Below are 52267 nucleotides of genomic sequence, written 5' to 3' on the forward strand. Positions count from 1 at the left end.
TCTCCTTATTCAGGAAGTTCAATCCCTTCTCCTTTTAAACGCTATAGAGGAGGTTCCTCCAGATCAGCAGGGGCAGGGATTCTACTCCAGTTACTTTCTAGTCCCCCAAAAAACAGGAGATCTCAGACCAATCCTAGATCTTCGCGATCTCAACAAATGATTGGTCAAGGAGAAATTCAAAATGCTTTCTCTGGCCACTCTTTACCCTCTTCTCAATCAAAACATCTGGCTATGCTCTCTCGATCTCAAAGAAGCATACACTCACATACCGATCAATCTAAACTCCAGACAAATCTTCGCTTCATGATCAATCGTCGGCATTACCAATACAAGGTGCTTCCTTTCGGTCTTGCCTCCTCTCCAAGGGTATTCACCAAGTGCCTCATTGTGGTGGCAGCATTTCTACGCTCTCATCACCTTCAGGTCTTTCCTTACCTAGACGACTGGTTAATCAAGGCCGTCTCATCTCAGTCAGTTCTTCTGGCCACAAACCAAACCATCTTTTTTCTACAAATCCTGGGGTTCGAGATCAACCTACCAAAATCTCACCTCATTCCCACTCAAAGGCTGCAGTTCATTGGAGCAATACTGGATACAATCCTGATGAGATCATTCCTACCATCCAATCGTCTTCACACTCTCCAATTTCTCTGTCAGCAGATACTTCCTCAACGTTCCATCTCTGCCAAACAGATGATGGTTCTTTTGGGTCACATGGCCTCCACGGTTCATGTCACTCCCCTTGCGCGTCTCCACCTGCGCACTCCACAATGGACCTTGGCCACTCAGTGGTCCCAGGCGACAGATCCTTGCTCACGACACATATCTGTGACATCATCGCTTCGTCAGTCTCTGCAATGGTGGTTGATATCCTCCAATCTGTCCAGAGGTCTTCTATTTCATCTACCTCCACATCAGCTTGTCATCACCACCGACGCCTCCCCTTATGCCTGGGGAGCGCATTTGGACGAGTTTCAAACTCAGGGACTTTGGACACCTCAGGAAATGAAGCATCACATCAATTTCCTGGAACTCAGAGCAATGTTTTATGCCCTCAAAGCATTTCAACATCTTCTCTTTCCTTAGGTCCTCCTGCTATGCACAGACAATCAGGTTGCGATGTACTACATCAACAAACAAGGAGGGACAGGCTCTCGCCTCTTGTGCCAAGAAGCCCAGAGAATCTGGACTTGGGCCATAAATCACCACTTATTCCTGAAGGCGATCTACATCCAGGGAGAGCAGAACTCATTAGCAGACAAGCTCAGCAGAGTTCTACAACCACACGAATGGACTCTCGACCCCTCGACCTTGCAGTCCATCTTCGACCAGTGGGGCACTCCTCAAGTGGACCTCTTTGCAGCTCCTCACAATCATCAACTGCCCCACTTCTGCTCAAGACTCTACATTCCTCACCGTCTGGCAGCAGATGCGTTCCTCCTAGATTGGTCCAATCTGTTCCTGTATGCTTTCCCTCCTCTGCCTCTCATGTTACGAACCTTGTTCAAGCTCAAGAGGGAACGAGCCACCATGATTCTGATTGCTCCACGGTGGCCCAGGCAGCATTGGTTCTCCCTTCTACTTCAACTCAGTTCCAGGGAACCTTTTCAACTTCCAATATTTCCTTCTCTACTTACGCAGCATCAGGAGACCCTTCTGCATCCCAACCTCCAGTCTCTACACCTGACAGCTTGGTATCTCTCGGGCTGACTTCACATGATTCTCTGCTGTCTCAGTCCGTTCGTTCTGTTCTGGATGCTTCCAGGAAACCGGCCACTCTTCAATGTTACAATCAGAAGTGGACACGGTTTTCTTCCTGGTGTCTTCTTCATCATCATAATCCTACGTCCCTTGCAGTGGAGACATTGTTGGATTATCTGCTTTCTCTGTCTGACTCTGGCCTCAAATCTACCTCCATCAGAGTCCATCTCAGTGCTATTGTGGCTTTTCATGAGCCAGTCCATGGGAAACTCCTTTCAGCTCATCCCCTGGTCTCCAGATTCATGCGAGGTCTTGTCAATGTAAAACCACCTCTTAAAGCACCTCCTGTAATCTGGGATCTTAATGTGGTTCTCTCCGCTTTGATGAAGCCTCCATTTGAACCTTTAGCTACTGCCACTTTCAAGTTTCTCACTTGGAAGGTACTTTTTCTTATTGCTCTCACCTCTGCCAGGAGGATCAGTGAGATCCATGCACTAGTTTCAGACCCACCTTTCACAGTCTTTCATCATGACAAGGTGGTTCTGCGTACACATCCAAAGTTTCTTCCTAAGGTTGTCTCTGAGTTCCATCTCAATCAATCTATTGTTCTACCTGTCTTTTTCCCAAAACCTCATTCTCATCCCGGAGAACAGGCTCTTCATACTTTGGACTGTAAGCGGGCTTTAGCTTACTATTTAGATCGTTCTAAACCCCACAGATCATCTCCTCAACTTTTTCTGTCCTTTGATCAGAATAAATTGGGACGTCCTGTTTCTAAACGTACGCTATCAAATTGGCTTGCAGCGTGCATTTCATTCTGCTATGCTCAGTCCGGACTAACACTGGAATGTTCAGTCACAGCCCATAGAGTGAGAGCTATGGCAGCATCTGTGGCTTTCCTCCGCTCCACGCCTATTGAGGAAATCTGCAAAGCTGCTACTTGGTCCTCAGTTCATACTTTTACATCTCATTATTGTCTGGATACATTCTCCAGACGGGATGGTCTCTTCAGCCAATCTGTTTTGCAAAATTTGTTTTCCTAATGGCCAACCTTCCCACCATCCCTCTTTTTGTTAGCTTGGAGGTCACCCATCAGTCAAGAATAGCTGCCTGCTTGTCCTGGGATAAAGCACAGTTACTTACCGTAACAGGTGTTATCCAGGGACAGCAGGCAGATATTCTTGCGTCCCTCCCACCTCCCCGGGTTGGCTTCTTAGCTGGCTTATTCTAACTGGGGACCGCGCGCCTCTGTCGGGCGGGAAGGCACTCGCGCGTGCGGCCTACCAGAACTTTCCAAGTTCATAGAGTGCAATCACTCTAAAATTGTCCGTACCGGGGCTCCGTCGGTGCCGTCGCCCATCAGTCAAGAATATCTGCCTGCTGTCCCTGGATAACACCTGTTACGGTAAGTAACTGTGCTTTTTAGAGGCTTCTAGAAAGCCTGCCACTAGACAATGCTATCACCAAAAATGGACTAGATTTTCTACATGGTGCATCTCTCATATAAGGAGCCTCAAGATTCCTCCTTATCTTCTGTTCTGGATTATCTTTTGCACTTATCAACCTTTGGCCTCAAGTCTACATTGATCCGAGTCCATCTCAGTGCAATTGCTGCTTTCCACCAGCCTATTGAAGGGAAACCCCTTTCTGCTCATCCGGTGATTTCCAAATTTATGAAAGGACTTTTCAATGTCAAACCTCCTCTCAAACCACCTCCAATGGTTTGGGATTTCAATGTTGTTCTTACTCAATTGATGAAGCCTCCATTTGAACCAATGTCTACAGCTCATCTGAAATATCTCACTTGGAAAGTGGTGTTTCTCATTGCCCTCGCATCTGCTTGAAGAGTCAGTGAGCTGCTAGCTTTAGTTGCTGATCCACCTTTCACTGTTTTCCATCATGATAAGGTGGTCCTTCGTACTCATCCTAAATTCTTGCCTAAAGTGGTTTCAGAATTTCATCTCAACCAATCTATTGTACTTCCAGTGTTTTTTCCAAGGCCTCATCCTGGAGAATCAGCTCTTCATACTCTGGACTGTAAACGTGTTTTGGCCTTCTATTTAGAACACACCAAACTACACAGATCGGCTCCTCAACTTTTTGTCTCCTTCGATCCGAACAAGTTGGGACATCCAATTTCTAAGCGTGCCATCTCCAATTGGATGGCTGCTTGTATCTCTTTCTGCTATGCCCAGGCTGGACTACATCTACAGAGTCGAGTCACAGCCCACAAAGTCAGAGCAATGGCAGTTTCAGTAGCTTTCGTCAGATCCATTCCTGTTGAGGAAATTTGCAAAGCTGCCACTTGGTCCTTGGTTCATACTTTCACTTCTCATTATTGTCTGGATGTTTTCTCCAGATGGGATGGCCATTGTGGCCAGAGAGCGTTACAAAATCTGTTCTCCTAAGTTGCCAACTCTACCACATCCCATTCTGTTTAGCTTGGAGGTCACCCACATGTGAGAATAGGCTGCCTGCTTGTCCTGTGATAAAGCACAGTTACTTACCGTAACAGTTGTTATCCAGGGACAGCATGCAGCTATTCTCACAACCTACCTACCTCCCCTGGTTGGCTTCTTGCTAACTATTTCAACTGAGGAGACTCGCCCTATGCTGGGCGGGAAGGCACTCGCGTATGCACGGTGAGGTAGAATCGAAACTTCCGAGTGTCTACAAGCAAGTCTGCTTGCAAGGCTGTCCGCATCCGGGCTCCATGGATGATATCACCCATATGTGAGAATAGGCTGCCTATATGTGAGAATAGCTGCCTGCTGTCTCTGGATAACAACTGTTACGGTAAGTAACTGCTTTCTCTGCTTTTCTTCGCGTGTTTCTATGGTTTTTTTCTATAACATAAATATGATTTCAATTTTAAAAAGTACAATGAATTAGTTGAGATCAGTCAGTGGCTTGGTCCTCTTTAGAAGACAACTTTCTGTTCATCAGAAGAAATAGAAAATGAGAAATGGGGGCCTAAGAGGTTTTACTTTAAATGTTGCTACTCTTTGGGTTTTGGCCATGTACTAGTGACCTGGATTGGCCAACATGAGAACGGGCTACTGGGCTTTATGGACCATTGGTCTGACCCAGTAAGGCTATTCATATGTTCTTATTTTTTAAATCCTCTACAGTTCTAGGCTTTTTTGGAAACATTCATTATGCAAGCAAAGATCTGCAATATGCAGATTGGATCTCACCCTTCTCCCCATTCTAGTCATGAGAACAAATGGAGGGACCGCAATAAGACAGCTCTTTCTTTCCTATCACTATAGAGGTTTCAAATGCTAAATACTAAGGGCCCCTTTTTACAAAGCTGCAGTAGCACTTCTCCCACAGCAAATGCACCGAAGCTTGTGGAAATTGAATGGACTTTCTGTACATTAGCTGCAGGGGGATCGCTACTGCAGCTTTGTAAAAGAAGCCCTAAGCATATGTTTCATTAAAAAAAAAAGAGATGGGACACAGTTTCTTATCCAATAAACACCACCCAATAAGAATTATCTAAACAGTATGTTTATTTTGTCAAATTTTAATGAAAATACCAGAACCATTATAAAAGCTGCTGAAGTATTTTATTAACAAATGGATCTTTGTTATCCATAGAGGAATAAATCTTTAGTAAGCCATATTTCTCATGATTACGAGTTATGGTCTTTAATACTCCTCTCCTTCCTCTCCCTCACCCTCGCCTTCCACACTGTCAGTACCCACTTCTTCGTAATCCTTCTCTAGAGCAGCCATGTCCTCCCGGGCCTCAGAGAACTCGCCTTCCTCCATCCCCTCTCCTACATACCAGTGCACAAAGGCACGCTTGGCATACATCAGATCAAATTTATGGTCCAGGCGAGCCCAGGCCTCAGCAATAGCTGTAGTATTGCTCAGCATACATACTGCACGCTGCACTTTGGCTAGGTCACCTCCAGGCACCACAGTGGGTGGCTGGTAGTTGATTCCAACCTTAAAACCAGTTGGGCACCAATCTACAAATTGTATGGTACGCTTTGTCTTGATGGTGGCAATAGCCGCATTGACATCTTTTGGCACTACATCCCCACGGTACAGCAAGCAGCAAGCCATGTATTTGCCATGGCGTGGGTCACATTTCACCATCTGGTTGGCTGGTTCAAAACAAGCATTGGTGATCTCAGCTACAGAAAGCTGCTCATGATAGGCTTTCTCTGCCGAGATCACTGGGGCATAAGTAGCTAGTGGGAAATGGATTCGGGGGTAGGGTACCAAATTGGTCTGGAATTCTGTCAGATCCACATTCAGAGCACCATCAAACCGGAGGGAGGCAGTGATGGAGGACACAATCTGACCTATCAGCCTGTTCAGGTTAGTGTAAGTTGGGCGCTCAATGTCCAGATTTCTTCTACAAATGTCATAAATGGCCTCATTGTCTACCATGAAGGCACAGTCAGAGTGTTCCAGTGTAGTGTGCGTGGTCAGGATGGAGTTGTAGGGTTCAACCACAGCTGTAGAAATCTGAGGAGCTGGATAGATGGAGAATTCTAGTTTGGATTTCTTGCCATAATCAACAGACAGACGCTCCATCAACAAGGAGGTGAAACCAGAGCCTGTGCCACCTCCAAAGCTATGGAAGATGAGGAAGCCTTGAAGTCCTGTGCACTGATCAGCCTGTGGAAAAATAAAAACAGAAAATTTATAGTAGGCAAAGACCATACGGCTATCCAAACTGCATATCCATACCAAGTGCCAGAATAGAATACCTAAGGGATTGTGAACCCACTAGGGACAAAGAAAGTACAGTATCTGTATGTAATGTGTATTAGTTAGGTGCCAATGACTCGTGCTTAAGTCCGAGCAACTTGATGAATTACAGATCTAAAAAGATATCAGTTTTGTGCTAGGCTGGTAAGGATGTAATGTGTATAGCACTGCATATGAATGGTAGTGCTATAGAAATGATTAGTAGTAGTATCATATCACTGAATAATAGAACATATTATGAAGTTTGTGAGCAGTCAAGTATCTTCCATGTATCTTATTAATCACAGTGTGGTTCATCTTTGTGCAAAGTAACACATTACTAGATTTCCCTGGCCGAAAATGGTCCCCCCCCCTCTTCCAGCACCCTGAGCAGACAAAATTACATGTGAACTTGTGTGGTGTACATACTTATCGGCTTGTTATAAAGGGGCACTCTTGGACTTGTGTTTAGGTCAAAATAAAAATCACTTTACATTTCCATCTTCAGATGTCTATTGGTTTGGATTTTTATTTATTTTAGGTATTTATATATTGCCTATCAGTTATTTAAGAGGTTTACAATCAGGTACTAAAGCATTTTCCCTCAAGCATTTGATATGGTACTACAAATCTGGGCTACAGCAACGATTCTGGATTCTTTACGAGGAGAATTGTTCCAGCACTTGGTAATGGAACCCATGTGGGATGGGGTCGTACTAGACTTAGTGCTTACAAACGGGGAAAGTGTTTCTGATGTTACAGTGGGTGATCATCTGGCATCTAGTGATTACTGCATGGTACAATTTAATATTAAGATGGGTATAAAGGGCTCATTCAAAAGTAAAGGTTCTAGACTTTTTTAAAAATGAACTTTGTTCAGATGGGGGATTACGTCAAGGAATTGTCTGCATGGGAACGTCTGGATGGAGTGGAAATGCGGTGAGCAAAACTGAAGGTTATCCCAGGACAAGCAGGCAGCATATTCCCACACATGGGTGACGTCACCGACGGAGCCCCGCAGCGGACAGCCTCGAAAGCAAACTTGCTTGAAGATCTCGAACTTTCGAGTGCTGCACCGCGCCTGCGCGCGTGCCTTCCCGCCCGAACTAGGGGGCGCATCTCCTGAGAGGATCCTCAGTTCGTTTATTTCCGCGGAGACAAGAAGACACGTTTTCTTTCTCTGCAGCATTGCCTTCTCATCACCGCGGCTGTTTCTTAATTTTAAGTCGGTCGCTGTGTTCATTTATTCTTCTTATTTTCTTTTTACTTATAAAAAAAAAAAAAAAAAAAAGTTATTCTTTTTTCCTTTCGGTTCGGCCGTCGAGCTTTGGGCCTAGGCCTAGGCTCCTTCGTTCGACACGGACTTTATTTTTTCCATGTCCCGGCCTCTTACCGGGTTTAAACGCTGTCGACAGTGTAATCGGGTGATTTCGGTCACCGATCCCCACTGCCGTTGTTTACAGTGCCTGGGTTCCTCTCATTCCCCAGAAGATTGTCATCGCTGCTTTACCCTCACTCCACGAGCTTTTCGGCGGCGTTGTGCTCAATTTTTCCAACTTTTTGGTATGGAGCAATCTTCGGAGCCGGCCTCGACCGTGGCGGCTGCACCGGTCTCGAAGGCCTCGACTCCGACGACTTCGACGCCTGTGGTCTCGAAGGCCTCGACCCAGACTCCGGCTGGAGTTTCGGTCTCGAAGGCCTCGACCTCTTCTCCTTCGTTGACTTCGAAGACGACGTCTTCCACGAAGCCTTCTACGGGGGGTAAGTCTCCGAGTTCTCTTTCAGGTGCCGTATCCAAGAAGCCACCAGAGTCCTCGGCGCGACCACTTTCAAAGCGTACCTCCAAGATAAGGGAATACTCACCTTCGAGGTCGCCCTCTTCGGAGCGTACTGCTGCACATACGAGGTCAGAACCTTCTGTCTCGGTGCCGATGCTGGAGGACATGTTAAAATCTATCCTCACCACTCAAATTACTTCTTTAGTGGCTCAACTGGTCCCGTCCTCGACCTTGCCTCGAGTTGACCAGCCTGTGACTCAACCGGAGCTTCCAGTCTCTCGAAGCCGATCCCGGACACCGAAAAACATTTCTTCATCGGAGTCGTCTCCGGGCTCACCTCCTCCGAAGCATCGGTCGAAACATTCGAGACATGGGGCCTCCAAGCTTCGGAGGGAATCTTCGACGTTGGATACCGAGGCTTCTTTGTCTCGTTCTTCGAAGACGAAGCAGGGTTCTCGACATCGAGCCTCCACTCGAAGCCCTTCTCGATCCAGAACCCCATCGAAGCCAGTCCGTCGGGACAGTTCTCCACATACCTCGACTCAGTCTGTGCCTCGTACACCGGGTACTTCTCCATCCAGGGGTCTGAAGAGGAAACATTCTCTTACTCCACTTCACAGTACAGCTTCTTCTCCCACTGTGCGTATGGAATCAGACATTTCCACATACTCTAGAGAGGATTCTCCATCCTACTCAGTACAACACAAATCTCGCAGTGGCTCTCCTGAAGAATCATCTGACCCAAAATCAGTTTCTTTTGCCAAATTTATCTTTGATATGGGCCAGGCCCTCAAGCTGGACCTTCATTCAGACTCTAAATATACTCCTGAGTACTTGGCGGACATGGAGCTTCCCCATCCTCCTAAAGAGTCACTCAGATTGCCTATGACTCCTGTTCTCCAGCAGACCTTTACTCGCAATATGGAGACTCCTTATTCTATCACTGCCATCCCATCTAAATTGGAATCTCGTTACAGGACGGTTCCATCTAAAGGTTATGAAAAGTCTCAACTCTCTCATCAATCTCTGGTAGTAGAGTCATCATTGAAGAAAGCACATCCCTCCAAAATTTATGCTTCAGTCCCTCCTGGTAGGGAAGGCCGCACCATGGATAAATTTGGGCGACGTTTATACCAAAATTCTATGATGGCAAACAGAGTTTTGAATTATAATTACATTTTTACGTCCTATTTTAATCACTTTTTAAAGATTTTGTCTTCCTTTTACCCGGACATCTCTACCAATCGTCTTTCAGAATTTAAAAATATCCTTAAGACTCTTTCTCAATTGAGACTTTTCATGCTACAAGCCTCCTATGATGCCTTTGAACTCTCGTCTAGAGTCTCAGCATTTGCAGTAGCCATGCGTAGATTAGCATGGTTGAGGATAGTGGACATGGATCCTAACCTTCAGGATAGATTGGCTAATCTTCCTTGTCAAGGGAATGAATTATTCGATGACTCTATTGAGGCAGCTACAAAGCGTCTTTCAGAACATGAGCGCTCTTTTGCTTCCCTCATCCGTCCAAAACCTAAAACTGTACCAACTAGAGGTTTCAAACAAACTCCACGTCGCTATCCACTGAAAACAACTCCTGCTTTTTCTAGACCTCCTGCTCGTCGTCCTCCTCCTCAACAACGACAACAAAAATCTCAGACTCCTGCTAACTCTAAGCCTGCTCAGTCTTTTTGACAATCTCAACTTGAGCATTCAAATTTCTCTATTTCCAAATTCTCCCCTCCCCATAGGGGGTCGCCTGTCCACATTTTATCACCAATGGGAGCTCATAACATCAGATCTCTGGGTCCTTACCATCATACGAGAGGGATACTCTCTTCGACTCCTTCAGGTGCCTCCAGATCGCCATCCAAGAGAGTGTCTTTCAAACCAGTCGCATCTTCCTCTTCTTCTCCAAGAAGCTCGAGCTCTTCTTTCTCTTCGAGCAGTAGAGGAAGTCCCTCTATCTCAAAGGAACTCGGGATTCTACTCCCGTTATTTTCTAGTTCCCAAAAAGACGGGGGATTTGCGACCGATTTTGGATCTCAGAGCTCTCAACAAATTTCTAGTCAAAGAGAAATTTCGAATGCTCACTCTGCCAACTCTGTATTCTTTGATGGATCAAGGGGATTGGATGTGCTCCCTCGATCTCAAAGAGGCCTATACTCATATCCCTATTCATCCAACATTTCGCAAGTACCTCAGATTCCAAGTGGGAAATCTTCATCTTCAATACAGAGTTCTCCCCTTCGGACTGGCTTCTTCCCCCAGGGTTTTCACAAAATGCCTTGTGGTGGTAGCTGCAGCTCTTCGCAACCAGGGTCTCCAAGTATTTCCATACCTAGACGACTGGCTCATCAAAGCTCCCTCTCTTACAGGGGTTATTATAGCGACCCAACAGACTATTCTTTTTCTACAAAGTCTGGGATTTCACATCAATTTTCCCAAATCTCAGCTGACTCCTTCTCAGTCTCTCCAGTTCATAGGAGCAACTCTGGACACTATCAATCTGAGAGCATACCTTCCGCAACCACGTCAGGATGCACTCATTCAAATTTCTCAACAATTTTTCCAACTTCCCACTGTTCCAGCAAGAAAAATGATGATTCTGCTCGGTCACATGGCCTCTACAGTTCATGTAGTTCCTTTTGCCAGGCTTCATCTTCGCATTCCTCAATGGACACTGGCATCGCAATGGCAACAATCAGTGGATCCACCAACTCGACTGATTTCCATCACTCCTTCTTTAAAGAAGTCTCTCCGTTGGTGGATGCTCTCTTTGAATCTTTCAAAAGGTTTACTGTTTTACCCTCTTCCTCATCAAAAGGTCCTCACAACCGACTCGTCAATGTACGCATGGGGAGCCCATGTGGACGGTCTTTGCACTCAGGGGCTCTGGACCCAAGCAGACCGGAGCTGTTCTATAAATCTGTTGGAACTCAGAGCGATATTCTATGCTCTCAAAGCTTTTCAACATCTACTTCACGACATGGTGATTCTAGTACGTACGGACAATCAAGTAGCCATGTATTATGTAAACAAACAGGGAGGGACAGGATCTCATTCCCTTTGTCAAGAGGCTCTGAAATTGTGGCAGTGGGCGATTCCCCGCAACATCTTCCTCAGAGCAGTTTACATTCAAGGTCAACACAACTATTTGGCGGACAAATTGAGTCGTCTTCTACAACCTCACGAATGGACACTCAATTCTCCTACTCTTCGCCAAATCTTTGCCCGTTGGGGTACTCCGCAGATAGACCTGTTTGCGTCACCTCTCAACTTCAAACTGCCTCAATTTTGCTCCCGCATCTACACTCCTCAACGTCTCGAAGCGGATGCGTTTCTCCTGGACTGGAGGAATCAGTTCCTTTATGCTTTTCCTCCGTTTCCTCTAATTCTCAAGACTCTGGTCAAGTTGAAATCAGACCATGCCACCATGATTCTGATAGCTCCTCGGTGGCCCAGGCAACCTTGGTTCTCCCTTCTACTTCAACTCAGCACCAGGGAGCCTCTACTTCTACCAATTTTTCCTTCTCTTCTCATGCAGAATCAAGGAGCTTTGCTTCATCCCAATCTACAGTCTCTACATTTGACAGCTTGGTACCTTTCTCTTTAACAGACTTTTCTCAATTCTCTCCGTCTGTTCAAGAAATTTTACTTGCTTCCAGAAAACCATCCACTAGACAATGTTATGGTCAAAAGTGGACAAGATTCTCTGCTTGGTGTTCTACACATAATCTACCACCCAGAGCTGCTTCATTGACATCAGTTCTGGACTATTTACTTCATTTATCACAATCTGGACTTCAGACTACATCTATCCGAGTCCACCTTAGTGCTATTGCTGCTTTTCATCAGCCTTTGGATGGAATATCCCTTTCTGCACATCCTATGATTTCTCGTTTTATGAAAGGCCTTCTCAATATCCATCCTCCTCGTAAACCACCTCCTGTGGTTTGGGATCTCAACGTTGTTTTAGCTCAACTTATGAAACCTCCTTTTGAACCACTTGACAAAGCTCATCTTAAGTATCTCACTTGGAAAGCTGTGTTCCTCATCGCTCTCACTTCTGCTCGTCGTGTCAGTGAGTTACAAGCGCTAGTAGCTGATCCACCTTTCACAGTTTTTCACCATGACAAGGTTGTTCTACGTACTCATCCTAAATTCTTGCCTAAAGTCGTTTCAGAATTTCACATCAATCAGTCTATTGTTCTACCTGTATTTTTTCCAAAGCCTCATTCTCACCCAGGAGAGGCGGCTCTTCATACCTTGGACTGTAAACGTGCTTTGGCTTTCTACCTGCAACGCACTCAACTTCACAGAACATCTCCTCAACTTTTCATATCCTTTGATCCAAACAGGTTGGGTCGTCCTATATCGAAGCGTACCATCTCCAACTGGATGGCTGCGTGTATTTCTTTTTGTTATGTTCAGGCTGGTCTTCCTCTTCAAGGTCGAGTGACGGGCCATAAAGTTAGAGCTATGGCGGCATCTGTAGCTTTCCTCCGATCAACTCCTATTGAGGAAATCTGCAAGGCTGCCACTTGGTCCTCGGTTCATACTTTCACCTCTCATTATTGTCTGGATACTTTATCCAGGAGGGATGGCCAATTTGGCCAATCTGTTTTGCAAAATCTTTTTTCGTAAATTGCCAACTCCCTCCATCCCCTTTTACTTAGCTTGGAGGTCACCCATGTGTGGGAATATGCTGCCTGCTTGTCCTGGGATAAAGCACAGTTACTTACCGTAACAGTTGTTATCCGGGGACAGCAGGCAGATATTCCCACAACCCTCCCACCTCCCCTGGTTGGCTTCTTGGCTAGGTATCTGAACTGAGGATCCTCTCAGGAGATGCGCCCCCTAGTTCGGGCGGGAAGGCACGCGCGCAGGCGCGGTGCAGCACTCGAAAGTTCGAGATCTTCAAGCAAGTTTGCTTTCGAGGCTGTCCGCTGCGGGGCTCCGTCGGTGACGTCACCCATGTGTGGGAATATCTGCCTGCTGTCCCCGGATAACAACTGTTACGGTAAGTAACTGTGCTTTATTGTAAGGGTGACAAGCCTTTATGTGTGGCAAGTAAGTAAAAGAAGGCCGCTTTGCTTCTCAAAAGTAGCTGAGAAGGTAAGGAATAAGCTAATAGCTTTCATAAAATACAAAAGATCACAGAAAGAGGAAGACAGGGAAAAATAACTGGAAAAATTAATAGGCTGGTCGAGAAGTCAGAAAAGCAAAGGTACAAATGGAAGAAAAAATAGTTGAGGAGATAAGGACTTTTTTTTAGATATATCAGTGATAGGAAGATGTGCAAAAGTGGCATTGTGAGACTCAAGTGAAGGGGAGACATATGTAGAAGCTAATAAAGATACGATTGAATTGCTTAATAGATATTTCTGTTCTGTGTTCACAACTGAAGTGCTGGGAGCGGGACTGCAGAAGACATGTGAATAAGGATGGAGGAGTGGTAGACCTTGATTGATTTTCGGAGGTTTGTGTTCATGAAGAGCAAGCTAAATTAAAGGTAGACAAAGTGATGAAGCCAGATGGTATACATCCAAGGGTCCTGAAGGAACTTAGGGAAGTTCTGGTGACTCCACTGACTGACCTTTTCAATGCTTCTCTAGAGTTGGGGAGTGGTACAGAAGGACTGGAGAAGGGCAGATGTGATCCCTCTATACAAAAGTGTAAGTAGGGAATTACAGGCCGGTAAGTCTGACTTCTGTGGTAAGCAAATTAATGGAAACGCTTTTAAAACAGAGAATTGTCAAGTTTCTGGAATCCTGTGTATTACAGGACCAGAGGCAACATGGATTCGTTTATTTATTCTTATTTATTCATTCAATTTTCTATACTGTTCTCCCAGGAGAGCTCAGAACAGTTTACATGAGTTTATTCAGGTACTCGAGCATTTTTCCCTAGAGGTAGGTCTTGTCAGACAAATCTGATCAATTTCTTTGACTGGGTGACCAGAGAATTGGATAGAGGATGTGCACTAGATGTGGTGTGTTTAGATTTTAGCAAAGCCTTTGACATTGTTCCACACAGACATCTAATAAATAAACTGACAAGCTGGATCAGGAATTGGTTGAGTGGAAGACAGAAGGTAGTGGTCAATGGAGATCGCTCTGAGAAACGGGATGTTACCAGTGGTGTGCCTCAAGGTTCTGTTCTTTAACATTTATGTAAGTGATATTGCTGCAGGGTGTCAGGTAAGATTTGTGTCTTTGCGGATGATACCAAAACCTGCAATCGAGCAGACATCCCAGATGGTGTGAATAACATAAAGAAAGACCTAGCAAAGCTTGAAGAATGGTCTGAAATTTGAAAGCTAAAATTTAATGCTAAGAAATGCAAGGTCATGCATTTGGTCTGCAAAAACCCGAGAGAACGATACAGTTTAGGGGGTGAAGAACTTATGTGCACGACAGAAGAGTGGGACTTGGTTGTGATTGTATGTAATGATTTTAAGGTGGCCAAACAGGTTGAAAAGGTGACTGTGAAAGCTAGAAGGATGCATAGGAAGAGGTACTAGAGAATGGCATGGTGACTGTTACCGCAGGAACAGGGGAAAAATTAGACTGGTTGCCGCAGGTACAGGAACAAGGTCATTTACAACCATTTATCCCCGCAGTAAAGTATCTGTTGTGAGTTGCGTCCCTTCCCACCCCTCCCGGTCAGCAACAGCACCCCCTCATGAGTCCAGCAGCCCCCTTCTCTTCCTATTGCGGGTCCAACAGCCCACCACCCTTGCACCCTCCCAAAAGCGGGCAGCAAAATAACCTGCAACTCTCCTAGGTCAGCCCCTTTGCACTTCCTGGGGCAGGCCTACCAGCCTGTTAAAAGCTTCCTGTATGCAGGGCTGCTCCAACCGGAACCTTTTTGCCGCCAAGAATCTAACCCTTAGAATATTGTGTACAATTCTGAAGACCGCACCTTCAAAAAATATATAAAAAGGATGCAGTCGGTCCAGAGGAAGACTACTAAAATGGTACGTGGACTTCGTCATAATGCATAAGGGGTCAGACTTAAAGATCTGCATATGTGTACTTTGAAGAAAAGGCAAGAGAGGGGAGATGTGATAGATGTTTAAATACCTATGTGGCATAAATGCACATGAGTTGAGTCATTTGAAAGGAAGCTCTGGAATGAGAGGACATAAGATGAAGTTAAGAAGTGAGGCTCAGGAGTAATCTAAGGAAATACTATTTTACAGAAAGGGTGGTAGATGTATGGAACAGTCTCGCAAAATAAGTAGTGGAGACAGTCTGAATTCAAGAAGGCGTGGGATAGGCACGTGGAATCTATTAGAGAGAGGAAGAGATGATGGTTATTGCAGATGGGCCATTTGGCCGTTATCTGCAATCTTGTTTCTATGTTACAGTAGAATCTGAGCTAGCCAGCATTCAATTAACCAACACCCTCAACGAACTGGCAAAAAAAATTGTCTCCTGTGCTCCTAAGCCAATGTCCAAAGTGATGCTCCTGACCCAATAGCCTCCCTCTCTCCAGCCCCAGAGGCATCAGCAGCAGCCACAAATCTCCCTACCTACCTCTATTCTCAAAATAGCAGAGCTGGTCCTGACCATCCCCTCAATTCTCAAAATAGCAAAGCAGGTCCTGACAACCTCCTCCCTCCATTCCTGAAGCAGCAGAACCAATCCTGACAATCCTCCTCCCTCCCTCATTCATCTGATGATGTAATGGCAGCTGGCAAGCAGAGGAAGCACAGGTAAACAGGCAGCTTCTGGCCAGCCCCAGCAGGGCCTTTCCTCTGCTGCCAGGGCTGGCCGAAGCTGCCTGTTTACCAGCACTTCCACTGCTTGCTGGCTGCCACTACAGTGTTGAGTAAAGGAGGAGGGAGGGGGGTTGACAGGACTGGCTCTACTGCTTTGGGAATGAAGGGAGGGAAGAGGTTGTCGGGACTGGCTCTACTGCTTTGGGAACGGAGGGAGGGGGCAGGACCGTGGCAGAGAAGACAGCTCAGAAGACCCGACGGTAGCTTGCAAAGATCGCTAGCACTAGCGATCTTATGCAGGCTGATAGATTTAGGTAAAGTTGATGCCGGAAGGCCAGGGGAGAAGCCGGACACTGCAGCACTTCCTGACTGAACCTCCCTCCTCGTTCTCTAAAGCAGCAGCGGCCGGCCAGCAAGAACAGCGCTGCTGCTCCTGCTTTAGTGGGCGAGGGGGGAAGGTCTGAATTGGGAAGTGAATCGGTGAACTGATTCAAATCGTGAATTGGGCAGCACTATTATCTACTGCTGGATCCTAGTGTACAAGATGTCTTCATATGCCATGGTCACCGTCAAATCATCATCATTCTTGATTATTATTATTGTGCTTGCACTGTATTTTCTAGATACACGGAAAGGAAAGCCTTAATTGTTTCACATTCATATCTGACACAGAGGAAACATTTCTCAGCGTTTTACTGAATGCATCATCTGCCCCCCATGCTGCAATCTCAGTACTGGGACTTGCTTTCTCTGGCAGAGCTGATTTCTACTTGGTCATACTCATAAATTGGATTTTAGCATAGAAAGCTGCTTACCAGCTTCCGGATCCTGTCCAGCACGAGATCAATGATCTCTTTGCCAATGGTGTAGTGCCCACGGGCATAGTTATTTGCAGCATCTTCTTTGCCTGTGATGAGTTGCTCCGGGTGGAACAGTTGACGGTACGTGCCTGTACGAACTTCATCTGAAAATTGACAGTTTGAAGTGGTGGTTAGTTCTGTTCTTGTTATGAGATTATAGAAATTTTTAAATAAATTTTATCATCCAGCCTATTGTAAATACTGTTAGTTATTTAATTCATTACTGCCAGAAAAAAAGCCAAGGCATGGCTGTTTAGCCAGGTTGTAAATGAAAGGCTTTAATCAGGGTGGTGTTAGGTATTTTACTGAAGAAATTGGAGGGGTAGGGTGGTTTGGAGAAAAAGTGGTGGGTGGTATTGTATTTACAGTAAAATTCATAGGAGGGGGGTTATACTGTAATGTTTTGTTTTATTGTAATGCCTATGAGCTGATTGGGTGAGGAATATAATTAAGTTGAGATAAACAAACAAACTAGTTCCTTTTTCAACTCTCAGTCCAGATGTGAGGATGAAGGAGAAAGATGAAAAGTGCAGGGAGGAATTGGATGAAGGAGAAAGATGAAAAGACAGGGGGGTGATAAGAGGGAAGAGATAAAGGGAGGTGAGAGAAAAAACTACATGTTGGAATATATAGAGGGGGAGGGAAAGGAGTGGACACTGGTGATGGAGGAAAGAGAAAGGGAGGTGAGAGAAAAAAACTATATGGAAAGGGGAAGAAGGAAGTGAAATGGAAAGAGGAAAGAACAAAAAAGAGAAGCTGATTTTCAGGATCGGTAAGAAAGCGAGAGCCTTGAAACTGTTTTCTACAAGTGATGCATTGCATTAGAGCAATTTTCAAACGAACTCCTCAAACTCGGCTGTATGTTCCTTTTGGTTGAATAAATAGAAATAAAAGAAAAACAATGCTATCTCTTTTCGAGAATAACCTAACACTTTTTGGTTAAATATCAGTTTTCCTCAGGTCCAGACAATATGAATGGCATAAAAATAAAAACCCAAACTTAACTGGCTGCATTTGTGTTTGATATGTCAATTGGTTCTTACATGACAACTCCAGCTGTGACGAACTAAGGCCAATACTTGCACGGTCTGTATAAGGCAATTCAGATTAGGATGGGCTGGAAACTCCAGTAACTTGGAAAATAAGGATGGTACTGGGCAGACATTTACGGTCTGTGTCTCGGAACTGACAAGAAGGTTTGGATAGGCTGGAGTGGGCTTTGACAGCAACTCCAGGAGTTGGAACCTAAGGACAGGGTTGGGCAGACTTCCCAGAAGTGCAAAAGAAAGATGATCATCAATTGATAATGAGTGAGACTATGGGGCAAGCTGGATGGACCATTCAGGTCTTTGTGTCATCATCTACTATGTTCCTGTGAAAAAGAAATAGCAGAATATAGAAGTAGAACTGAAAGCATTCCAGCAGAAGTATCAAAGGAATATAGGGCCAGGGCCAGATTCACACTATGTTAGAACATATATTTGTGGGTCCCTCTACCAGGGATACCCATGGTTTACTTCTTTTTCACCACTGCCCCTCTTCTCCCCTTATACATGCACGTTTCTCCTCTCCAGAAGAAGCAGAGCCTAGCTGTAGGTATGTAGCAGTAGTGTAATAGTGCATGAGTCAATTGGTAGAGGTAGAGAGAGGACCCAGTTCCCAAAAGTGAAATTCAGAGCCAGTCCTGATTTTAACTGCTGGTATCAGGGACTACAACTAGCACATTGAACATAAAACTAGCCTTACTGAGTTAGACCAATGGCCCATCTTGCTCAGTAGCCCTTCTTCCCAGTGGCCAATCCAGGTCACTAGTAGCTGGCAAAAACCCAAACAGTAGCAACATTCCATGAAGTGGGATAAACAGTAAGTTCAGAAATAGGACTGGCCAAAAAAGTCTCCTTCCTGGAACTGGATAAGGTGGCAGCTCTGTAGTAATGAAGGGGCTAAGACAGTGCATCGCAAACTGCCACGGCACACTACTGTGCCTTCTGAGATTTTAAGTGTGCCACGGCTCTGGTGCCTGTGTCAGCTGACTTTTGGATATGTGTCTTCCGGGACTCCTGCCTTCGACGCGTGTCTTCCTGCCTTCTGGGACTCCTGCCTTCTGACACGTGTTTTCCTGCCTTTGACTTCTCTCTGCACCCCCAGACCAGCAATGGCAACTCTGTGTGGTTTTAACTTTGGCACACAGCTGCCGCTAGCAGTAGTTTAGCTACGATTTCATCAGGCAGCCTCGAGGCCTTTGCTAGGCCCGAATCGGTCTGACCTAGCAAAGGGCCCAAGGCTGACTGATGAAACCATGTATAAACTACTGCTAGCAGCAGCTGTGTGCCGAAGTTAAAACCACACATTGAGCTGCTGCTAGCCTATATAGAGGAGAGGTATACTGGACAGGGAAGAAGGGAAGGGAGAAGGGGTACTACTGGACAGGGGGAAGAAGGAAGAGAAGGTACTGCTGGACAAGGGGAGGAGGGAAGGGAGAAGGGGTACTGCAGGACAGGGGGAAGGTAAAAGGAAGGGAGAAGAGGTGCTATTGGACCTGGCAGAAAAGAAGGGAAAGGAAAGGTGCTACACACTGGAGGGGAGGGTGATATGGTGCATGGGGAGAGAGCATGTTGGGGTGGGAAGGAGGGATGCCAATTGAGGAAAGAGGCAAGGACAGAAAGAGAAAGCGTGCAGGAGGGAGAAAGTTGGACTCATGGAGAGGGCAAGATGGATGGGAAAGACAGAAAGGAGGGAAGAAATGTTACACTGGGGAAGGGGGAGAGGGCAGAGAGTGAAAAGTTGGATTCATGGATGGAGGGAGAGAGAGAGAGAAATGCTGGTTCAGGGAGGAGAGGGAAGGATGACCAGAGGAGAAGCATGCAGGAGGAAGAGAGAAAAAAATGTTGGACTGGTGGAAAGGAGGGAGAAATGTTGGACTGGGAGGGGGACCAGAAAGGAGGATGGGAGATGGACTGCAGGGGGCAGAAAAGAGGAAGGGAAAGAGAAATGTTACACTGGGGGGGACTAAAGGAAAGGAAGGAGGGGAGTTCGGTAGCACTATAGAAATAATAGTAGTAGTAGAGAGAGATGCCAGATTATGGGAAGGAGAGGAGAGAGATGCCAGACTGGGAAGGGGGGGCAGAAAGGAGGAAGGGAAAGAGAAATGTTACACGGGGGAGAGATAACTAGAGAAAAGGAAGGAGGGGAGTTCGGTAGCACTATAGAAATAGTAGTAGTAGAGAGAGATGCCAGACTGGGAAGGGAGGAAAAGTAGGAGAGAGATGTCAGACTACTGGGGGGGGGGGAAGGAGAGAGATGTCTGACCATGGAAATAGGGAGGGAAGGAGAGAGAGATAGGGAGGGAAGACAAGACATAGAAAAGTAGATTTTGAGAAGCAGGAAAATGAAAATATTGAATGTTAAGTTAATGCCAAAGATGGATGCAAGGCAGAAAGTGAAGATGGAGAGAAAAACAGTCAGTGGTAGAGGTGCTGATAAAGGACTGCATCATTGATCACCTTGACAGACACGGTTTAATGGTGACCAGCCAGCACGGTTTCAGCAAAGGCAGATCTTGCCTGACGAACTTGCTGCACTTCTTCGAGGGAGTAAACAGGCGGATAGACAAGGGCGACCCGGTTGACATTGTATATCTGGATTTTCAGAAGGCGTTCGACAAGGTTCCATATGAACGACTACTTCATAAAATTGCAAGCCATGGAATCGAGGGTGAAATACTCACATGGATTAAAAACTGGCTGGAGCATAGGAAACAGAGTGGGGGTAAATGGACAATAGTTGGACTGGAAGATGTCACCAGCAGGGTGCCGCAGGGCTCCATGCTTGGACCTGTGCTCTTCAAAATCTTTATAAACAATCTGGACATTACGACGAGTGAGGTGATTAAATGTGCGGATGATATGAAGTTATTCGGAGTAGTGAAGACACAGGGGTATTGCGAAGATCTACAAAGTGACATAATCAAGCTCGAGAAATGGGCATAGACATGGCAAATGAGGTTCAACGTGGATAAGTACAAAGTGATGCATGTCAGTAACAAAAATCTCATGCACAAATACAGGATGTCCAGGGTGGTACTTGGAGAGACTTGGGAGTTCTGATCGACAAGTTGATGAAGCCGTCTGTACAATGCGCTGCGGCGGCAAAAAGGGCGAACAGAATGCTAGGAATGATAAAGAAAGGGATCACGAACAGATCGGAGAAGATGGTTATGCCGCTGTACCGGGCCATGGTGCGCCCTCATCTGGAGTACTGCGTCCAGCACTGGTCACCGTACATGAAGAAGGACATGGTACTACTCGAAAGGGTCCAGAGAAGAGCGACTAAAATGGTTAAGGGGCTGGAGGAGTTGCCGTACAGTGAGAGATTGGAGAAACTGGGCCTCTTCTCCCTTGAAAAAAGGAGACATGATTGAAACATTCAAAATACTGTAGGGAATAGACTTAGTAGATAAAGACAGACTGTTCACACTCTCCAAGGTAGGGAGAACAAGAGGGCATTCTCTAAAGTTGAAAGGGGATAGATTCTGTACAAACGTAAGGAAGTTCTTCTTCACCCAGAGAGTGGTGGAGAGCTGGAACGCTCTTCCGGAGTCTGTTGTAGGAGAAAACACCTTTCAATGTTTCAAGACTAAGCTGGACAAGTTCCTGCTAAACTGGGACGCAGATGAGGCTGGGCTCATTTAGAGCACTGGTCTTTGACCTGGGGGCTGCCGCGTGAGCGGACTGCCGGGCAGGATAGACCACTAGTCTGACCCAACAGCGGCAATTCTTATGTTCTTATGGCCCTGGAAACATAGTTAAAAGCACAGAAAAATAAAGTCACCAGACAACAAAGGTAGGGAAAATGATTTTATTTTCAATATAGTGATTGAAATGTGTCAGTTTTTAGAATTTATATCTGCTATGTATATTGTGTTTATATGAAAAATAAATGGAAAAAATTGCATTACAAATTAGTAAAGGGTGGGATCTGGGGAAGAGTTTGGGTGGTCTAGGGTGGTTGGGGATACTCAGTTGATATTTATTAGACTTCCCTGCTGGCATGCCCTACTGGCATTTCAGGGCCTCTGCGCATGCGTAGATGTCAGTGTGCCTCAAGCCGTGGCCACTACCTTTAGTGTGCCCTGGCTTGAAAAAGTTTAAGAGACTGGGCTAAGAATAAGAGAAATGGGGCACTTAATTTTCACACTTAATTGCCTTTTGTACAAATCAGAGATGCCAAGGGTGAACTGCCCTAAAGTGTGATTTAAGAGCAGTGTGTCTGAAGTGTACATGTACAAAGTTATACATACAAAAAAGCCTAATAAATGAAAATAGAAAAAATATTTAGTAACATAGTAACAGATGACGGCTAACTTTCTACAGTGCTTCTGAAAGGACAGTGGAGGCAGTATTACAACTGTGTTCAAAGGAATTTGCCCAAGGAATGTAATAGTATACAGTGGTTCTTAAAACTGTATACCTAATGAATATGCAGGAGGCAGATTTGCATATAATACAGGTGACAGGCATGCAAATCTGCCTCATGCATATTTATCTACACTTCTCCAAATCTGTGAGGGTTAGGGGCAGAGCCAGCCTGCGAATATGGAAAAATTGCGGATAACTTTTAAGGACCAACTCTGACCCACTCGTGCCTCCCTCCTGCATCCCGGACCTCCCCAGACCTTACCTGGTGGTCTAGCGGTGATGCAGGACAGGAGCGATCTTCCTATGCTCCTGCCCTGTGCAGAGCCGTCATCAAAATGGCTGCCGTGAGTTCCCATTGAGACCACGGGAACTCACGGCAGCCATTTTTTATTATGGCTCTGCACTGGGCAGGAGTATAGGAAAATCACTTCTGCCCCAAATCACTGCTAGACCACTAGGTAAGGTCTGGGATGCAGTAATTCAGCATTTAAAAACTAGGGGGAGGTCCATGGCAAAAAATCACAAATAACCGAATTTGCGGGTACTAAACCTGTGAATTCAGAGGGAGAAGTGTGTACACAGTGCTCAAGTGGGGGAATTACAGAGGGAATAATAAGACAGATCTTGGTGCTTAGGAGATGGGTTGGAGTTTGGAATTGAAAGCAGCTTCAAAGAATTAGGTTTTGAGTCTGGATTTGAATACTGCCAGAGACGGAGCCTGATGTACTGAGCAGGCATATGGTGCATTAAAGTAGAAGGGACAGAGTCTAGAAGAATAGGGTACAGATAAGAGAGACTTACCCATTGAGCCGAGTGTCTGGAGGGGGATTGTGGGGAGAGAGAAACTGAGGAGCTGTAGAGCAAATACAGTTATAAGTCAGTAAGAGGAGTTTAAGCTGTATGCGGAAACGGTTAGAGAGCCAATGAAGTGACTTGAGAAGGGTAATATGGGCATAGCAACATTGGCAGAATATGAGGCAAGCAGTAGAGTTCTGAACAGATTGAAGGGGAGATAGATGGTTTAGTGGAAGGCCAGTGAGAAGCAGGTTGCAGTAGTCTAGATGAGAGGTGATGACGGTATGGATGAGGGTCTTGGCAGTGCACTCAGAAAGGAAGGATGGAAGGCCAGTGAGAAGCAGGTTGCAGTAGTCTAGATGAGAGGTGATGACGGTATGGATGAGGGTCTTGGCAGTGCACTCAGAAAGGAAGGGTGGAAGGCCAGTGAGAAGCAGGTTGCAGTAGTCTAGATGAGAGGTGATGACGGTATGGATGAGGGGCTTGGCAGTGCACTCAGAAAGGAAGGATGGAAGGCCAGTGAGAAGCAGGTTGCAGTAGTCTAGATGAGAGGTGATGACGGTATGGATGAGGGTCTTGGCAGTGCACTCAGAAAGGAAGGGTGGAAGGCCAGTGAGAAGCAGGTTGCAGTAGTCTAGATGAGAGGTGATGACGGTATGGATGAGGGGCTTGGCAGTGCACTCAGAAAGGAAGGATGGAAGGCCAGTGAGAAGCAGGTTGCAGTAGTCTAGATGAGAGGTGATGACGGTATGGATGAGGGTCTTGGCAGTGCACTCAGAAAGGAAGGATGGAAGGCCAGTGAGAAGCAGGTTGCAGTAGTCTAGATGAGAGGTGATGACGGTATGGATGAGGGGCTTGGCAGTGCACTCAGAAAGGAAGGATGGAAGGCCAGTGAGAAGCAGGTTGCAGTAGTCTAGATGAGAGGTGTTGACGGTATGGATGAGGGTCTTGGCAGTGCACTCAGAAAGGAAGGGTGGAAGGCCAGTGAGAAGCAGGATGCAGTAGTCTAGATGAGAGGTGATGACGGTATGGATGAGGGTCTTGGCAGTGCACTCAGAAAGGAAGGATGGAAGGCCAGTGAGAAGCAGGTTGCAGTAGTCTAGATGAGAGGTGATGACGGTATGGATGAGGGTCTTGGCAGTGCACTCAGAAAGGAAGGATGGAAGGCCAGTGAGAAGCAGGTTGCAGTAGTCTAGATGAGAGGTGATGACGGTATGGATGAGGGGCTTGGCAGTGCACTCAGAAAGGAAGGATGGAAGGCCAGTGAGAAGCAGGTTGCAGTAGTCTAGATGAGAGGTGATGACGGTATGGATGAGGGGCTTGGCAGTGCACTCAGAAAGGAAGGATGGAAGGCCAGTGAGAAGCAGGTTGCAGTAGTCTAGATGAGAGGTGATGACGGTATGGATGAGGGTCTTGGCAGTGCACTCAGAAAGGAAGGATGGAAGGCCAGTGAGAAGCAGGTTGCAGTAGTCTAGATGAGAGGTGATGACGGTATGGATGAGGGTCTTGGCAGTGCACTCAGAAAGGAAGGATGGAAGGCCAGTGAGAAGCAGGTTGCAGTAGTCTAGATGAGAGGTGATGACGGTATGGATGAGGGTCTTGGCAGTGCACTCAGAAAGGAAGGATGGAAGGCCAGTGAGAAGCAGGTTGCAGTAGTCTAGATGAGAGGTGATGACGGTATGGATGAGGGTCTTGGCAGTGTACTCAGAAAGGAAGGGTCTGATTTTAGCAATATTGTAGAGAAAGAGATGACAGGTTTTGGCAGTCGGATGGATATGTGAAGAGAAGGAGAGAGATGTGTCAAAGATTAAAAGGATGTGAGCTATGATTATCTCACACACTGACAGGGTGACATTTAAGAATAAAACAAGCTACCAGCATTCTTATGGCATAAGTCTCTCCACTACCAGTAAAAAAAAAAAAAAATTGCAGCACCCTTCTGACCTGAACCTTCTTCCCTGCACAATTCAAGCATTCCTGGTGTCTAGTGCACCTCCTCCCCTCCCCCACCCCCCGCCCAGTTGACGAAAATTATTAAAGGGATGGAATGACTTGCCTGTGAGAAAAGGCTAAAATGGTTGAGGCTGTAGCTCTAACCACTAAACCACACTCTCCTCATAAGTGTCTGCCACAGTTTAGACACCTTATTTCCATGCACAAATGAACACTTACAGAACACTAGTGTAAGTTGACAGTGGTGTGGCAACCTAAATACAGGCATGAACACTTATGAGATGGTGATGTATACTTACCACAAGAAATCCATATTGCTACTGCATATGTAAGCTACATGAAATATGGGTGTTGAAAGAATGCCTCCAGTGCTCGATGGAAAGAAGTCAGTGGTGTGATTTCACATCCTTCCAAGTGGATTATGGCACTCTTCCAAATCCACTTGGAAGAACATGAAATCGTACTTCAAGCTTGTTTCCATTGAGCACCAGAGGTGTTGTTTCAATACTCATATTTTGTGAAGCTTACATATTCAGTGGCAAGCATACATCACCATCTTATAAGATTGTATCATTTCATTGAGACCCCTGATGCAGGCCGAAACACGTACATGTCGGGCTCTTTTGATTCAATAAAGTTTTTAGCAGCCTTGGTCATCTTTGCTGTGGTTTTCTGTAAGTTTAGTGTGTGATTGCAGAAAAGCGTTTACATGCAGTACCAAAATGATCTCTGGGAAATATTTTGCTTTTCAGGAATGCAAGTAAAAGATATGTAACCAATCTACTTTTCCTACCAAGTGGCCAAATGGGAGCCTATAATTCAACTGTTAATTTAACAATTATTCTCTTACATGTATTTCAGAAGATTAATGAAAACTTACTCTCGCCTTTACAAACTAAACTAAAGCTCAGCTTTATATACCGGGTCATCAACCTAAGGAAGCTCGACTTGGTTTAAAACAATTAAATAAGAACTGAAAAAGATAAAAATAGAAGTTTCAAAAAAAATTAATTTTCAAAATATTTAGCAAATATAAAAGTTTTTAGAAATTTACAAAAAGATTGGAAAGGACTAGGGCTCCTCAGAATCAAGGGGAGTTCATTCCATAGTTTTGAAAGTTTAATGACCAAAGATTGATTAAAGATCTTAACTCCTTTAATTCCTTTTCTGGAAGGAAGGGAGAGTTTAAATTGTTAGATGCCTCTTGCAGAGGAGAATCTGTAAACGTTCCATAATAAAGGAATGAGGGGAATAAAAATGCTATATGAAATTTTAAAAGAGATGCAAGCACATTTGAATTGAATTCTAAGATAAACCAGAAGCCAATGAAGACTCAGGAGCAAAGGGGTCACATGGTTAAGTTTACTTTTTCCAAAAATCAACTTTGCAGCAGTATTCTGGTTTTAGCACGAGCAGCAACTGCTCACAGAATTCCTATGAGTGTTGGAGCATTTACCGCCACCAGCGCAAAACCCACACTACACATTAGTAAAGGAAGGGGTTATTTATTTAGTAAATTGTATGGCTTTAATTGATTGTTGGTTTTATGTATCTGCGATTCATAAATATCTGCATGGATGGCAGTATTACATAACTTCACGTGTGTAATTGGTACATAAAAGTGAGCACCCTGTTTTAGAATAGGGATAGTGTCACTGCTAGTGCTTGAAACACTTGCATTTTAAACTTCTGGATAGGCTACTAGTAGGAAAGCCCACTGCTACTTATCACTTATATAGCATTGAAAGGCATATGTACATTTAATTTATTTTTTATTTTATTTATTCAATTTTTCTATACCGTTCTCCGCAGGGAAGCTCAGAACGGTTTACATGAATTTATTCAGGTACTCAAGCATTTTTCCATGTCTGTCCCAGTGGGCTCACTATCTATCTAATGTACCTGGGGCAATGGGGGGAATTAAGTGACTTGACCAGGGTCACAAGGAGCAGCATGGGTTTGAACCCACAACCCCAGAGTGCTGAGGCTGTAGCTTTAACCACTGCACCATCCCTGCTTGGAAGAACTAACAATTTAACCTGAACAGACAGACCTGACATATAGGGTTAAGGATGCAGAACCCAAGGTGGGAGAAGTTAGAAGTTGAAAGCAGTCTCGAAGAGGTGGGCTTTTAACTAGGCCTTGAACACTGCCAGAGACGGAGCCTGCCTTAGGGATTCGGGCAGCTTGTTCCAAGCATACAGCGCAGCAAGACAGGATGGAATCTGGAGTTGGCAGAGGAAGAGAAGGGTACAGATAGAAGGGACTTACCAGCTGAGTGGCGCTTGCGGGGGGGGATATAGGGGGCCAGCTCAGGTTCCCATTGTCAATCACACATTGGCCTGCTCTGTGGCCACTCGCTACCTTTTTCATACTCACCAATGACTGTGGGCTCCAGATCTACAAAGACAGCTCTGGGCACATGTTTGCCAGCTCCAGTCTCGCTGAAGAAGGTGTTAAATGAGTCATCCCCTCCTCCGATGGTCTTGTCACTGGGCATCTGCCCATCGGGCTGTATGCCATGCTCCAGGCAGTAGAGCTCCCAGCATGCATTGCCTATCTGGACCCCAGCCTGGCCCACATGAACAGAAATACATTCACGCTACAGAAAGAAAAATATCACATGAGAGATGTATACAGCACCGTCTGTCACTACTACCTATCAACGGTCTCTCTAGGGCAGGGGTGTCAAAGTCCCTCAAGGGCCGCAATCCAGTCAGGTTTTCAAGATTTCCCCAATGAATAAGCATGAGATCTATTTGCATGCACTGCTTTCATTGTATGCTAATAGATCTCATGCATATTCATTGGGGAAATCCTGAAAACCCGACTGGATTATGGCCCTTGAGGAGGGACTTTGACAACCCTGCTCTAGGGCAGGGGTGGGCTACTCCGGTCCTCAAGGGCCAGAATCCAGTCGGGTTTTCAGGATTTCCCCAATGAATATGCATTGAAAGCAGTGCATGCAAATAAATCTCATGCATATTCATTGCTACAAAGCAGGGTACAATTAACCAAATTACCTATCTCAAAAAGTTTTTAAGACATATAACTAGACAGGTTTTTTATTTAAATATAATGTATTTTTATTAGATAACACATTAAACATAAATGAATCCATATTGCACTTTCAGTTACTAAACTCTGTATTATCCCACAATACAGTGGAAGAAGACTTGGAGCTTGTACTCAGTCCATTCACAAGCCTTTTCTGATGAAAATAAAGCTGTTCCACATCATAGTCTGTGTGTATTTCATTTCTCCAGTATTCTCCAATATCAACCAGCATATATTGATTCTTAGACAAAGCTGTTATAATGCCTTCTCACGCCAATTCAGACTGTGGCCAGCCAGCCCGACGTAGCACCACGTTTCGCTATTACAGCATCTTCAGGAGCTGAAACTGGCAGGTTTTCAACTTCTTTACTGCTTCATTTCATTATAGATTAGCAACTGCACGGGTACACAAGCCCACTCTCTCCTCAGACAGGATATAAAGTTTCCGCCTTATTGTTGCCGCACTGCCGCATCGCAACTAGAGATGATTTGCGATCTCGGCTCCATTTATAGATTATGGAGTCAATATTCAGTGGCCCAAAGAAGCAACTCCCTCACCTTTTAATTAGGACTAAACTAAAACTAAACTGATTAAATGATTAGGATTTATTTATAGCCTTTTTGAAGAAATTTATCTAAGGTGGTGAACAATCTGCAGTATATTCATTCGGGTAGATTTTCAGCCAGTGCAATGACCAGCTTTAGTGAAATGTCTTCGACACCACTACAGATATAAGCAACGACATTTACAGAGGTCACTGCGCCAGCACAATCCATAAGTTATCCGGAGAGCAGCTGAGCGTTATCACTCTGGCTAACCTGTCACACAAAACTGGCCCTTGTTCAGATAGTTCTGGCCTGATACTAAACTAAACTAAAACTTAGCTTGGTATACTGGGTCTTCAGCCAGAAAGGAGCTCGACTCAGTTAACAGTAACTAAAAAAAAATACTGAAAAAAGTAACAAATATGACTGGTATTATCCATAGTAGCTGCTGCTGAACATGGAGGTAGCTCTTTGTGAGCTCAAAACGTTTGGCACTAGTGTCCCCAGAATTCTCTCTCCTTTCCTAACTTGAGGAAATATATTTTTAATGAATGCATGATCTCTGGAATTCATAATAACAGTTTATATACCGCAAGGCTGCAAACTTCTATGTGGTTTACAATAGTTAAAAATACAACAAATTGAATAAAACTGAAAAGGTAAAAGCCAAAAACCCTAAAAAGATCAGATTATTGCCTAATAAAATTCTATAAATCAGCTACCTAAGTACTTCAAAAACAGATATGTTTTTAGATGTCTCCTAAATTCCCCATAAATATCAGTAAGCAGAAACAATTGTTCTAGATCTTTGCCCCATAATGCTGCCTGATATGGTAAAAAAAATTGATGATGTCAGGCAGCAGTATTATGGGGCAAAGATCTAGAACAATTGGTTCTGCTTACTGATATTTATGGGGAATTTAGGAGACATCTAAAAACATATCTGAGGATAGCGGTTAGTGTATCTGAGTTTAAAAAAAGTTTGGACAAATTCCTGGAGGAAAAGTCCATGGCACTGAAATAGAAAGGGGGAGGAAGCCACTGCCGTCCCAAGGGTTGATAACATGGAATGTTGCTATTTCCTGGGATTCCGCACAGAGCCTTGCTACTCTTTAGGATCTGCCAAAAACAAACAAATTCCAGAACTATATAGAAAATCTGTCATTGTAATAAAAATAGCACCTGATATTTTGACCACTGGAGGTAGCTCCCTATGGTTGTAGGTGATCCCAGATATTCAAGGCTGGGGCTGTTTGCTGCCGGGGTCTCAGCTGGCTAGGCTGATGTTCGGTGGCTGGCCAGCTGGGGCCTAGTGGCCAAAGATGGACCTGTTTTTAAGCCTGGCAAGCTGCTCAGTGTTGGTGGTGACAGGCTATATTGCTGATCCAAATGTTCAGTGGAAGATGAATGGCTGGCTCCTTCCTGCTGGCTATTTGCTATTTGGCTGGCCAAGTAATACTGAATATTGGGCGATAGAAACTGAAATGCATGTCTCAAATGGCGGTCTGGGAAAGAGTGCGACTAGTTGGACATCTGCGGTGTTGGAATTCCTTTTAGACTGGATCAGAGTCCTGGGATGCAGAAGGAAAGGGGGAGATCTTGTATTACGAAAAACTGGAACTTGCCTCGGAATTGTTCATATCTATGTCTTAGTTAGACAATATTGTTTACTGTCGTTCTGTTGTACTGCCTCCTAATTCTTTTTGTATGACTTTTCTATCTTCCTTATGTGCAATGTTCCTTCAATAAATATATATATTTTTTTAAAAGAAACTGAAATGCAAATATTAAAGCTGTCACATTACAATTTGTAGGCCTCTCTCCCACTTGCTACTCCCCAAGTCTCAGGTCCTAAACCAATCCACAAAAGCCTTTTTATCAACAGCTCTCTCCTCGAGCAAATATATGCAAATTATATATGCAGTTCACAGGTTGCTGTAAAAACTATCTTTAATGCAGATCCTCTACAACCTCTGACCCCGTAAGGCAGGGGTCCCCAAAGTCCCTCCTTGAGGGCCGAATCCAGTCGGGTTTTCAGGATTTCCCCAGTGAATATGTATTGAAAGCAGTGCATGCACATAGATCTCATGCATATTCATTGGGGAAATCCTGAAAACCCAACTGGATTTGGCCCTCAAGGAGGGACTTTGGGGACCCCTGCCATAAGGCTATTCTGTGTTTTTAATTAGTAAATTTAAGGGGGAAAATACCTTTTTCTACCTTTTACCTCAACATTGTTTTGGTGTGTCTCTTTTTGGCTTTTCTAATTTTTCGTACCTTTCTTTCCAAGGTCTTTCCTTTGGAAGTTTCTCTCTCTCTCTTTCCACCATACATCTTTCTTCTTTCATACCCAACATCCCTCCTCGTTGTCCCTCTCCCTGTTTTCCTCTTTTGTCCCTTTCTTCCATCTTCCTTTCCTCCTGCACCCCCTACCCTGGCATCAGCATTTCTCCCTTTGTCAACACTCCCCTTCCCCCAAGTAGGCCAACATTTCTCTCTCTTGCATTTTGAATCCCCACCCCATACCCATAGTCTAACATCTTTTTCTTCCTCTCTCCAGTCCCAACTTCCTTTTTGCTCCGGGGTAATATCACCCCCTCTCCCGAACCTACTCCATCCTCCCCCTCCCCCCATTTTATACTTCTCTGCTCTCTCCTTTCTACTGACTTGACTTGCTTTGCCCCCTACTAATTCCTGCCCCCATTGGGTGCCTTGGTCAGTGCCCCTCCCTTCAGGCTAGGCTCACTCATATTTCCTAAGCAGATTCCTTGTACATTTCAAAATTTTTATGCCCACCCTACTCCCCCTTCCCAAAGCAGCAGATCATTCATATCTAGAACTCACAGACTGAAATACATTAGCAGTTCCACATCCAGAAAGGACCTCTGAGCTGCTTCACCACCCAAATGCACAAACCTTGGAAGCTTGGCAATCAGGGCCACATTTATGCTCAGACTAAAAATCCCAAAGATCACGTGCTGAAAAGGAAATCTGTGAACATGAAGGTGTGCATTCATATCAACCCACTGTGTGCCAGTCCACCTGCTAAAGTACTTGCGCTTACAGAGTAAGTGCTTGCTCAGTGGAGAGCTGAGTTAACACTGTTCTGCAAAAAATGGAAATGGACTCTTCCTCCTGCCTTGGTCACCCAGACCACCCACACACACCAGACTTCCCAAAACCTGGACCCCCACCCCACCCCCCCACTCCCTCTGATACTAAGGCCCCACCTTCTAACCCCTCCCACCACCCCTATGGGAGGGGCCTTCAATATCTGAACCAATCAGAGTTTTAGACTCCATTCCTGGTGCATCCCAGTCCAGCAGGACTTTTTTTTAATGGGTACAGATATACATATGTAACATAGGCACAAAATCTGTGCCAGTTAAAACCCCCCAAAACAAAACCATTCTTCCTTCCTGTCCCAAACAGCTGAGTGGCAGGAGGCTGCTTTGGAGCTTCCCCTGCTCAGCTGATCAGAGTTTGCCCTGCTGGCTCTGCACATGTGTGAAAGTTGCTTTTCCAATAACTGATGGGATGGGATTACGGCTGACCTCTGAAGAACTAATTTCCATGCAGAGTTAGTTGAACATCGATCGATGTTTTAAAATCAGACAATTTATAAGCCCCACAGTGACCCACCGCATTTTAGTGTAGTGTATCCAGGCCATTGTTCAGATAGGGGGTAACCTCTATCCAGTGGATGTCTGGATGGGAACATCTGGAACCCTCCCCTTTACAAACCCAGCGCCTTAAAGTCATTCACCTGGAAATGCCACTCAGTCAACGCACCTACGCCACCTAATCTCTTCAGACGCTACTTAGTGCATATGTTTTATTGTCATGTCTATATTGTAAATTATGTCATCCCTGGCCTGTCTCGATTATTATGGATGTACTTTGTAACCCATTCTGGGCTCCTTTAGGAGGACGGGCTAAAAAATTGAATAAATAAATAAAGAAGTAAGCAACACTTACAGGAGCTATTGTAAGAGCAACAAACATTTTTGTAAGGAAAGTAAATAAAAGTAAGAGGAAGACTTTTAACCTCCTATGTTCTCCCTGTCCCCAGCTATCCTATACAATATTGTAGTTCTCCCCAGTGGCATACCGAGGGAAGGAGACCCCCGGGGTGGGGGTGTCCCTCACATCTCCTACCTGCTGCTTGCATCGGCCTCAGCTCTCCTTCTGATGTCACATCCTGTCCTGCAACCAGGAAGTGACATCAGCAGGAAAGCTGAAGCTGCATAAGCAGCAGGTAGGAGATGCTGCTGGTGAAGATTTGAAGAGGTGAGTGGCACTCCTGTCAAGAAGGCATCTGGCGCGGTCCGCACACCCCTCACTACACCACTGGTTCCCCCTCTCATCTTGGGATAAAGACTTAAATCTTTTAATCATGACTTCTAGTACCTATCAAATATTTTGGAGACATTTGAAAACGTACTTGTTCACTAGATATTTAGGTAACTAAAACACTTCTTTTAACTTCAGCAGTTGAAACCTAAGACAATACCAGGTGGACTTTACAGTCTATGGCCCAGAAATAGCAAAGAAGAAACAAGTTAATGTAATCATGTATTTTTAATAGGTAGAACTAATAGGCAAACTGGATGGCCCAATCTTTATCTGCCGTCATTTACTATGTTACTATGTAACTGTAATGATTTTACTTTTGTAAACCACATAGAACTTCACAGTACTGCAGTACAGAAGGATATTTTTATGTTATGTTATGTAATATGTCAATCTAACTACAATATTTCAGATTGTAATTTGCTCAGATGGTTTGTTTGTTGGGTGGGATAGTAAACAAGAAGGTCAATTTGGTTCTCAAAACTAGTAACTGACAAAGTAAGGGAAAGGAGGTTAGCCTTCATAAATTATAAGAGGCTGCAGGAAGGGGAATCCAGAAACTTATGAATGCAGATAAGGTGTACACACACACTATACCGCCAGATATCGGGCTTCTAAGTGGTCTACAAGTTTAAAATAATGAATTAGGGTGACAGACTCTATTATGAACAGACGTACTGGAACGATAGGGACTAGGGGAAAGAAATACATGTCAAATAGGAAAGAGCCATTTAGGGGAGGGGATCCTATCTGTAAGCACATTCCCTGTCTCAGGATAAAGAAAACACACACACAACTTTATAGAGATATGGGAAAGGGTATATTGCACACCCACAAATACAGTGAGAAGGCAGTGAGAGAGATTACATATGCGGATCACTACAGACAGAGCTATAGAAAACAGTCTCAGGACAGGAATACATGCAATGCTGTTCAACTCCTTGCACTCAGTTACAAGGAGTTGAACAGCATTGCAGGCTTTATCCTGACTACCCAAGAAGACATTGAGTGTTTGCAATGCCATTGGTAGATGGCTATACCAAAGTGCACAAGTTTAGCTATTAACGAACTATCCCCTCCTTTTACTAAACCGTGCTAGCGGTTATTAGCGCAGGGAGCTGCGCAGAATGCTCCGTGCTGCTCCTGACACTCATAGGAACTCTATGAGCATCGGGAGCAACGTGGAGTATTCCCAGTGCTAAGAACCACTATTGCGGTTTAGTAAAAATGGGGGGGGGGGGGTTAAATTGATTTTATTTTCCACAATAAAGTGCAGATATTGAAGGTTCATTTAATAAAATACTGCTAGATTTTTTGCATAAAATCTCTTTTTATCAATGTACCATTGCTGAATATGAAACCATTAAAATTATAGCTATGATACCAAGAAAATAGGCAAAAATTGCAGCAAATTTTAAGAAAAATGGAGTTTTGTGTAATCTGTGGCTTTGAGGGAGCACAGGATGGGCTTAAAATTTTTTTTAAATTATTTTCTGATTAAGCACAATCAAATTCCTGGGAAATCTTCAATTCACACTGTTTTTCCAACCTTAATGCACGCACAAATAACACAGTCTCAGGATAAGGACTACACAAGTACACACATACACATCATTGAGAGTCTCACCATTCTTAGACTTCGGTCCGATGATGAAGGGTTCGGAGAACGAAGGTCGTGTTCTGAGCACTTGGTCTCAGCTGCTTCTCTTTATAGCTGGTGGAGAACAGGCCACAGTTGTGTTGTTAGAAACCAGCAGAGGAGGTGGTTGCAGGTCATTGCTTGCCCTGGACTGCAGCCTGGGTCACGCTTCCTCCTCCCTTCCAGTTGAGAGCAGTGCAAGCGGCCCTTAGGCCCTTGGATACCTCAAACATTGCTGCAGATACAGTCCTGTTAAACAAGTCACACAATGGGAAAGAATGTGGTGGCCTAGCATGTTTACCCAGCACTCAACAGAAGTCTCTCCTGCAGGAAGAAAAGAGAGAGAAATCGGGAAAGAAAAGCAGAGAAACAACAGTGGGAGGGGAATAAGAAAGAGGACTGATTTATTTGGAATTCTGATCATCTGCAAGTTCTAAAAATCAATGTGGGATACAGTGCAATCAACATTAAAACAACAAAACAAACTGCAGATAAGCATTAAAAACAGAAACTATAAAATCAAGTAAAGTCTTTGAAAGAAGCTGGAAAGAGACCAATCCCCTTTACAAAACCATTAAATCCCAATGGGTTTCAGAGTGATTACTGCTGCAGCAGCCGTTACCACAGCTTTGTAAAAGGAGCCCAATATGGGAAAGGGACTTGTAAACTGTCTTTGGTATTTCAAAGTGGTGGGCACTGGAGGAATTAAGTGACTTGCCAGGGTCACAAAGAGCAGTACCAGGATTTGATCTCACAACCTTTAGGTGCAGAGGCATCAGCTCAGCCAGTGAGCCACAGCCCTTCCTGAGAATCAAAAGAAATAAAGGATAAAGAAGGAAAATTAAATGAGAGGCAGAAGGACTGACAAATGGAGAAAAAGGAAAGTGAGAAAATTAACATTAATGCAAAGTCCATTGGAATCTGTGGATGTTGCACCAATTTCCAAACTTGCCATGGATTTAATATCCCCACAGTACATTTGCACCTGCTTTTTGGAACAACATGCATTAAAAAAGGGAAAATTTCAACCGGTCAGTTTTACCTGTGTGAATGGCTTTGAATCTTGCGCTCTCTCTCAGTAAAAATCTGAAGGGGACACGTAATGCCATGATGCTGAGTGACTGTTAGTTAGTTCGGCTCCTCTCTTCTCCTACAGCGTCAACCCTTTAAACTCTTTGGGGCAATTTGGGGCAACTCAGCGATTCGGACATTTCAAGATCTAAGGCACTGATTGATATTGAGCCTTATTCTGTCTTCCTGGGAGGACTGGCAGATAAAAATCTAAAAAAAGATAGAGACTGGATTTAGGGAGGTGACCCAAAATGGCGGCAGCCCTGAGCCTTCTTCTCCTACAGCGGGAGTTGCATGGGCAGCAGAGATTACTGCAGAAATATTGATGGTCTTGGAGTCCTCCTTGGACCACAAATTGCAACTGGTACTAGAAAAACTTATGGAAGTGGGCGAAAGAGTCACCGAATTGAGCAGGGATGTGTCAACTTTTGTTCAACGACTGGACACCCTCAAGGCCAATACAGAGTGCATGCAAACAGAACATCAACGCCTCAATAGAATCTGCACTCAATTGGAGGAAAAGGTGGATGATCTAGAGAACAGGAGCTGCCGTAATAACTTCAAGCTAATTGGCCTGTTGGAAACTTTACCTGTTGGAAACTTTACCAGCGAAGAACGCGAATAGAATGCTAGGCATGATAAAGAAGGGAATCACGAGTAGATCGGAGAAAGTCATAATGCCGCTTTATAGAGCGATGGTCAGACCACATTTGGAATACTGCGTCCAGCATTGGTCTCCATACCTAAAGAAGGATATCATACTGCTAGAGAGGGTGCAGAGACGAGCAACAAAGCTGGTGAAAGGTATGTCTAGTAACCCAGTCAAAAAAGTTAATCAGATTAGATTGGCATGATCTACCCCGGGTTCACCCAGGGTAGATCATGCCAATCATAAGAACATAAGAACATAAGCAATGCCTCTGCTGGGTCAGACCTGAGGTCCATCTTGCCCAGCAGTCCGCTCACGCGGCGGCCCAACAGATCCAGGACCTGAGTAGTAATCTTCTATTTATACCCTTCTATTCCCTTTTCCAGCAGGAAAATGTCCAATCCTCTCTTAAATCCCAGTACTGTATTCTGCCCTATAACGTCCTCCGGAAGCGCATTCCAAGTGTCCACCACACGTTGGGTAAAGAAGAACTTCCTGGCATTCGTATTGAATCTGTCCCCTTTCAACTTTTCCGAATGCCCTCTTGTTCTTTTATTTTTTGAAAGTTTGAAGAATCTGTACCTCTCTACTCTCTCTATGCCCCTCATGATCTTATAAGTCTCTATCATATCCCCTCTAAGTCTCCTCTTCTCCAGTTTCTCCAATCTCTCAGCGTATGAAAGGTTTTCCATCCCTTTTATCAGACGTGTCGCTCTTCTCTGAACTCTCTCGAGTAACGCCATATCCTTCTTAAAGTATGGCGACCAAAACTGGACACAGTATTCCAGGTGTGGGCGCACCATCGCCCGATACAGCGGCAGGATAACTTCTTTTGTCCTGGTTGTAATACCCTTCTTGATTATACCTAGCATTCTATTCGCTCTCTTAGCAGCTGCTGCGCACTGTGCCGTCGGCTTCATTGACCTGTCCACCATTATCCCCAAGTCCCTCTCTTGGGTACTCTCATTCAATAACATCCCTCCCATCGTATAGTTGTACCTCGGGTTTCTGCTTCCCACATGCAATACTTTACATTTCTCAACGTTGAACTTCATTTGCCATTTTGTCGCCCATTCCCCTAGTTTGTTCAAGTCTCTTTGCAATTCCTCACAGTCCTCTTTAGTCCGAGCTCCCCTAAATAGTTTGGTGTCATCTGCAAATTTTATTATCTCACACTTCGTCCCTGTTTCTAGATCATTTATGAATATATTAAATAACAGCGGCCTGAGCACCGAGCCCTGCGGAACACCACTCGTGACCCTCCTCCAGTCAGAGTAGTGGCCCTTCAACCCTACCCTTTGTTTCCTACCTGCCAACCAGTTTCTGATCCATCTATGTACGTCTCCGTCCACCCCATGGTTCTTCAGTTTCCGGAGTAATCGTTCATGAGGCACCTTGTCAAAGGCTTTTTGGAAATCAAGGTATATGATGTCTATGGGGTCACCTCTGTCCATCTGTTTGTTAATTCCTTCGAAGAAGTGTAGTAAGTTGGTTAGGCACGATCTCCCCCTGCAGAAACCATGTTGGCTGGTTATCAAAAGTTTGTTTCTTTCCAAGTGATCATCGATGTTTTCTTTTATCAGTGCTTCCGCCATTTTTCCCGGAACCGAGGTCAGACTCACCGGTCTGTAGTTTCCCGGGTCACCTCTTGATCCCTTTTTAAAGATAGGCGTGATGTTGGCCGTCTTCCAATCCTCCGGGATCACGCCTGTTTCCAGGGATAGGTTGCATATTTGCTGCAGTAGTTCTGCTATCTCCTCCTTTAGTTCCTTCAGAACCCTTGGATGGATTCCGTCCGGACCTGGAGATTTGTCAATTTTTAGTTTATCTATCTGCCTGCGCACATCTTCAAGGCTCACTTCCATGAATGTTAATTTTTCTGCTTGATTTCCAATGAAGAATTGCTCAGGTTCCGGTATGTTGGTTGTGTCTTCGTTCGTAAATACAGACGAAAAGAACATGTTCAGTCTTTCCGCGACTTCTTTCTCCTCCTTCACTACTCCCTTCCTGACTCCATCATTCAGCGGTCCCACCTCCTCCCTAGCTGGCTGTTTCCCTTTAACATATCTGAAGAACGGTTTGAAATTTCGAGCCTCCCTAGCTAACCTCTCTTCATACTCTCTTTTGGCTTTTCGAACCACACGGTGACATTGTTTTTGATACTTCCTGTGCTCTATCCAGTTCCCTTCAGTTTTGTCCTTTTTCCATCTCCTGAATGAATTTTTCTTATTACTTATTTCCTTCACTTATGTCATCCATATCGGGTCCTTTATTCGACTCTTTTTGCTCCCCTTTCTGAATCTGGGGATGTACAGATTTTGCGCCTCGCTCACCGTGTCCTTGAAAAAAGACCAGGCCTGTTCTACCATCCTCCATTTCTTGGAAGTGTTCCTAAGTTTATTCCTTACCATTTTCCTCATTGCTTCATAGTTTCCTTTTCTGAAGTTGAAAGTTGTCGCCATGGTTCTCTTTCCTTTTGGTATTCCTGCTTCAACCTTGAACTTGATCATGTTATGGTCACTGTTTCCCAACGGTCCCACTACTTCCACTTCCTTTGCAGGTCCCATTAACCCATTTAGGATTAGATCCAAAGTGGCATTTCCTCTCGTCGGTTCTCTAACAAGCTGCTCCATGAAGCAATCTTGTGTAGCCTCCAGGAATTCTGTTTCCCTAGCGCATTTTGAGTTTCCAAGACTCCAGTCTATCCCGGGGTAGTTGAAGTCTCCCATAATAACTGTGCAACCGTTTTTGCATTCTTGTTTCATCTCGGCTTCCATTTCTTTATCGATATCTCCGGTTTGCCCGGGTGGACGATAGTATAGGCCCATTTTTATTTCATGTCCCTTTCTACCTGGTATTTTAACCCATAGCGATTCCAGCTTGTTGGTCGTCTCCGCTGTGTCTATTCTTGTCGATTGTATGGTTTCTTTTATGTATAGGGCTATTCCACCTCCTTTCTGTCCTGACCTGTCCTGGCGATAGAGCTTAAATCCCGGCAGTGTTGTATCCCATTTGCTTTCCTCATTCCACCATGTTTCAGAGATTCCAATGATGTCTAAGTCTTCTGCATTGGCCACGGCTTCCAATTCCCCCATTTTGTTTCCTAGGCTCCTTGCATTAGTATATATGCAGTTTAGATCCTGGCATTTAAGTGTCTTCATTTCCTTTCCCTGTGTTTTGGTCTTTAATGTCTTCTCTTTTGGTACACTCCTTCTAACCTCTTCTGGGTTAGTCGACTCCTGTAATTTGTCCGTTGTTTCTTCCGAGCCTTGCATTCCCTTAGTATCATCACGTGATACCTTCTTCCGAATCATCGACGCTAGGTCGACTTTCAGCTTTCCCCTTCCTCTTAGTTTAAAGCCTGTTCTATTCCTCTCTTGACATTGTTTGATAGAAGTCTTGTTCCCTCCGCGCTCAGGTGCAGTCCATCTCTCCTGTAGAGCTTGCTCTTGCCCCAGAACGTTGTCCAGTTCCTCACGAAGTGGAATCCTTCTTCCTCACACCATTTCTTCATCCATGCATTTATTGATTGTAGTTCCTCCTGCCTTTTCACATCTGCCCTCGGTACCGGTAGGATCTCTGAGAACGCTATCTTCTGGGTCCTCATCTTCAGCTTCATTCCCAGGATCTTGAACTGTTCTATCAGCGTGCTCCTTCTGTAGTCTCTCCTGCTGACATCATTAGTCCCGATGTGGATCATCACTGCGGTCTCTTCCGTCTCCGCTCCTTCCAGGATCTTCCCAATTTTGTCCACGATGTCCTTGGTTCTTGCTCCTGGGAGGCAGGTCACCAGTCGATCCTCTCTCCCTCCTGCTATGTGGCTGTCCACATGCCTTAGGATTGAGTCTCCCACTAGGATTGCTGACTTTCCCTTCTTCAATTTTCGCTTCGGTCTCAGGTCAATGTCCCCGGTGTGCTTTGTTCTTTCTAATCTAATCTGATTAACTTTTTTGACTGGGTTACTAGACAACTGGATGCCAGAGAATCACTGGATGTGGTATATTTGGATTTCAGTAAAGCATTTGATAGCGTCCCACACAGAAGGCTATTGAACAAGTTGAAAACGATGGGGTTGGGAGACACTCTAACTACTTGGGTTGGGGATTGGCTGAGCGGTAGACTTCAAAGGGTGGTGGTGAACGGTACCCCATCCAAGGCATCGGACGTGATCAGTGGAGTGCCGCAGGGCTCAGTCCTGGGCCCGAATCTATTCAATTTATTCATAAGAGATATGACGCAAGGACTTAAAGGAAGGGTTGCACTGTTTGCTGACGACGCCAAACTTTGCAACATAGTAGGCAAAAACGTATTACCTGACAATATGACACATGATCTACTACTGCTGGAAAGATGGTCAACTACTTGGCAGCTAGGCTTCAATGCTAAAAAATGCAAGATAATGCACCTGGGCAAGAGTAATCCACGTAGAACTTATGTACTGAATGGAGAAACATTGGTTAAGACCACTGCAGAATGCAATCAAGGGGTGATTATTAGTGAGGATATGAAGGCTGCCAATCAAGTGGAGAAGGCTTCCTCCAGGGCAAGACAGATGATGGGTTGCATCCGCAGAGGTTTTGTCAGTAGGAGACCTGAAGTAATGATGCCGTTATACAGATCCATGGTGAGGCCTCACTTGGAGTACTGTGTTCAGTTCTGGAGACCACACTACCGTAAAGACATACTAAGAATCGAGTCGGTTCAACGAATGGCGACAAGGATGGTCTTGGGGCTCAAGGATCTCACGTATGAAGAAAGACTAAAAAAGTTGCGGCTATACTCACTTGAGGAAAGAAGAGAACGGGGAGACATGATTGAAACGTATAAGTACATCACGGGACGCATCAAGTTGGAAGATGATCTCTTCTGTCTCATGGGACCCTCAAACACCAGAGGGCATCCGATGAAAATCAGGGGAGGGAAATTTCGTAGCGACTCCAGAAAGTACTTCTTCACCGAGAGAGTGGTGGATCATTGGAATAGACTCCCATTGCAGGTGATTAAGGCCAGCAGCGTGACGGATTTTAAGAAGAAATGGGATATTCACGTGGGATCTCTAGGGGAGTGAACTCTGGGGGGCAGATAATTGGAATGGGCAGACTTGGTGGGCTATAGCCCTTATCTGCCGTCTTTTTTCTATGTTTCTATGTTTCTAACCTGGATTACGAGGAAAGACTTAAGAGACTGGGGTTGTTCTCGCTTGAAAAAAGGAGACTACGAGGGAATATGATCGAGACATTCAAAATACTGAAAGGAATCGACAAAATAGAGCAGGAAAAAACGTTATTTACAATGTCCAATGTGGCACGGACAAGAGGACATGGGCTGAAGCTAAGGGGGGACAAGTTCAAGACAAATATCAGGAAGTTCTGCTTCACACAACGAGTGGTGGACACCTGGAATGCTCTCCCAGAAGAGGTAATTGCGGAATCCACCATTCTAGGATTTAAGGGTAAGTTAGATGTACATCTCCTTATGAGTGGCATGAAGTGACATGGGTAGGGGTAGGCTAGATGCACTTCTCTTTACGAGAAACTTGGAGCGATATGGGGACCAAAACTATGCCAGGGTACACCTGGCGGGGCCTCCGCGTGTGCGGATCACCGGACTTGATGGACCTAGGGTCTGTTCCGGAGATGGCGCTTCTTATGTTCTTATGTTCTTATGATCGGGATCTCCGAGGCTTTCTGGAGACTTTGCTCACACAGTTGCTGGTTCTATTGAAAGATCTAGGCTCTCTGAGAATCGAGAGGCCACATTGATTGGGAGTGAGGAAGGATCAGAATCAGAAGCCATGTGTAGTGATCTTTCGCTTGTTCAATTATGATCATAAAGAACTTATCTGGCAGGGAATAGATCTACATTATCTTCTGGATTGTGTGTGAATGAGTTTCTCACGGTCCTGATTTTTTCTTGAAAGTAATGTGCTAGATTGTCTGTGTCTGGTTGTTGTGATGATGGGTCTCTGTGGTGTAGATCAGTGCATTAAAGATGCTAAAGAGACATTTGGAGGAGTTTTGGGCTTGGGCAATCATCATAGTATGATTTTTTTGCCTCAGTTACTGCTAGTTTGAATTGCTTTATTTCTAGGTTTTTCTTACTTTTTTCCTCATGGTATTTAGCTCGACTGAGAACCATGAGTTTCTTTGCTGTTTCAGTTTTCTGGTGTTATTAGTGCTATTCTATCTAGAACCATGTTTGCTAGATTTTGCCAGGTTATAATGCCTTTGTCTATGTCTTTGTTCAGTGGTTCTAGTTTATCAGCGATTTCCTTCCAGAATTCCTCTGTGGGAATTTCGCCACGTTTTTTTAATGTATTTTGTCTCTTTTGTTGTCTGTAATGTTGTTCCAGATAAAAGATAAAAGTTCAGGAGATAATGATTTGACCAGATGACTGGCTCCCACTCAGTTTGTGATTTGGTCTATTTGTTGAGTGTGGGTTGAAATCTAGACTGTGTCTACCTTTGTGGGTTGGTATGTGTGTGTGGGGGAGGGGGGTGAGTTCTAGTTGTTCCATTAAGTTTTGGAAGGTGCATACTTTTGGATCGTCTTGTATTTTAGTTCTTACAATGAAAATCTAAGAACATATTCACCAAAGAGAAATAAGTCAGGTTGGCAGTGACAAGGGGGTCAGAGGTGAAATAATACTCCAACAGCTGAAGAACAAAATTAGAAGAAAACTTGGAAATTTCAGAATAAAATGAGAAAGGATATATATATATATTTTTTTACATTTTCTTTTCTGATAAAGAGAATAACATTAAACATACTCTATCACACATACCGAACAATCATACTTAATATACACTTTTCAGAATGAACTAGCCAGTCTAACAAAAGCTAGTTAAATCAAAGTATGTAAAAACTGCCCTATCAGATCAGCTAAATACATTAGGCTTGTTATACTAGGTAGACATATTTCACCCAATCAAAAAGTAGACATTTCTGGGTGCAGACTTGAATGGGGGAGTTTGAGGTTTCAGATTTATGTAGGTAGCTTCTCCCATTTACATCCGTCCAGTGGAGCAATTGCACAAGGCTAAGTTTTTGTATGAAATATTGATCTGTTTTTTTAAGTCTTTGATTGTTAGGCCATGTATATATTGGTGATCATGTGACACCTCTGTATCTGAAATTCCATTGGTTACCAATGGAATTTAGATTCAAATGTTGACACATCGAGCATTATTTCAGCTACAACTACCATATCTTTCAAACTTGGTATGATTTTATGCACCGAGGCATTTATTACGATCTTTGAATGATAATAGGATAGCCGATCCCCATATCCTGAAGGCCCATCTTGCCTCAACTAGAGATTGTGCATTTTTTTAATTTAGTTCCATGGTTATGGAATAATTTGCCTTTAGACTTGTGAAAAGAGGAATCATATATAAACTTTAAAAGACATCTAAAAGCGTACTTTTTTCAATTGGCTTTTTCAAATTGAAGAAATGAGTTTGGGATTGCAATCTATAATTATGTAGTCATGGATATTTTTAAAGAATATTTTTAATTTGTATTAATTAATCAGTTTTATCATTGATATTTGATGGTCATAGAATTTTATGTATTTGGGGGGGAAAATGGTTTATTTTTTCTTTCTTTCCTTTTCTATTCTTGAATGGAGTCCTTTTCTAAATTATATACTAGTCTTTAAGCCCGTTACATTAACGGGTGCTAGAAAAGATGTGTCTGTCTGTTTTTCTTTCTTTCTCTCTCTCTCCTTGGCCGCTGTCTGTCTGGAGTTTTTTTTCTTTGTCTCTCTCTCCTTGGCTGCTGTCTGTCTGTCTTTCTTTCTGTTTGTCTCTCATGCCCACTGTCTATCTTTCTTTCTGTCTATCTCTCTCCCTGGCCCCCCTGTCTGTCTGTCTGTCTTTCTGTCTGTCTCTCTCCCTGGCCCCCTGCCTGCCTGTATTTCTCTGTTGCACCATGCTTGCCTGTCTCTCCATGGCCCCCTTCTGTCTTCCCCCCCAGAGCAAAGCATGATTGCTGTCAGCCCCCCAGCACACCACTCCCCCCAAAGCATCCCCCTTTTCCTCTCCCCCTCCACGTCCTAAGCGATGCGCGCTTAGGGTTTTATTATAGAGGATATTGTAAACTGCTTGGATCCTTTTTGGCAATTATGTGGTATATAAAGTTTTTAATAAACATAAACATATTTCTAAATGTAGCTTTAGGTCTCCTACAGTTACCAGGTCAGGGCTGTTCTTGGCATAGTGAAAGATCAGGGTAATAATTTTGTCCTCTATTGTGTTCCAATTACATCAAGAGTAGTCTTGTCTTTCCCTCCTTGTCTGGCACTGATATTGAGCCTTATACTGTCTTCCCGGGAGGATTGACAACTAAGGGCCTGTTTTACAAGGCCGCATGGCAACAGCCCCGAAGCCCTTTAAATCTCTATGGGCTTCGGGGCTTTGTAAAACAGGCCCTAAAAATAAAAAATAAAAAGATAGACAAGGGCTTCAGGGAGGTGAGCCCAAAATGTCTCCTTCTTGGTTTTTTAGGTTGCAAACCATGATCATTACAGCTGTCTATTTTATGTCCACTGATTTGTAGACTAGGAGGAAGACCTTCCTCTTCTGGGCGATTGTTTTATTTTGTATCCAGGTGGGCAAATATCTGCTAGCACTGGGGAGTCGTCGTCCTGTATCCACGTCTCTACTATACATATTATTCCTGCTTGGCTATTTGCAATCAGGTCCTTTAAAATTAAGGTCTTGTTGCAGACTGAGCTTGCGTTCATGTGCATGCATTTGATTGGTCCATTACTATCACCCGCCTTTACTACTACTACAACTACTACTACTACTCCTCACTTCTAGACATATGCAGTGCTGTATAAATTATGGATCGGATTCTGTTGAGAATCACACATGGGCGTCCTATATAGAATCGTGTCTGTCCTGATGGACAGACGCCTGAGCCCGTTTAATACCACGATTCTCTAACCGGCATCCATGTCACAGACACCAGTTAGAGCAGGGGTGCCCAATACGTCGATCGCGATCGACCGGTAGCTCAGGAAGGCAACGTGAGTCGATCGCAGAGCCCATCCTGGGCTCCGTGATACACTCGTGTTGCCGTCCTGATCTACCGAGCCGAGCCTTCCTCGGTGTTCTCCCTAGGGCCGCCGCCGCTGCTGAACATTTTTTTTTTAAAAACCCAGCTTGGAGATTTCAGCCCGTAGCGAACATATGCTCCGGGCTCTAACGTGTGCGTGCCGGCTTCTCTTCTCTTCCCTCCGAAACTGGAAGTTATGTCCAGGGGGGGGGAGAAGGGAAGCCGGCAAGCACATGCTGAGAGCCCTGAAGCAAGCGTTCGCTACGGGCTAAGGCGGAGACAGGTTAGTGAAGCATTTTCTCTTCTTGCTGCCGGGTCCTGCCTACTTTCTGTTTCCGTGAAGGCAGGACCCGGCAGCATTTCCCCCAACAGCTCGATCGCGATGCTAGTCAGTCGAAGCAGGGAGAGATTGGGGCAGCTTCGGCTTTCGGGCCTGTTATTGGTGGCGGTTTGGGTCCTGGTCCCTGATGGCAGTTTGGGTCCTGGTCCCCGATGGCAGTGGCAGTGGCTTGGGGGAGGGCAGGAAGAAAGAAAGAAAGAAAAAGGGCAGGCAGGGAGACAGAAGGAAAGAAGAGAAACAGAAAAAAAGAAAGGGAGGCAGAGAGAAAGAAAGGGCAGGGAGAGAGGAAGGAAAAGTTGGGGGAGGGAATGAGGTGTGGAGGAGAGGAAGCATACAGGCTGAAAGAAGGGAAGAAAGATTGGATGCACAGTCAGAAGAAGAAAGTGCAACCAGAGACTCATGAAATCACCAGACAAGGTAGGAAAGATGATTTTATTTTAAATTTAGTGATCAAAATGTGTCTGAATTTATATCTGCTGTCTATATTTTACAATATGGTCCCCTTTTACTAAACCACAATAGTGGTTTTTAGCGCAGGGAGCCTATGAGCGTCGAGAGCAGCGCTGGGAATTCAGTGCAGCTCCCTGCGCTAAAAACTGCTATTGTGGTTTAGTAAAAAGGGAGGGGAGTGGGTATTTGTCTATTTTTGTATGGTTGTTACTGAGGTGACAGTGCATAGAGTCATCTGCTTTGACCTCTTTGAAAAACCCTGGAATAGGAATGATAATTAACATTTTCTATGCGTACAGTGTGCTTTGTGTTTTTTAAAAATTTTATTGTTGGTAGATCATTTTGCTTGGTCATTTTAAAAGTAGCTCGCAAGCCCAAAAAGTGTGGGCACCCCTGAGTTAGAGAATCACGTTGCTGCTGAGCTGATCACGGCAAAGGAATCATCAACCCATACCCCCTGAGAAGACTACTGGGCAGGAGGGATGCCCAGTCCCTCCTGCTGGAACCCTCTCAACCCAAAAACTAGCCTACCCGGACCACCCCCCATGGGAGTGGCCTAAGGGAACTGACCAATCAGAATATTAGGCCACTCCCAGTGCATCCCAGAATGCACTGCGAGAGAGACCTAAGATTCTGGTTAGCCCAGGTGCATAAGGCCCATCCCACAATGCACCGGGAAGGGGCAGGTCCGCCATTCTAGTGAAGGTGGGCCAGCTGGCTGGAGGCAGGAAGGATGCCTCTGGACGGCCATCTCAATAAGTTAAGGGGGGTTCCGGGTGGGGGTAGGCTTGGGGGGTTAATGTGCTCAATTAAATGGAGTGTTTATTTTGCACATTTCAAGGCAATATTTTATCCAGGAGTGGAAACATTATCAACAGCTTTCTTGTAATCATTCATGCCTTACTGGGATTTCTGCTTTCCATTGTGCAAGAGCTGGTCTGTGGCCCTTCTGCTCTGTTGCCCTGGTGTTATCGGTGCCTCACTTGTGACACTATATGCGACTCTGTCTACCTCAAGGTGACATTGTGGCTCAGTGCATCTTAGTGTGACACTGTGTGATTTTATGTGAGGCTGTGACTGGTATGACATTGTAGCTAAATCTGGCTTTAGGTCATTGGCTATATTTATTTCTTTTGTGATTTCTATTTACTGTTGCTGAGAAGATGTTTATAGTGACGGAGGGGAAGGGAGGGAGGACCTGTGCTTTTTGTAGCCAGGGGGAAATGTTTGTAGTGAAGGGATAGCGGGGAGTGGAGCCCTGCACAGCCAGTTTTTTTTTTCTGCTGTTAGGTGAAACCTTGTGTGGGGAGAACTGACCAAGAAAAAATGACTGTTTAATGTAATAATTGTATAGTTAATAGTGCTTTTATGCAATATTTCTGATTTATTAATTGAATTGCACTATCAAAGTTTGAAAATCAATAAAGATTTTTTATTTTTTTTAAATGTACCTCCCGTCACACTCTAGATGGTGTGAATAACATGAAGAAAGACCTGGTGAAGCTTAAAGAATGGCCTGAAATTTGGCAGCTAAAATTTAATGCTAAGAAATGCAAGATCATGCATTTGGGCTGCAAAAATCAGAGGGAACGGTACAGTAGGGGGTGAAGAACTTATGTGCATGACAGAAGAGCAGGACTTGGGTGTGATTATATATAATGATTTTAAGGAAGCCAAACAGGTTGAAAAGGTGATGGCAAAAGCTAGAAGGATGCTAGGTTGCATAGGGAGAGGTATGGCTAGTTGGAAAAAGGAGGTATTGATGCCTCTGTGTAAGACTCTGGTGAGACCTCATTTAGAATATTGTGTACAATTCTGGAAGCCGCACTTTCAAAAAGATATAAAAAGAATGGAATCGGTCCAGAGGAAGGCTACTAAAATGGTGTGTGATCTTCGTGATAAGGCGTATGGGGACAGACTTAAAGATCTCAATCTGTATACTATGGAGGAAAGGTGGGAGAGGAGAGATATGATAGAGATGTTTAAATACTTAGTCAAGTCTCATTTGAAAGGAAACTCTGCAATGAAAGGGCATAGGATGAAGTTAAGAGGTGATGGGCTCCGGAATAATCTAAGGAAATACTTTTTTACAGAGATGGTGGTAGATGCATGGAACAATCTCCCGGAAGAGGTGGTGGATACAGAGACTGTGTCTGAATTCAAAAGGGCCTGGGATAGGCCCGTGGGATCTCTCAGAGAGAGAAAGAGATAATGGTTACTGCGGGTGGGCAGACTGGATGGGCCATTTGGCCTTTATCTGCCGTCATGTTTCTATGTATCAATGTACCTTAATCACACTATATGTCTTCTCTATCTTTTCATTTCCCAACTATCTTAGCCTATGCTTTTCCTTGCTGTAAAATATTTCTAAGATTCCTTTTTACCACTCCTTCCAGTTCTCCTTATTCCATTTTGTAAGTCACCTTGATCCTTTGTAGGCATAGTGTGAGCCATAAATCCCTGATTAGATTAGAAATTTTTTGTGCCTATGACAAGCAAGTGAGCAGTTTGAAATCCAAGGTGATTGCTGCCAAAATATATATTGGTATGAGGCTTTCTCCACATTTGATAATGTGCCTGGCTCTCCTGTGGTAATCCCATCACTTTTTTAAGAAGCTTTTGAAGAGACGTCTTTTGCAAAATGAAATATGCGTGCTGAGCACTTACCTTATTTGCTTATTTTGTATGATATATGGATGAAATTTATATTTCTATTTATGGTTGTTTTGTAACACTTACTGTGAATGTATTACTGTAACCCACTTTGTCAAAGGCTTTGTTAAAATCTAAATAGATCATATCTAGCACTTTCCCTCTGTCAAACTCTCTGGTCACCCAGTCAATGACCTGCCTCTAGTGAATCCATGTTGCTTCTAGTCTTATAATCCATTAGATTCCAGACCCTTCACTATTCTCTGTTTTAAAAGCATTTCCATTAATTTACATATCATTTCTTCCTTACTTCCACTTTTGTGGAGAGGGACCACTCCCAACTCAGCGGAGCTAGCAGAACTTCCCTAAGTTCCTTCAGCACTCTTGGATGTATACCATCTGGCCCCATCGCTTTGCCTACCTATATTTTAGCTAGCTTCTCACGAACACAACCCTCTGGAAATCGATCAGGGTCTACTACTCCTTCATCCCTATTCACGTTTGTCTTCTGTGGTCCTGCTCTCAACGCTTCAGCCATGAACACAGAACAGAAATATTTGTTAAGCAATTCTGCCTTTTCTTTATCAGCTTCTACCTATTCCTCCCCTTCACCTTTGAGTCTCACAATGCCACTTTTGCACTTCTTCCTATCACTAATGTATCTAAAAAATGTCTTGTCTCCCTGTTTTACCGTGTCAGCTATTTTTTCTTCCATTTGCATCTTTGCTTTCCTGACTACATTACCATCCTCTCAGCTTTTCCAGATATTTTTGCCTGTCTTCTTCTTTCTGTGATCTTTTGTAGTTTATTAAAGTTAACCTCTTATTCCTTACCCTCTCAGCTACTACTTTTGACAACCAAAGCGGCCTTCTTTTTCTCTTACTTCCCTTACAAAATGGTTTGTTGCTCTTTTCAGTTTTGCCCCTTGCTTTTCTACTTTTTCTAGATCTTCACCTCCAGATACCTCCTGACATAATCCCCGATCTGAACAAAGTGATTTATTTTTTGAAGACTGGAACCTTCGCTTTTGAATGAACCCTCTCCACGCCTGTCTTAATATTAAACCACACCATGCAGTGACCACTGGATGAAATAAAAATAAAATCCCTAGATAGAATCTCTTTGCTTACAGAACATCTGATCTCATGCACTTAAAACATAGAAAGACTGAGTACAGAATAAAGTGACCCCAAATTAAAAATTAAAATATATACACACAAACTGAACCTTCAAGAAATCTTCCGTGGCCAGCAAGAGGCGAGGCTGCCTTGAAGCTGACCCTGGAAGGCTGGAGAACTGCAACAACAGTGAAGGGTGGAGGAGAGGGAAAGAGATGCCGAACCACTCCAGACTGCCAGTAGAGGAACCTGAGCCAAGAGGCAGGAGCGCCCCTGTAACTATGTCCCTGCTTGCCTCTCTTCTGCTCATCTGATGATCATCTTCCTGGCAGCAATTCAGTAAACCTCTTTCTAGCCAACCCCAGGGGCCTTCTCTACAGAGGTTGGCTAGAGAGAGCCCAGTCAGAACAAACGGTCAGACCGAGAGAAGGGGAGATACATTGCAGCGTTATTCAATGCAAATCCCACAGTCTGTATCCATCGGCAAAAGAAAAAAACTTAGAAGGTCAGAACATGCTGCCCTAAAGGTCCCAAAAGACTACCATTGGCCCACAGATCTTGCCATTAAGAACAGCTACATTGTTTGGAACAAAAAAGTTCCTAAAAAAAAACACTGGGGAAAAAGAAGTGCAGCATCTTTCCACCCCTTCCTCCTTCACTCCCTCCCATCCCCCTGTGCAGCAGAAGTTTGCCTAGCTTCTGTCCTTCCCTCCCTCCCATCCCTCATACAGCAGAACCCTTGAGCACCCCCCCCTGCCCCTACCACACAGCCGAACCCCTGCTGACCCTCCATTCTTCCCTTCCCACCAACCGTGATCGAGCCCTACCTTTAATCAAAGCAGGGTCAGGCCAGCAACACTCTAAACAGGCTGCTTGACCTTGCCCATCAGGGATGATGTCATCAGTAACACGGCAGAGTGAAATCTCTGACGGACAAGGCCAAGCAGCCTGTTAAGAGTGCTGCAGGCCCGACGCTGCTTTGGTTGAAGGTAGGACTCGCTTGTGGTCGGCGGGGAGGGAAGGATGGAGAGTCAGCAGGGGTTTGGCTGCGCGGTGGGGGGGGGGTTTAAGAGTTGCCGTCAAATCCCTGGACTAGGGCTTATTTTGGGGGTAGGGCTTATATTAAGACCTACCCCGAAAATGATGCTGGGGTTTATTTTATGGAAACATGGGCATCAGATTGCTGTAATGATTATATTTCCTTTTTCTTTTGGCTTGGATGGTTGTATAATATTCACAGGTGGAATTTACTCATCAGGTCTGTGCTGCTGCTGACAGTGAATTACAAACCTTTATAAAATATTTTTAAAACCAAAAAGTGGAAATGAAGGTTTCAGCAATCTTCAATCTTGAATGCACTAAAAGTAGTCCCTGTGGCCACTAGGTGGCACTCCAGCATCCTGCCAGCTGCAGCCACTGTATCGCTAGGCAAAGCTCAGCAAGAACGAAACAGATAGGAAAGAGAATAAACATCACAGAACGTTCAGTGTGTGTTAGTGGCCAGAAAATTAAATAGGATGCTAGGAACTATTAGGAAGAGGATGATAAATAAGACTAAGAATGTTATAATGCCCCTGTATCGCTCCATGGTACGACCTCATCTGGAGTATTGCGTTCAATTCTGGTCTCCTTATCTCAAGAAAGATATAGTGGCGCTAGAAAAGGTTCAAAGAAGAGGGACCAAGATGGTAAAGGGGATGGACCTCCTCTCGTATGAGGAAAGACTAAAATGGTTAGGGATCTTTAGCTTAAGAACATAAACATAAGAACATAAGAAGTGCCTCCGCTGGGTCAGACCTGTGGTCCATCGTGCCCAGCAGTCCGCTCACACAGCGGCCCAACAGGTCCAAGACCTGAGCAGTTATCCTCTATCTATATCCTCTATCCCTTTTTCCAACAAAAAATTGTCCAATCCCTTTTTGAACCCAAATATCGTACTCTGTCCTACCACGCCCTCTGGAAGCGCATTCCAGGTGTCCACCACACGTTGGGTGAAGAAAAATTCCTAGCATTTGTCTTGAAGCTGTCCCCTTTCAACTTTTCCGAATGCCCTCTCATTCTTGTATTTTTCAAAGGTTTGAAGAATCTGTCCCTCTCCACTTTCTCTATGCCCTTCATGATTTTGTAGGACTCAATCATATCCCCTCTAAGTCTCCTCTTTTCCAAAGCCCAAGTTTCTCTAATCTCTCAGTGTATGAAAGGTTTTCCATACCTTTTATCAGACGTGTCGCTCTCCTTTGCACCCTCTCGAGTATCGCCATATCCTTTTTAAGGTACGGTGACCAATATTGTACACAGTACTCCAGATGCGGACGCACCATCGCCCGATACAATGGCAGTATAACTTCTTTCGTTCTGGTTGTTATACCCTTCTTGATTATACCTAGCA

At 44.5% G+C, this 52267-nt stretch overlaps 1 protein-coding gene across 1 annotated transcript; it reads right to left on the reverse strand.

Annotated features, from left to right (window-relative positions):
• Window positions 1-5196: 5196 nt before the first annotated feature.
• Window positions 5197-34733, reverse strand: LOC117360831 (tubulin alpha-1A chain-like). The gene is made up of 4 exons (XM_033945295.1): window positions 34524-34733; window positions 27320-27542; window positions 16731-16879; window positions 5197-6339 (listed from the first exon to the last, which is right to left on the reverse strand). The coding sequence occupies exons 1-4, from the start codon at window positions 34524-34526 to the stop codon at window positions 5356-5358; spliced, it is 1359 nt and encodes a 452-aa protein (XP_033801186.1). The 5' UTR covers window positions 34527-34733; the 3' UTR covers window positions 5197-5355.
• Between the last annotated feature and the right edge of the window lie 17534 nt (window positions 34734-52267).

The sequence above is a fragment of the Geotrypetes seraphini genome, chromosome 5, assembly GCF_902459505.1.
Source record: "Geotrypetes seraphini chromosome 5, aGeoSer1.1, whole genome shotgun sequence".
Classification (NCBI taxonomy): domain Eukaryota; kingdom Metazoa; phylum Chordata; class Amphibia; order Gymnophiona; family Dermophiidae; genus Geotrypetes; species Geotrypetes seraphini.

Excerpts from the sequence above, each read along its gene's own strand:
- LOC117360831 (XM_033945295.1), bottom strand. Across the intron at positions 16,880-27,319 it reads TCTGGAGCCCACAGTCATTG|ATGAAGTTCGTACAGGCACG; the intron begins GTGAGTATGAAA and ends GTCAATTTTCAG. Across the intron at positions 6,340-16,730 it reads TGGACAGGATCCGGAAGCTG|GCTGATCAGTGCACAGGACT; the intron begins GTAAGCAGCTTT and ends ATTTTTCCACAG.